General features: G+C 39.5%; 1 protein-coding gene across 19 annotated transcripts; it reads right to left on the bottom strand.

Moving 5' to 3' along the window:
* Positions 1–16,769: 16,769 nt before the first annotated feature.
* Positions 16,770–42,258, bottom strand: B3GALNT1 (beta-1,3-N-acetylgalactosaminyltransferase 1 (Globoside blood group)). Of its 19 annotated transcripts, none has more exons than XM_073897945.1 (6): positions 41,452–41,588; positions 39,717–39,808; positions 37,163–37,359; positions 24,374–24,442; positions 21,432–21,523; positions 16,770–18,837 (listed from the first exon to the last, which is right to left on the bottom strand). In XM_073897945.1, exon 6 carries the CDS (start codon positions 18,801–18,803, stop codon positions 17,808–17,810), a length of 996 nt encoding a protein of 331 aa, XP_073754046.1. In that variant the 5' UTR covers positions 18,804–18,837; positions 21,432–21,523; positions 24,374–24,442; positions 37,163–37,359; positions 39,717–39,808; positions 41,452–41,588; the 3' UTR covers positions 16,770–17,807. The 19 variants fall into 19 exon arrangements, with proteins under 19 accessions (XP_073754046.1, XP_073754052.1, XP_073754045.1 ...); XM_073897951.1 differs by having other exon boundaries at positions 39,717–39,805; positions 41,452–41,580; XM_073897944.1 differs by lacking the exon at positions 41,452–41,588 and adding an exon at positions 41,213–41,362.
* Positions 42,259–72,089: the final 29,831 nt, after the last annotated feature.

Raw genomic sequence — 72,089 nt, 5'->3', positions numbered from 1 at the left:
GTAAAAAACTGAAAGTAAAACTGCTTAAGCTAGGTGGCAGATTTCAGAGGGCAAGTGACAGTTGAATTAGATATGTGCTTCTAGACATGTTTGGTAATATGTAAATTTTTTTTGCTAATTCTTAATGTCGGTGCTTTGTTATTTTCTCTTTTTACCACTGTTAAACCGCAGACTGTTTAACTAAGGGTGGATTATGATCATTTTGATGTGTTTAGTAATAACCACACCATCATTTGTACAACCACTTTAATAAATCCAAGTTAAGGACTTTGAAGAGAGCATGAAGTAGCTATTCATTTTAACGAATCACAAAGGCATTTTCATAGTTCAAAACTCTGCCAACAAGCAAGCAGCAAAGGTGCAGTTTATATTTAGAGATGTGGTTCCATTTATTCTATAAGTCCTATAACCTGGCATTATTTAACCACAAAATCCCCTCTGACATTTGCCAAATCCAAATTAATCTCAAAATCTCCGAGGACCTGAGTCCTTGGCTCTGAGCAGAAGCAGACTGCTATGGAGGTTCTGGTGGCAGATTGTGATGGGGGACGATTGGGGGCTGGACAGTGTGCCTGGGTTGCTTGCTGTCTCTGTGGGAGAGGGACTGTGTGTGTATCTGCCACACTCTCTCTTCACCTTTTGTCATGAGGAAATTCAGAGATTAAAGATGATATCATGTTTCTATATAAATCTGACAATGCATAATTTAAAACATGTTCACACAGAAGCAAAGACAGAAGTAATAATCAAGGAATTGGGGAAGAAAACCTGTAGGGTACCCAGACTTTAAAAATGTAAAAAAGTAGTTTTTCCAAAAATCAGACTTCAGTCATAGCAACTGCGGACACCTGCACACAGATCAGTAGAAGGCAGTTTTCCCACATCTCACCTATTCAAACAAGAGGCTTCCTAGGTAGAGTATTGGCTAATGCTTTTTTTACGTGTTAGTCAAAGACAGAATTCTAAAGCTTGTATAGGACTGTTAGAATAGGCAGCATCACATCTAAGAAAAATAGTTTGGAACATTTTTTAATTTAAAAAAAGGCAAAATTAATTACCAGTATGGTCAAAGTCAGAATGTAAAGAAAAGCATTTTTGAGAAAATATAAAAGACAAAATTAAAAGAGAATCGTATCAGAGGAAATATTTTAAATTAAGAAAAGGAGGCATATTTTATTACATAATGAATCATGCTTTCTGATATTTGTGTTTTTTCTGAAACTAAGGAGATAACATTGAAATAAGAAAATGAACACTGAGTTATTTGTAAATGCAGTAACATTACAGTCCCTATTCCATTCTTTCCCAATGAAAATGGATATGTGTGGCCTTATTTATTGCTGTCCTAAACGACCTTCACTGTTCTAGGTTCTGTTTACTTTGCAAATCTTAGAAGTGGTTTTACCCTGCATCCTTCGAATTTTTGCGTCTTCCAAGCAGAAATACCCCCTTTTAAGAGTTTTTAAACAGTAAGACAAAGTGATAGGCCCTTCATTTTCCAGTGCCCAGATAAAACCGAAGCCAGATCAACACAGTCACAGCTCCAACAGGGAGTGAGGTTTAGTAGACATAATTTTTCAAAGGCCAACATGAATACCAGTGAGTATTCAGTTTAAAACAGACAGTTACAAACAACAGGGTGATTCAGTGTTCTTGCTTTTTGGAGGTTTTCTAATCCATATAATACAAAAGGTCATATTTGCTCATATAATTAAAAAAAAAAAGACACCAATCGTGGAGATGATGATTTAGACATCTTTAACCCAAGAGAATGATGTTGCTTGTGCAAATTTTAAATTTCTGCCTGTATTAGTACATGTAAGAATAAACAATGATTGCTTAGTGTACTAATGAAAAGATATAAATCCTGCTATTTGAGAAAAAACTAGAACCGTGGGACGTGAAGCAAGACTACTGTCCCCATTTAGGCTTCAAGACTACAACCCGTCTTCATGTGTTGATCATTTTGGTTGTCTTTTTACCTCAGGTATATACTCAGAAAATAGAGTAATAAACACAAAAAATGGAGAGAATCCAATAACTTTTGCTTCTATTTTAGAAAGCAGAGGCACCTGGCTGGCTCCATCAGTGGAGCATGCAACTCTTGATCTCGGGGTCATGAGTTCAAGCTTCACGTTGGGTGTAGAGATTACTTAAAAAAAAATTAGAAAGCAGTGTTTGCCCTTTTCAATTTATCTGAAATACTTGTTCATATTGAAACGTTAACACCTACAACATGGTCTCCGGTTTACCCTTTGATTACTCAAGCAAATGGATTTGATTTAGAGCACTTACACGACTTCAAATCAGGCTGTCCAGTTAAAATCTATTTTGCAATGCCTCAGCGTTCCTATGGTGAGCCAGGAAAAAGAAAACAAAAACAAAAGAGAAAAACACTTTAGTAAGGCCAGAGAATGGTTATACTGACAAGCCTGGAAAATAGTAATGAAAAAGCTAATTCCAAAACACTCCAATGTGAACCATGTTCACGTATATAATTTCTATATGCCAAATGTACAGGGTGTATTTTTAAATATAAGCATCATTGCATTTATAACAGATTGATCTACCTTATGAACAGATTTAATTAGAAATCTGTTTTTAGAGCAAAAATTCTGTATTTTTGCTGTAAGTACATCTACTTGTATGTTTTGTTCTTTCCTTTCCTTTTTTTTTCTTTTATCCTGAGCACCTACCATGTGCCAAGCAGAGGGAGTCTGAGTAGGTCTAGAGGTGACCACTCAGGCATCATCTCTGCCTTCTTTTACAGCCCAACGGAGGCTTCACAGATATTATAACACTCAGCATTGGCTGAATGGGATGAAAATCGGCATCTTTCATGATTTCCTCCAATGGCCTTGGATTTGTGAGGACAAGGCAGAATTACATACAGTAATTCCTTCCTACACACAAGAGTGCACGACAAAAGGTTAGGCATATCTTGCTTATATCCAAGCAAATTCCATCAGATATGTTAGATTACCTAAGTTTCCCAAGGATTGAGTGAGGAAGTGAGACAGGGAGCCCCTGGGGACCAGGGCAGGGGTAAGGCTGTCTCCGTAGGAGGCCTCCACCCAAGTGGGACAGCAGCTAGACAAGAGCTCAGTAGTAGTATGGTCAAAGCCAAGGTGTCTCTCCCTTTAGGATCCTTTCCTGGAGGAAAGAGAGAATTGCAAAAAAAAGAATAGGGAATAATGAGAACATCTCTCCGTGGCCAATTTTAATTTTTGTTCCCAAGAAGCTATATAGTGTAACAAGCTTATGCCCCAAAAAAGAACCCAGAACGAAGAGTGTTTTGTTTTAAGATTTTATTTATTTAATAGAGAGAGAGTGTGCAAGCAGGGGGAGAAGAGGGAGAGGGAGAAGCAGACTCCCCACAGTGCAGGGAGCCCGATGTGGGACTCGATCCCAGGACCCTGGGATTACGACCTGAGCCGAAGGCAGACACTTAACTGACTGAACCACCCAGGCGCCCCCTGAGAGTATTTATCAACAGTGTTCATGAATCTATAAATTAGTGAATTCATCACACAGAAAATTGACATGTCTCAGTAATATAATAATTTCTTGGTTTTAAATACGAACAGAAGACTAAATGCCAGATTTTTTTTTTTAAATCATGAAGTTGGTATCCATAGTAACTAAATATTCCAGAGTCTGGGCATGGAATTTAGGTTTTATATTTTGAACAAAATAGCAACATCTATTTTTTGTATGGCACAGCAAAACTAAATACCAGACTTTTATTTTTAACTACGGAGGCCACCACTTATTTCTAAGTTCTTTGCCTGGGCATCTTCCCTAGACATCTCTTTCTGTCTATGCCAACTGCTTCTTTACCAAGTAATATTAGCTACTGCCAAATTACATTAGAATCCTCTTGAATTCGAAGAACAGAAAGTGAATGATAAGAGATTGGGAATATCTCAGAGTGATCAGAAGTGGGGGATTCTGTTGCCATTTTGTTTCCTTTTTTTATTTTATTTTATTATGTTATGTTAGTCACCATACATCACATCATTAGTTTTTTATTTATTTTTTAAATTTTATTATGTTAATCACCATACACTACATCATTAGTTTTTGATGTAGTGTTCCATGATTCATTGTTTGCGTATAACACCCAGTGCTCCACGCAGAACGTGCCCTCTTTAATACCCATCACCAGGCTAACCCATCCCCCCACCCCTTCCCCTCTAGAACCCTCAGTGTGTTTCTCAGAGTCCATAGTCTCTCATGGTTTGTCTCCCCATCCTATATCCCCCCCTTCATTTATCCCTTCCTGCTATCTTCTTCTTCTTCTTTTTTTTTTTTAACGTAAATGTATTATTTGTTTCAGAGGTACAGGTCTGTGATTCAGCAGTCTCGCACAAGTCACAGCGCTCACCATAGCACATACCCTCCCCAGTGTCTATCACCCAGCCACCCTGTTTCTAAGCATGAGAACATATAAAATTCAAATTACATCAAAACAATTTATGATTCGGTAAGATTAAAACCAGAGGTGGAGCTCCATTATTAATGAAGGAAAGAAGGAAAGGAGAGTTGAAGAGAGAAAGAAAAATATCACATAATTGAGTAGTGTTTTTTATGAATGGTATATCCCCAAAATTCTGATCTGATTCCCTGCTGGATCTTGAAACAGTGACTTTGTATAAGGCTTTATTAAACCAATTTCACCATCGTGAATGTTTTTCCATCAGCATTTTCTTGCTATTTTAAAAATTATAAGAGATGATTTATAAAAAGATTCCAGGATCCATAATTTATTAGACAGTGTTTTCTTTTAGGAATCTTCAGATTGTATTTAATAATTAAATTGAAGTTCAAAATGACTGCTCAGATCAATCAGGCTTTCTGGTAAGTTAGTCCCTAAAAACTATCCATAATAAATACAACAAAACCTTGGCAAAACCTCATTATTCTTGGTACTCTTCAGAGGTTTTTATACCTACTATTCTATATTTGTCTCTAAGAGACATTTGAAACAATGTTAAAATGTCAGTTTGGTGTAGAACTCAGAGTATATGGCGGTGCACGGTCACTCAAGATGCATGGCGTGTCATTCAGGTCCCTTTGATGTGTGCTAGGGGTAGATTTAGCCTTGTAGAGACTAATGTGTTCATGCAATCACTGATTCTGTGTTGTTGTATACAAAATGAACAGCTAAAAATTCACTCTTGTTGACAAGATTAAAGCAAAAATAAACATTAAAGTTACTGGACTTTATACATGGGACTGCTGCTAGTCTTTTGGTTAAACTTATTTTCCATTCTAGTGTCTGCTTTGGAATTTTATCATTTCTCAGTGCTGTTCAGTTAGAATAGCTGTTGAGGTGAGATGCCATGTGGAAAGCAGAAGAACAATTCAAGACCAGTTCAAGGCCAAGACCAAAGCACAACAGACGCAAGAGACAGGAGATATGGAAACTTTGGGTGTTTTCATTTGGAACAGGAATAAGCCTGGCTCTGGCTCAAAACAAGGTAACTTTTAAAAGTGTATGCAACAAAAATTGTTTGTTGTTCACACAACACAACTTTTACGCAGCTCTATACCTCATCAACCAAGTTTATATAGTATATAACCAGTATTTGGTGATAAGGGTTAGAGAAGCTATGCATACATGCCAACTATAGCAACATGGTATGACACATGTCTGAGAAAAGTGTTCAGAAGAGGATAACCATCTACCAAATGTTTCACAGATGCAGCAAAGAACACTGTGGAATCTGGACACAGTAAAATAGATATATATCTACACACATCACACATGTAATACTACTTTTAGGTATTCTAAAGATGAAATGCTGAAGCATGAGCAGTACCTGGAACCTAGATGAAGAACAATAAAAGTGAATCAGCAGATTGCTGATTTTGGAATTGGGTGTAACAAAGCAGAAAGATATGGCCTTGGATTATTTTTCTCCTTTTTGTTAAAAATATTTGATAGAGTAGAAAATGCCTCCCACAAATTCTAGTCTTCTACCCCTTTCTCTAGAAAATTTTTTTTTCTTTTTATTTTATTTAGAGAGAGGGGAGAGAGAGTGAACACAGGGGCAGAGGAAGAGGGAGAAAGAGAATCCCAAGCAGGCTCCATGTCCAGTATGGGACCCAATGCAGGCTTGACCCCATACCCCCAAGACCAGGACCTAAGCCGAAATCAAGAGTCAGACCCTCAACTGACTGAGCCACCCAGATGCCCCAGAAAATTTTCAGTATAGAATGAGGGATGCGATTCAAGATTTCAGGATGGATGATCGTCATCTGGGTTAGAGTAAGAATTATGGACTTTTCCAATACCAGCCACCGACCCAAAGAAATAGGAATCAAGAGCCACAAACACCCCGCCTTCACTTACAGTGATGGTTTATATTCTCTCTCTCTTTCTTTCCCTCTGTTTCGTTTTAAAAATATAGTAGTGGCAATCTCTCTGGCTTTTTGAGGTAACAATAGCAGATCCTGATAGCTTAAGCAGAAAGGGAACTTTAAGGATTTCAGTATAAGTGGTGCCTTGTGGAATTCAAGGTCAGTCAGTATTTAGATGCAGTCTTGGGAACAATTCACACCTAAGACTCAAAAGCTATCAAGGAGTCTACAGAGTTTCCTCTTCCAGCTTGAACAGATTAACTGCTATTGAACTAGGCCATCTACCATAAACAACTCTGTAACTGGGCATGCTATATTAAGCAGCTGTTTTCAGGCTGTGGACAACAGACAGTGCAAGATAGCAATCCTTGAAAGAAGGATCACAAAGTGTCCCATGATCAACTCAGCTGCCTGTAAGGAGACAGTTTTCTTTCTTTCTTTTTTTAAAAGATTTTTATTTATTTATTTGAGAGAGAGAGCAAGCGAGTGCGTGAGAGAGAGCATGAGCGGGGAGGGGCAGAGGGAGAGGGAGAAGCCGGCTCCCATAGGGAGCCTGATTCGGGGCTCGATCCCAGGACCCCGGATCATGACCTGAGCTGAAAGCAGATGCTTAATGACTGAGCCACCCAGGCACCCCAAGGGGACAGCTTTCTGATTGTGGCACAGCAAGCTGGAGTCCAAGCTGGACTGAACCAAAGATACGGACATCAGAGTTTAGGGCAAGTGGCATAACTAGAGTCTGTGGAGAGAGATACAGAAGGGGAGCTTCAGGAGTTATGGGTGGGCCCCTCCTGAGTCCTTAGCTGAGGGCTTTACTGAGTGTGCGCAGGGTGAAACACCGAGGCTTAACAGAAGATGGCTGTTGCTGTTTTGAGAGTGGAAGAGAAATACTGGGTACGGAGCATGGCTGGGGAATACCAAGTTCTGGTCCAAGCAGAGTGGGGAGACCTCCTTAACACTGTCAACAACCCACGGGCACCTGGGTGGCTCTGTTAGGTGTCTGCCTTCAGCTCAGGTCATGATCTCAGGGTCCTGAGATAGAGTCCCTGTCAGGGCTCCCTGCTCAGTGGGGAGTCTGCCTCTCCCTCTGCCTCTGCTCCTCCCCTCACTCATGTGTGCTCTTTCTCTCTCTCTCAAATAAATAAATAAAAATCTTAAAAAGCAAAACAAAACAAAAAAACACTGTTAACAACCCAGACATCCAACCTGAGTCACTTAGGCCATGCCTTAAGAGTAAAAACCACTATGTAGATTAAGGCCTACTTCAGACCTAACCTAAATGAGTCTAAAACCAAGCGCTAACAAGATCCACAAGAGAGGCTGAGGTGGGAAGTTGAATTTTAACAAGTTGGAGGGGTTTGAGAACACTTCAGGCTTTTACAGACAGGCTGAAACAAACCATAACATGTACCCCCTTCCTCCCTCCATCCTTCCAAGCAAGGTCAAGATGATCAGCATTTTCTAGTATAATACAAAATCAATAAGTCACCAGACACCCAAAGAAACAGGAAAATGTGACCAAGAAACAGCAGTCAATAGCAACCACCTCTGAGTGGCCTAGATAATTGATCTTAGCATATTTTACAGCAGCTATAACAAGTATATTCAAGGAATTAAAGGCAACTATGACCTTAATGAAAAAACAGATAAAGAATCTCAACAGAGAAATGGAAAATTAAAAGTGAAAATTCTAGAACAGAAAAGTAAATAACTGGAATGAAAAATTCACAGATTAGGGTAACAGAACTTGGAGATGGCAAAAGAAGGAGTCAGTGAACTTGATCAATACAAATTAACCAATTTGAAGAAAAGGTGAAAAAAAAAAGTTGAAGGAAAAGTAATGGAACCTTAGGGATATGTAGGACACTATAAAACAGTGTAAGATACATGTTACTCAAATGCCAGAAAGAGATGGGGCGCCTGGGTGGCTCAGTCATTAAGCGTCTGTTCGTCTCAGGTCATGATCCCAGGGTCCTGGGATCGAGTCCCACACTGGGCTCCTTGCTCAGTGAGTTGCTCAGTGAGGAGCCTGCTTCTCCCTCTCCCTCTGCTGCTCCCCCTGCTTGTACTCTCTCTCTCTCTCTGACAAATAAATAAAAATCTTTAAATAAAAAGAAAAAAAATGCCAGAAAGAGACAAGAGTGAGAATGGAGCAGAAGAATAGTTGAAGAAATGATGGCCACAAATTTCTCAAATAAAGAAAAATATCAATATACTTCCAGGAAGATCAGCAAACCACAGGAAAGCTAAACACAAAGAAAGTAACACCCCAAAATGTCATAATGCCATGGTTGAGAAGTCCTGCTCTAAAACAATCAACTTAAAAAACAATTTTAAAAAAGAGAAATAGCTAAGAAGGCAATTGAGGAAATTACGTGGAATATTACTGCTTAGTTAACTCAAAAGAGGGGATGGTAGGAGCCACAAAGGTGCAAAATGGAAAGTAAATAATGGGATGGTATACTTAAACCCAATCACACCAATAATTACATTAAATATAAATGGACTAAGCACTCTCTGATGGGGGCAAGTCTTTTTTTTTTTTTAAATGTTGCTGAGACAACTGGGTATTTACATGGAAAAAATGAACTTCAACCCCTTTCTCACTCTGATTAAAATTTTAAATTGGAGATGGATTATAGACCTAAATTTAAATCTTAAAACTCATAAAGCTTCTAGAAGAAAATATGAGAAAATCTCTCTGACTTTGGTGTAGGTAAAGATTTCTTGGGTGGGACACAAAAAACATGAACCATAAAAGAAAAAAATGTGTAGGAATGTACAATGATATACTTTTGAGAACTATCTGGCATTTTATAATAAAGTTATACACACATCTCCTGGTTGTCTCAGCAATTCCATTCCTATGTGTTTACACAAGAGAAACAAAAACAAGTAACACACACAAAAAACCTGTACAAGAATCTTCATAGCAGTCTTATTCATAATAGCCCCAAACTGCAAACAACCGAAATGGATAAACAAATTGCTATTTATTCATATAACAGAAGAATTCTTGGCAATAAGAATAATAAACTGACACATTTGTGATCTGGAACCATAAAGCTCCTGAAGGTGCTAGGTGCCCCATCAAGATCTTTTGACTCCAGATGTCAACCCTTTACCCTCTTGGGCTCTATCTGGCCTGCCCAGTAGGGAGGCCAATCTGGGGTTGGCATCCACAGGAATCTTTGCTCTCTCTTGCAAGGTCTGAATGGAGGAGAAGCCTATAGAGTCTCAGGCCTACCAGCCTGGCCCTAGACCAGCCATAGAAAAAGGGCACTGGCCCTGGCTAAGGGTCTATTTGAACATGGGCATTTTCTCTGTTTCCATAACCTACTGCCCTTCCATGAGCCCTGGACTCAATTTCTGAAGCTCTCCCCAGAGATTATAATCTTGGCTTCACTGAGAATCCACCAAGGGTCCAATGTGAACTATGGGCTTGGGTGATAATGATGTGTCACTGTGGTGTCAGCCCCCGTGATAAAAGCACCACTCTGGTGAGGAGTGTTGGTAATAGAAGAGGCTGTGCATGTGTAGGACAAGGGAGAATGTGGGAAGTTGCTGGGCCTTCCTCTCAATTTTGCTGTGAATTTAAAACTGCTCTAAAAAATGAAATCCAATTTTAAGAGAAAAAAACCCAGCTAATAGCAAAATTTCCCAGATTTATATCTCCTTAGTTGGAAATAATGCTCACTCTTAGTTTGGGCTGCTTAGCCCTCATTCTAAATTTTTTGAGAGGGATTGCCATTGCCAAATAGTGTCAAGTAGACCAATGGACTGTCTCCAGGGTTCTGGGAATCTTAAGAGGGGGAAATCCTCATAGCTTGGGTCACATTGTACTAACATGGTGAGTTATACTAACCATGTAGGTGGAGTTAGCTGATGATCCATTTCTCAGAAATTTCTAGAAGTTTCTAGTATCACTTTGCAGGCAAAGTGATAATGTTCCCTCTACCTGCTTTCAAACGTAAGTTTGAAATCTTACTTTCTGACTGAGAAAAATAAAATTTCACTTCTACAAATTTCATGCTTTTTAAAATTTTACTTTAGGTACAAATCAAGAGAGTTTCAATAACAAAAGTGAGGTTAAGTTGCTCTCCTACCACTCATTGAGCGAAGTGATAGGGTTAATTATCACTTGAACTTAGAACATCAAATTAATCACTATTTATAGGTTTTTGACTATCCTGAAATCTTGAGACACTTCATTTGGAATAAAGTAATTACAGCAGCCTTGAGGCAGGAAGAACAGTTAGGAGCTGTGTCCTGAGCACCGGTCACTTCACTGGGACCTTACCAACAGCCAGAGATTTTCCAGCTTCTCATTTATAAAGAGGACATACTGAGTGTTGTTACCATCAGACCCTGAAACTACTTTGTGCCAAGCTCATAAAACAAACCTTCTCTGACAATAGTCAGGAGCAAACCTTAAAAGGCAAGCAAATGTGGCCCTGACCTCTCTTCTTACCCAAGTAAGAAGCCCTGGTTCCACAGGTGAGAGGCGTACAGACTCTTGGGGCTACAACCCTTGGCCTCCTGCTCTTCTGTCTCGGCTCCCAGCAGAGGGAACCACGGACACTGCTTCCTTAAACGGAAGACGAGAAGGCATTTCCTTTTTGCTCCACTCTCCACTGCGTCCCTGCGGGCCGCTCACAGGCAGGGCACCATTCTCCTGCAAGATCTAGCCCACACCCTCAAAGCTCCCGGGTCACAAACCAGAGGAGGGTTTGATTTATTTCCTCACATCTCCCCACTCACCTGGGGCACAACTCGTCCCGGACAGGGAGATGGTTCTTGCGACCCCGCAGCTAGGATGACCTCAGTTGTGAGTCACAGACTACTGGCCTCACCACAGCAGTGACTTCCTGTACAAAAGGTCTAGAAGTAAGCGGTCTCAGCGTTGCCCAGGCCCATCGCCTCAGTCCACGGCCCTGATCTTTAGCCTTGTCTCTTCTTGGGATCAACATGGAAGCTATGGGTCTCCGCATTGTAGACAGAACATCTGACCAAAGAAAAGAGCTTTTCTCCTTTGTCTTTTTTTTTTTTTTTAGGGAGGAGGCCTCCCAGACATCCCCGGGGGTCCCACTGGCTGGGACTGGTTTGCTCACCGTGGCCTCCACGGTGGGAGAAGGCAGGAGGGTGGGCAGACTGGGCAGGTGGCTCAGCAGCAAGCACAGCATTTGATCCTGTCCCCCACTAGCCTTTCCCCAGGACAGTTTCTGACCTTGATTTTCACCTTTACCTAAATTTGTTAACATATTTGTTAAAACATAAAAGTGATTTATCCTTGTTGTTGAAAATGAAGTAATAAAAGGTACTTTAAACAGGAAAAAGTGATTGGGAGGCAACTCTTGTTAACATTTTGGTACATTCTCATCCTGCTAATTTCTGTATGGTTTCTACACCTGTTGTGAGGGGAGAAGAGCAGCATTTAAAATCATCACTTTAGAGGCGCCGGGGTGGCTCAGTGCGTTGAGCATCCGACTCTTGGTTTCAGCTCAGGTCCTGATCTCAGGGGTTGTGGGATCAAGCCCCGGCATCGGACTCAGCATCGGGAGTCTGCTTGGATATTCTCTCCCTCTGCCCTTACCCGACTCGTGCTCTCTCTCAAATAAATAAATCTTTAAACAAATAAAATAAAATCATCACCTCAGCCGCTGCAAACTTTCGAGAGAATGCCATAATTTTTCTTGAGGGAAGTTGATTTCTTTTTATCTGGGAAAAGTCTCGAGCGGGCTTCCTTCAGGGGGAAACGTGAAGTGGCACTCACCTCCACACTACCTGCCACACAGTCTAAAAGGCAACAGTAAAACATAACGGGGACTAAATTGAAAAACATGTTTTAAATTATTCTTTGATGACCTAAAACAGATGTGAGGGCCCGCGACTGTGGAGAAAGGGCCAGATGTGTTGCGGGCAGGGTTAGCCAGGGGCCTGAGGAGGGTCTGTGAGGATTGCTGTAACAAAGTACCACAGACTGAGTGGCTTATAAACAACGAAGTATTTGGTACAGTTGTGGAGGCTGCAAGTCCAAAGTGAGGGCAGCAGTCGGGTTCTGTGGGGGGCCCCTTCCCAGTTACAGATGACAGATTTGTTCATCCTCAGATGGTGGCAAAAGGGAGACCAACTCTCTGACCTCTTCTTATAAGGGCACTAATCCCATTCATGAAGGCTCTACCCGCATGACCCAATTACCCCCCCAAAGGCCCAACCCCCTAATACCATCACAATGGGAATTCGATTTCAACATACGAATTTTGGAGGGACACAAGCCTTCGGTCCATAACAGAGGGCTACAGATGATGGGAAATTTTCTTGAGGAGAGATGTTTTAATTATCTGTGCATGACAAACCACTGCAAAACTTGAAAGCTTAAAGCAAAATTTAGGATTTCTCTTGGTTCTGTGGGTTGATGGGGACAGTTGGGAGGCTCTCGTTTGAGGTCTTATACAGTTGGGGCTGGAGTTGTCTGAAGGCTCAACTCCAAAATGAGTTCTTTACTCACATGTCTGGTGCTTCAGCTGGCTTGGCAGGAGCATGGGAGCTGGCCGGGCATCTCTTCTCTCTCCACCCAGCCTTGCACAGGGCTACCTTGGCTTTTCTTCGTGTGGTGGGCTCTTAGTGGGACTTCTTACAGAAACATCATTTCCAAAAGACCAAGGCCAAGCTGTAAGGCTTCTTTTGACCTAGCCTCAGGGGACATGCAGCATCTCTGTTACATTCAGTTGGCCTACAATTATTACTCTAACCATAGTGTAGGCACTCCATGAAAATTCTGAATTACTATTTCAGAAGTCCAAATGCAGCTTTTCATCAACAACACAAAAAACAATAGTTATATAGCATTTACCGTGTGCCAACAACCCTATGAGGTAGGTCATTTCCTCTTTTTTGTAGGTAAAGAAACTGAGGCACAAAAAAGGTAGTGATCTGCCAGCGACCACGGAGCTAGTAATCAGAGAAGTCTTAATTCAAACCCAGGCAACCTGGCTCAGGCTTCCTGAAGAAGAAGAGAACCCATTTTAGTGTTTCCGGCACTGGGGTCTGAAACTGCAAATTAATATATTCCCCAAGACAGGTGACTTGAGGGTTGCAACAGACATTTTGCTGTATTCTTTCCTCCTGGGTAACTGATGCCTCTTCACTGAAATTGTAAGAAACAAGCAGAAGCCTGTGGCACAAAGACCCAGGTCCTATTTGTAACGATCTCCCTGGTCTTGGCCCTTGCCCCCTTCTGGAAACCTGAAATCGACATCCCTGCCTTCTACATAGCCCAAGCATTTCCATAAGCAAACACCCCAACCCTATGCACTGAGGACACACATTTATTTTGAAATGCCTGTGCAGCCAGCTTCATATGACGTCTTCTCTTGCTGGGGCCTGGTTACAGGAACGTGTCATGCTTCTGGGGGCAGCACTGGTCCCTGGCTCGACTGGCCACTGCCCACTGGCATCTTACTCTGCAGCCTGCATGACTTCCCCAAGATGCCTGGTGGCCACACATTTCCTTAAATCCTTTGGAGACTATAGCCTGGCACCTCCAAGTTCCTCTCACCCCTGAGTCAGGCGTAATCCTTTTTAGAAATTTCTGCATTTCCACTGAGGAATGTGCTCCAACCAAATTTGATGTTAGCAAGGGAAGAACAGTGTAGCTGGACCTGGAACATTCTAGTCCTGGCTTGACAATGACCTTGGACAAGTTGCATGCCTTCGTATCAGAGAACAAGAGTTCCCAAGCCTTTTCTTGGCAAAGATCCCTTTGCCCTCAATGAACCATCATCCATGACTCTGCACTCAATTATAACTTGGTTTCTCCATTTTATTAATCAAACAAAATTAACCCCCACTTAAGCTTCTGTTAAGTATAAGCTGATCATGGCTACTGTCTCAGCTGATTAAATTCTAGCCAATGGAAACATTTTCCTTAGCTTGGGCGACCTTATCTTAGGTAAGCATATGGATTCTTCTCAGCTTTTGGAATTTTGAAAATTGTGTAGACTCCATTAACTACTACCCCTGGCTGTGTTGACCATACCCAGGACTCAAAGACTAAGTCCAAGTTTTGTGCCTCCATCACTTACCTTAAATACAGAGGGATGGTATCTATCCTTGTTGGGCCCTTCTTTGTCCTTACAAGACCCACGAGATGGCCCTTCCCTTGGGCACAAATTCTGTCAAGGGACTGCCCACCCAAATCTCCCCTTGGCTTTCAGGGCCTTGCTAACATCCATCTCCTACCAACACCATCAACATGTGCCATCTATTCTGATGGACTCCTTGAAGGTTTACTCCCCTATTAACCACACTGGGACAACCAAGGAGCTGATGGAGAGTGTGAGGGGATTCCCTATTAGAGTTAGTCTTCAGCTCACATAAAATCCAGAGAAGTTGGCTTAACATAAAGATTCTCAGTGGATTAAAGGATGGAACAACCCCAAGATGGCAGGATGGACCTGCCACATATTTACCAACCCCCCTCCACTGAAATCTGGCCCCCTTCCAACTCCTCTTGCTCTCCCTCCATCCCGCAACTGCCTACCACACTGCAACAGAGAAGGGCTTTGTCCCCAACCTCATGCTCAGAAATACTATTGTTACAAACAGCTCAGCTCTGGCTGCCATCTGCTGAGTTGCTGGGGAACACGATAATGCCCAGCACACTTAGGGTGGAGCTCGGGAAAGATTAACAGGGGTGAAAGGGTAGCCAGCTCGGGGAAGGGATCAAAACACCAGCTCCAAGTGAGCCAGAAAACTCCAGATCCACTCAGGCCAGACTCAGAACTGCAGGTCCCTGAGCCTCCTCTCCCTTTCACACACTAGGCGTGGCAGATTCAATTACTGCACTCCATCCTATACAACACACTCCTGCCTGCCACCACGTGACTTGCACTATTTCCTGTGAGAATACACTACCCCCACCCGCCACTGGCACTTGGCACAGGATTTACTTCGGTCAGTGGATATATGCATACATATATGCCAATGTGTCTTGCCAGCTCTTCTTTCCTTCCCTCTGTAAGAATGGCATGTTCCAGATAGGGCGTGCCCTACAGTGGGGATCCTGAGATGAATAGAAGCAGCAGGTCGTGGCCAATGCCAGCAACCAGTGGTGTGCGATGTGCGTGAAAAGAAAACATGGCTGATGTCACCCGAGATTTGAGAGTTATTCTTGCAGCATAATCTGGCAGAAGCTCATGTGCTAGGAGTCACAAATCCAAGCTATGGGCAAGCAAAGTGAATGAGTGAGGCACAGTGTGTAAGGCCATGGGGATGGTGGGGCTGTGGCAGGTGGGAGAGAATCTGCCTAAGGTTAGCCTCCAGCATTAAACTGTGTTATGAGTTAAAATAAAAAATGCTATTTGGTTAAACATCAGGAGGCCAAGATTTTAATAACACAGCTGACTGATATTTACTCCTGAAAATTTAGACTATTAAGAAACATGTAGTTAAAAACAAAAAGCATAATGACCCAGCTTTTGGTTTTTCATAATCATTTTAACATTTTAGAGATCTTTTAGGCACCAATTTCTAGTTGAAAAGAAACAATCTTCTGAAATTTAGCAATTATTCACATTTCAGTTGTGATTTTTGTTTTAAAGGGAAATTTTATTTTAAAAATTCCTTAAGAAATTCTTTGACTTAGCTTCCCCAACATCAATATAAACTTTTACAAAACCAATCTAATCATACCTCAAAAATAACCACCATCTGTCTTAAAGAAAGTGACTCCTATATGAATGGGGATTAGCAAGGGCATATAGATTGATTCCATAGACTATTTAATTGATTTTATTGTAACTGATTACCAGGTCTGAGACCAGGAAAATGGAAATAACGGTCTTATAGAGAATCACACATTAAAATAGTTCTAATTGGGGGCACCTGGGTGGCTCAGTCAGTTAAGCATCCAACTCTTGATTTCAGCTCAGGTCATGATCTCAGGGTCGTGGGATCCAGCCCTGAGTCAGGCTCTGAGCTCAGCGGGGAGTCCATGCTTAAGATTTTCTCTCTTCTCCCTCTGCCCTCCGCCCCTCTCAAATAAATATATGTTTAGAAAAATAAAATAGGTCTAATTGAAATTAAGTATTTCTTATAGAATTATAAATATTTGAGTGTTACTAGAGCTAACTACGTATTTTCAAGTTTATATTTTCTGCCAATGGCTTTGATCTTTTGCCAACCTGTCCTCCAGAAAAAAGGAATCACTTGTCCCATATCGGCCACAATGGGAAATTGCACAACCCCAAGAATATGGGGCAAGGAGTTTTCCTCTTTGACCTACCGGTAGGTCAAAGCACATGTAGAAATGTGCTTCTACATGACATGGAATTCAGTTATGATCTACGACCACACATTAAGGCTTTCCTTTTGATGTGAAACTAGTAACAATAGCAGCAGCGTGTTTTTTCCCTCTTTATTCTCAAATTGACAGTTAATGAGAACACACATGGAACAGATTCATAATAACAGTCATAATATCCTGGCCATCGGGTTCTCTCTTTTTTTTTGTCTTCAGAGTCCTTTCCAAAAAAAGCAAACATGCTGCCTGGCATTCTATATATTATTCCCAATTTTCAAGTGGAAAAATGAGACAGATGTAGTGATGTAAAAACACTGGGAATTGTATTTTTAAAAACAAGACAATAATTCAGATCTTCTTGTTTTAATTCTTCTCCGTATTACCACGTAAGATATTTATCAAAGTCCAGGAGATTACTGATATGCAGTAATGACCAATAACTTTACACTAATGGAGCTATCAAACAATAAACTCGTCAGTGAAGTAGCCGGAGAAAAGTTCAAATGTAAAGGGTGATTCACTATTCTCTTTATACAGTACTGAAACAACCATAACACTCAAACATCAGAAAGTCCTACGTAATATTAGACAGTAATTCGTAACTGTGAAATGCTGTAACATTTTGAAGTACCTTCTGAATGACCAAAACGGATGAAATTTTGCTCAGTATAACTTTAGTTTTTTTTACACAGAACTATGTATTTTTAAAAACTGGTAACCCATGTAAGATATACACAAAACCTTTACCTGACTATTCTGTTCAATGACTAGAACTCCACATTGCTTTGTTGTTATGGACTGATGAGCTTGTAATCCAATGAAATCCTTTTAACACATTCTAGTTTTTAGAATGGCATGTTCAAATAATTTTGTCCTATTAGCTTTATTAACAAAAATCTCCCATTTCCTTTATAAGATGTTTAATTCCTCTTACTATCACCTTTAAGGGGCCTGACTTGATTTTTGTCTAAATAACTCACAAGCGTAACCTTCCAGTCCCCAGTCCATGGGCACTTCATGAGTCTCAGTTCAGTGTAAGTCAACACAGTGACCTTCCCATGAGTTTTCCATTGGCGATTTTAAAGTAATTTTAATATTATCCACAGAATATCCTGTCTTTCTCTAGGCTTTTGTCAAATTAATAATGGCATGTGGTATTCCTCAGCATAACCTGCCAAAATGTGATAATTTCCTTGGAAGAAAAGCCATGTGCTGCAATCACACGTCTGAGTTGACAGACATCCAAATGGATCCTATATAAAAAGAAAAGGTTTGTGTCTTCTGGAATATGGATGTCCACTTTTAATAAATTCAAACAGATCCCAACATAAACATCTTCAAACTTGATGGGTTTTACGTGACTCATCATTTCATAGATTCTTGGCACCAAATCTCTGGACATTATATAACCCAACCCACTGCAGTAGGGAGGAAACACCTTGAAGGGATACTCTTGGTATGAAATATGGGCTTTCTGGTAAAATCCTCTATAGGAATAGTTATCGATTAGAGGATAACCTGTGAAAAACTTTTCTGAGTGGTTTACATTTAAAAGGTACTTCACTAAGTTGCCAGTATTGATGAAAACATCAGTGTCTGTCTTCATGATGTACTTGGCATTGGGGCAAAACTCAGTTACCCACCTGAATGCCATAATTGTTTTCAAGGTCAGATTATTATACGTGTCTAAAAAATCCTGTCGTATTATGTCACCGTAAAGAAGGTGTTCATCCTCTAAGGACAATGCTAACATTTTGTCTTCCTTTTCGACCTGTTGGCCTAGTAAGAAAAATGTAAGAACCTCATATCCCCACCAAGACTTTTTTTCACCCCAAGTAACTCTAACGGCCTGTCTGGCTTTCACGTCTGAAGGGTGTGAGGTCACCAGGATGACAAGAAATGGGTTTTGATGAGAGCAGTTTGAATGCTCTCGAAGTGTGAAGCGGAAGTCTTGTCTGTAAATTGGCTCATACTCATAGAAGTACATCCAGTTTACACGTTCTATCACATTGTAGTGGGGCAGGCTGAGGTACCACATCACAAGGAAACTCAGCAGGGACAGCAGCAGGAGGCTCCATTTGAGGGATCTCAGTGACATTCTGCTCAGAAGGGTGGTCAAGAGAGCCAGGGCCATCCACAGCAGCTCCGAAGCACGCGAGCCTCAGGTTCTGGAAGATTTATCAAAGACCTGGTTAGTACTGCACCACCCAAGACACATCATTAAATGATATCTGATTATCTCCTTGTTTTAAAGTGAAAGAGTCAGGACAATAAAAGCCCCCAAGCAAAACCAAGAATCCTGACCTGAGCCTCCTTAATTTCATTTAACTATAAGCAAATGGATACCAACAGTCAAGAGTGCATTTTAGCTTTTTACACCAAGATCAAGGTTAAAAACATATCCTTCATTACTTTGGGGAAAATAATACTTTTTGTTTGATTTAAATAACTGTTGAAATTTGATTCTGTCCTGGATATCCAGAGGGACAGAGAGAGATGAGTAACGGGGGTTAAAAAATAAACCTGCAGTGAAAACCAAAACAAAAAGCTGCATTTTTCCTTCACCGGTATGGAAAAGACGTAAAGAAATTAATGCAAGGAGATATTACCAGCGACATGTCCCAATAAACCAAGGGTCGTTCTCAGCTATGTGATCTGATGTGGATTCTAACAAACTCGGAACAAGGAAAACCCAGTAGCTACAGTTATTCACGGCAGATGTGAGGAAAGCAGAGGCTGCTCACCTGAGGGGCAAGTCCTCTGGACAGAAACAAGATAACCAGTGCTCAGGGCTGTGAAAGAGCTTTTACTTGCCCAAACACATCCCAGCTCCCCTTCACCTCACTGGCTGAACTCAGGGCTCAGTCTGGACAGCAAGCGCTTAAATGAAAGGCCTGTCCCTGGTATGGAGTGTTCATGTGTTTCCCATTCTGATCTGGTCAGAAACCGCGCGCCAGATCAGAATCCTGGGAGGGAACCTCCAAGAACAAGTGCTTTTACACAGAGCCCCTGCTGAGACGGGACCAGAGGTAGGGGACACAGAGCCCTTGGCCCGCAGTGAGTGTGGCCTCAGCTCTGTGCTGGGTCCCGAGGACGAGGCTGGTGTACAGTTCAGGATCCCGCAGGGCTTTCCCGGTACCATGATCTAAGGACAAACACAAACACAGAGTTTCCTAGATCCTCCCACCCACAGACCACACCAAGCACTAAGAAGACCAGAGGAAGGAGACGGGAGAAGGCGGCAAGCCCAAGGTAACGGGGAAACATGGCAGGCTGTTTGTATCAAATGCTAAGAGACTTCAGAAGGAGGACAGGTCAAAAACCTGGGGGGCAGGATGAGGAGGCCCTGATGGTGCCCTTTCACCCACAGTCATCTGGGGGGAGGACTCTGGGAAGCCAGAATTTGTTATGGGGGGGGCGTACATTAATGTCACTATACGGGAAGGCTGGCCTCCCAAAGCTTCTACTTTGGGTCACTCTTAGGTCTCCGGACACACAGCTCTTCTGCCTCTTCATACTAGGAAGCTGACAGGGTCTCAGGACCCCTGGTCCTCTCTGTCTGGCCATATCTTACCTGCTCTGACTAGTCTGGTCACAGTAATCTTTCCTTTCTCTAGTGCTTTCTATACTTTAAGTCACACAATACAATGGATGTATTTCATGTATGTGTCTTGCCTCTCCATATTATTCTATGACCTTGGTGGCAAAGTTGTTCTCACAACTGTCAAAGTGCAAGACAGAGAGAGACCTACAGCAGGAGTGCAACGAACACAGACTTGTCTGTTATGCTATTTCTAGTTGTATAAGGATAAAGGGTAGGTCTGTCCATCCCACTCCATCCTTCTGCCTCCCCCTTACTAGCCTTACATAGCCAGCTCCTGGAAAAACCTGAAACAGAAGAGACCTAGAGAAAGGATTAGAGAAGTAATTAAGCTCTTCCTACATTTTCTCCTCATCTGGCTACAGGACACTGCACAACCTCAGGGCGTTCAATTTATACCTCGGCCAACAACAGCCTGTACATTACACCAGTTTTACATCTCATTCTAACAAATAAGCACATTATAATAAATTTCAGACAAAAAGAAAGAAAGTATCTTGTGTGAGGAGCAACCTTTATAACTGCATAGAGGCAACGAAGGCCCCGTTACTCTTCGATAATGGGAAGAACTCAAAACAGCAAATCTGATTACAGAAGTGATCTTACGTGCATTCTAGAAGCCATGGTTTCTAAAAGTGAAAATGTGCCTGTGGTCGTGAGGTCTACTGCTTGTGGGCCCACAAAGAAAATAAAGCAGCAGCAAGGAGAAGAAGAACTCTCTAGTCCAAAAACGGGGAAAGGTCTTTTCGAGGACTGGCCGGACAGACTTTAGATTACCCACAACGCAGGCGGCTCTAAAGGCAGAGACCGCAGTCCCCACCCCAGCTCTGACCTTCAACAAACAGGGCGAGCAGGTATGTTCTTTATCTTTTGGAGCCTCAGTTTCCACGTCTCTGCCCTGAAGATGTCAGGACAGCGTAAACGGGGGATAATGTGTACAAAACACGTAGCTGGCCAGTAAGTGTTCAGTAAATAGGGTCTGTCATCACCAGCTGTGTTCCTCCCTGGGCAGCTATTCTTTCCTGTTTGTGTTCTCTAAATTGATTTTTATTGTGAAAGGAGTTATCCTAAAAAAAAATAATCATCATCATCATCTTTATGAAATCTTACTACTTAAAGGAAAATAGGTTTCAAAGCCATAAATATATTTCTATTTCTTACCTGCTTCTTGATTTATTTCTTCTGAGTGAAAGACCTTCAATTTCACCAACTGGACATTCAGTAGTATGCAGCAAAAATAATGCTTGAAATTTCTATAAGACAGAGAAGAAACTTAACAGCATTTACCTAGGGGCCAGGGGATCAGAGGTCATAAAAAGTTAAAAAAGTTACCACTAGCTCATAGAATTCAGAGAGTCCATGGCTTCATCATGGAAAAAGAGCACCTGGCGTTCAAGGCTTAAAACATACATCTAAGTTCTCACGTCGTTCTCACGTCACCTGGTGTCTTCGGTCACCCTACCACAGTTTCACTTCCCTGAGTAAGAACTCAGTGGTCACTCAAATAAGCGAAACACAAAACTTCTAAGAGACACTGTGCTGGTATCCTCTCTTCCATCCCGGGTTCCACACCTGCATTCACAGCAGGTAACCCCGGCATGCGACTGCTGACTACCACTTCCCAACCCCCCCTTCCCCTCTGAGCACATACCCCGGGCACACTGATAGACTCTGAGAAGAGAAATAGTGAGGCAAATCTCACCTCCTGCCATGGTTCACTATGTTCCTGTCTTGGTCTTTACTAGGCAAGCTTGAAAACCAGAGCAGGACATGAAAAACAGGGAGGCACTGACATATATCCCTCCTTATTCAAAAAAAGTTTCCAATGGATTAAAGACTCAAGTGGGAAAAAAATGAACCTTTCAAAGCACTAAAAGAAAATATGGATGAATATTTTAATAGTTTTGAAGTGGGGAAGACCTTTCAATTACTCAACTGTAAGGAACTAATATAATTTAGTTCAAAAATTTCTTGAACAAGATTGAAAAGCAAAAAAATAAAAACAAACAGAAAACTGGAGAAACAAAACAATAAAAAGCACAAACAAGGTTGAAAGATAAAAAACAAACTGGGAAAAAAAACACCTGACATTTTATGACAAAGATTTGTAAACCCAATTAAAAAAAGACTTCATACAAATTAAGAACAAGATGAATACTACAAGAGAATTAATGTCCAAAAGAGAAATTCTCAAGAGAACTACAAATGATCAATTAAATGAGAAAAGATACTCAAACTCACAAATAAGCAAAAATATTGACAAAAATCGCAAACCAGCAAATTCAAGGAAAAAAACATGACAGTACTCAGTATGTGTGAGGGGAAAAGGCATTCTCATGCACTCTGGAGGTAAATTTGAAAACAAGTATCAAAATTTTAAACATGCACACCCTTTGACCAAGCAATATCACTGCTAGCAATTTATCCTAAAGAAATAAGCAGGCAACTGTAATTTAAAATATGAAAAAATTTGATTTAAATGCCTCCCAATAGAGAACTGGTTAAACAAAACTATGACACATCCATATAAGAGCATATACTTATTCATTATATGCAATGAAACTATATTACCTATATTCCCTTGATATATTACTAAATGAAAAGTACAGTTGCAAAACTGCTTATGTGCTATGAGTCCTTTTGAAAAATGAAAAGATAATTATCTACAAACCCATAGAGTCACATATGCTGAGCAAGATTTCTAGAAAGACGTGTCCCAGTATGTCAATGGTTTCTATTCTGTGGGATTTCTGGAAGATTTCTTCTTTCATTTTTCTTTTTGTATCATTTGGATTTTCCATGCTATTCATGTATTGTCTTTGTAAATATATAAAAACAAAGCCAAAAAATTTAATTTTATGCTTGCATATCTCAAAGTTCCACTGAGTGGTAGCAACCCTAAGCTAGCAGTCAGGATTCTGAGTTTCATCTTATCCTTGTTCTTCTCCCAAAGTGTGACTACGTACAATTCATGATATTTCTATTAGGTATTATATTCTCTTATTTGAGTGAATATTACCTCAACATAGTAAGGAATGATTTTAAAAATCCACTCAAAATACAGTAATTCTAATATAAATCTAACAGGATTTACATTAGCTAATAATAATAGTACTTTATATATATATATGTATATATACACACAGATAAATATAAAAATTTATGAAGTGTTCACAACAAATATTATTAGTTTTCCCCCAATAATGCTATATAGTGGGCCAGTTGGTTTTACTGTACCTATCTTATGGATGAATTTTAGAGATTTCAAGTGAATTGAAGATGAAATAAAGACACTTTCAAACAGACTAGGACTTATAAAGTCTACAAACTCTAGCTCAAAGTACCAAAGGAATATATATTTTAGTATGTAGAAAAATGAACTCAGGAGGAAGGAATGGCATGAAAGAAACAAATGGGAGCAGGGAGATAATTAAAAGATAGTAAAAACTAATATAGATAGTAAAACAAAAAGAGAGAGGGAAAAGAAGAAGAAGAAAAAATTATTCTTTTTAATGAGGTCAGAAAAAGTGAAACTAAAATACCATATAAAAACGACGTGGTTGCTGTAAAAAAAGATTTTCACAAAATTAAAATATGTTAATATTCTTACCTAATTCAGAAGGAACAAGGAGAGAGTGATAAACTTTAAGACTGTGCAAAAAATTCATTTAAGAATATACATTAACCTTTAGAAGGACCACTGAATTAGTAGGTACAGATTATGTATCTTCCATACTGAGAAATAAAAGAAACAAAGCAAGCTATCAAATCAATAGGGGGTAGGACAAGAGAAAAAAAGCAGAGAAAATGCATGGCAAATAGAAAACACAAAAGATGTCAGAAGTAAATATAAATGGAAGCCCCTGGGTGGCTTAGTCGGTTGGGCATCTGACTCTTGGGTTTTGGCTCAGGTCATCATCTCAAGGTCATGAGATGAAGCCCTGCATCAGGCTCTGCCCTGGGTGTGGATCCTGCTTGAGATTCTCTCTCCCTCTCCCTCTGCCCCTACCCCCAACCCTGCTCTAAAAAAATAAAATAAAAAGTTTTAAAAAATAAAAAAAGAAGTAAATATAAATGTATTGTCAGAGTAAATATAAACTCACCTACTAAAAGACAAGAGATTCTCAAATTGGCTTAAAATTCTGCCATTATACTGCTTATAAGACACATGCCTAAAACAAAACAACACAAAAGTTTTAAAATTAGTAAATAAGAAAACATATCAGGAAAATGCCAATCAGAAGACTGTTGCAATTAAATACTAATGTCACATATTTTAAATGAACAGCACTCAAAAAGGACAAGAAGATTTTGCTACTAATAAAAGCAGCCATCAAATAAGAAAATTTAACAATCATGACGCTATATAAACATAACATAGCCTCAAAAAATATAAAGCAAACTGTGAAAAGTATGAGTACAAGTGGAAAAATCTATAATCCTAATGGAAGGTTTTTAACAAATCCCCCTAAATAACTAATACGTCAGCAGGCCAAAAATAAGGATATGCGTGTTTCAAATAATATTAACAAATTTGGTTTAATAGAATAGTAATAGTCATTTCAAAAGCACATGAAACATTTATTAAAAAATTGATGTTAGGTTATATAAGCCATTTCAATTTTTAAAACTCAATTTAACAGGAGTGCCTGGCTAGCTCAGTTGATAGAGCATGCAACTGGATCTCAGGATTGGGAGTTCAAGACCCACACTGGGTGTAGAGACTACTTAAAGAAAAAAAACAAAAACAAACCTCAATTTAACAGAGGCCAAATTATTTGACCACAATATAATTATAACAAAAACATAACTTGAAAAACACATAAAAAAAACTTGTTTGGAAACTGAACATCCTTACACACACAATTTCTGTTTAATCCATAAATTTAAAGAGAACACCATACTGGAAAGTGTACAATATGTGCAACTGAATAAGATCAATTTGCTACATTTCAGTGAGGTACTATTACATCAAGCCCTTAATTGAAAACCGTTGGTTTGGGGCAGGGAAGACAAGCTTTTATTTTTTTCTGCTTTAAAGAATGATCTATAGTTCAGGGGAGACAAACAGCTCTAATTGAAGAGGGAAAACTCCTCTTTATAGAAAAATGCCAATTTTAAATGTAGGTAGAATGACAGAATAAGAAAACTGTAATTTTGCAACTTCTCATGAAATTATGGATCCAGGTAATGATTATTAATCAGTGTTTTAATCATCAAGGGGAAGATTAATAAGGAGTTGGACATCTGTGTGGTATCAAAGTAACACCATCTGACTCTGGATTTTGGCTCAGGTCATGATTTCAGGTCCTACTCACAAGGAACTGAAGCAATATAAACTTTACATTGGAGGAATCAGAGTGCTAATTATCAATGTGAGCATTATAAATGGGAGAACAAACACAAACTGTTTCCCTCCTAAGGAAATGATACAGTGTGAAATGACAATATTATCTCTGATGAATCCTAGCCAAAAATGTTAACTGGAATTTAATCAAAATTTACACAAAATACAGAGAATAGAAGAACAAGCTAAGGAACACCACAAGCAACATTCAAAGAAAGCCAAGAGCTAGGACTGTCAGCTAGCATGGTGTCTTTAATGAGAAAAGGGAGAGCTGTAGATTAAAAAAGATTTAAGGACACACAAATTGCAATGGATGGTCCTGGAGTGGATCCTGGAGAGATCTGAATACAGCCTAAGTATTAGGTGATGCCAGGACGATTATTAATCTGTTTAGGTGTGATAATGTTAACAGGCTACAACAGGCTATTAACTGGGTAAATAAATGTGGTATAGCTACACAACAGAATACTATTCAGCTACAAAAAGAAACAAAGTACTGATACAGGCTGTAACATACCAGTTTTCAAGAATTCAGAACATGGGGGTGCCCAGGTGGCTCAGTCGGTTGAGTGTCTTGACTCTTGATTTCGGCTCGGGTCACGATCTCGGGATTGTGGGATTAAGCCCTGTGTTGGGCTCCATGCTCAGCATGGGGTCTGATTGGGATTCTCTCTCCCTCTGCCTCTGCCCCTCCCCCTGCTTATGTTCTCTCTCTTTTTCAAAATAAATAAATAGAATCTTAAAAAAAAAAAAGAACTCAGAACATGGATGAACCTAAAAAAACATTAAGCTAAGTAAAAGAAGCATGAAACAAAAAACCATATATATGCGACTCTATTAATGGGAAATATCCAGAAAAGGCAAATCTATAGACAGTAGGTTAGTGGTTCCCTGGGGGTAGAATAAGCAACTGGCTGCAAATGGAGATAAAGAATCATTTTGGGGTAATGGAACTATTTTAAAATTTGACTGGGTGATGGATGCAGATCTCTGTAAATTTAGTAAAAATCACTGAATTACAATTAAAATGAAATAATTTTATGGTAAGTCATACCTTAATAAGGCTCTTAAAAATAAAATTTAAAAAATTTTCCTATTTCTAGGAGTATGTATTTAGGAGTAGAAAGTCAAGATACCTGTATTTACTTTTAAAATATTCCAGTAATAAAAACTAAAAAGAGTTAAGAAAACAAATTCCCTCTCTCATTCATTTATGGTGGAACAGGAAATGGTAACAGCTCTCTGGAGGGCAATTTGGACATACTTATACAAATTACAAATACTTTACTCTTTTCTCAGTAATTTTGATCCTGGAAATTATTTTAGGCACAGCCGTATATGTCTAAAATGGTAAGACATCTTATTGTTATTAGCTACAACATTATAATAGCAAACGATTAGAAATAACCCAAGGGATCAATAAGGGATTACTTACATAAACAATGATACATCCACACAATGGAATACTATACAGATGTTTAAAAAAAGAACAAAGATGTTTTCTACGTACTGATCATGAAAGATTTTTAGAATACATCAAGTGGAGAAGGAAGATCTAGAACAATGTTTAAAATGTGCTAACTTTTGTGTTAAAAGGAAGAGAAAAGGGGCACCTGGGTGGCTCAGTCTGTTAAGCATCTGACTCTGGATTTTGGCTCAGGTCATGATTTCAGGGTCGTGAGATCAAGCCCCACATCGGGATTCTTGCTCCGTGGGGAGTCTGCCTGAGATTCTCTCCCCCTCCCTCTCCCTCTGGGGCCCCTGCTCTCTCTCTCTCAAATAAATAAATAAATGTTAAAAAAAAAGGAAGAGAAAAAATATGTGTATTTGTGTGTGTATGAGAAAAACAATGGAAAGACACATACAATGGGTAGGGAGGAATGGGGTAGATCAGAAAAGGGGTGAGAGCATCCCTTTTTTTTTTAAAGATTTTATTTATTTATTTGACAGAGAGAGAAACAGCGAGAGAGGGAACACAAGCAGGGGGAGTTGGAGGAGAAGCAGGCTCCCCAGTGAGCAAGGAGGCCAATGCAGGGCTTCATCACAGGACCCTGGGATCATGACCTGAGCCAAAAACAGACACTTAACTGACCAAGCCACCCAGGCGCCCCGAGAGCATCCCTTTCTTATATTACTTGATATTTCTTTGTTATATTACTTAAATAACATTACTTGGTTATATTACTTTGTAAGTTATATAGTTCTTACATTGATTCTCAAATCACTTGAATACATTAAAATTCAAAACAATGAAAATAAAAATTTTTCCCTCCCCATTTTAAAGTGGTACATATAAAAACACACTGGATGTAACTAATGCAGTCCTTACAGAAAACTCATAACCTTTTAAAACAATACACATTTTTAAAAGTAGAATTATCTTATATACATTTTTTGTATCCACTTGATTTTTTTAAAAGGGTATATAATTTACATACAATAAAATTCACCCTTTTTATTTTACTGTTCTGAACATGTAACCACCAGCACAATCAAGATATGAATCAATTCCATCACAACAAAAATTCTACGGTCCCTTAATCAATCCTTCCCTGAACCTCCAGGCAACCACTGATCTGTTTTTCACCCCTATAGCTTTGCCAAACCAGAATATGTCACATAAATAGAATGATACAGTATGCATACTTTCAAGTATAATGAATATTTTTTTTAAAAAAAGATTGAAAATAAATGAGCTGACTACTTAGCTCAAGAAGTTAAAAGAATAATTCCAATGTTATTACAGAAACAAGAAAACAGAAGGCATAACAAAGATAATGCGGAAAACAATGAAAAACAAAACAAAAGAAAAAAAGGAAGATTATTTAAAAAACACACATTAGGAATAGAAGGGAAGTATCTAACCTGTTAGAGAAACCATAGCAAACTTACGATGAAACTTTAGAAATATTTCAATTAAAGTCAGTAAAAAGACAAGGATGCCCATTATTGCCTCTACCATCCAGTGTTGCTTTAGAGAGTGTTACTGCCACTAAAATAAGAAGAGGAAATAAGATGTAAAAACTGTTAAGGAAGAGAAGAAAACCTGCCATGATTTTCTACAGAGAAAACTCAAAGGGAAAAAGATAACAGGTAAGAACAGGTTTACCAAGATGTTGGATATGAGCTCACATATATATCCAAAACATTAAAAAAACCAAAAATCTAAGGAAAAACACAGCACCAACAAAAACTACAGTGTCAAATGAAGCTAACAAAAAATGTGCAGGACCCTGATGTGGAAAGGTAAAAATCTTTTCTGAAGAATTAAAAAAAAAAAGTGAATAAACAAGAGACAACATATTCAGGGATAAGAAAACTCAAAAGTAAAGATTCCACTTTCCCAAATTAATCAATAAATCCATAGGATTATGAAAGGAATTTAATGATCTAGGAATAACCAACACAATTTTGAACACAAAGAATGAAGCTGGGGGTGGGTTGGGTGCTATCAAATCGTACTGAAGAGCTACTGTGATTAAAACAGAGTAGCAGAAAGATTAAACAGCTGAATAGTGCCAAGACTGGAAGCAGATCCAAGTAAACACTGGGACCTGAAAAATGGCAGAAGCTGCATCACAAACCAATGGCGAAAAGATCCAATAAATGGTTTCGGAATAAATGTGCAAAAGTAAAACCATGTTCATATTTATTTTCAAAATAAAATTCAGGTGGATATGAGAATTTTAAAAAGCAAAAACTAAAACTATTATAGAAAAACAGAGCAGAATATATCTGAACCTATGTGTCGGCAAAGCCTTTGTAAACAAGTTACAAAAAGCATATCCCATAAAAAAGAGGAGAAATACATTGGGTAACATTAAAATAATAAAGCTTACAGGACAAGGCAAGTTAAAAGGTGAGCCACAGACTCAGAGAAGATATTTACAACAAGTGAAACAAAGGACTGGTATCCAGAATCTTCACTATATTTGTTATATAGTATATATTTGTAATAACCTGTTATTCTTTGTTTATATAAAGTTTATATAAAGCTTACAAATCAAAAAGAAAATGGGTGACGTGAATAAAAAATTCACAGAAGAGGAAATCAGAAAGGCCAATAAATATGAAAAGAGGGTCAAACTCACTAGTGATCAGGGAAATGCAAATTAAAGTCAGATACCAAATTTTTAACCCATCAGGAAATATCAAAAAGTTTATTATTAATCAGGTATTGGAGTAAATGCTATTTATCACACCCTGTGGGTTGAAGTACACCATTACCACCCCTTTGGTAGGTAAGCAATATGGCTATATCTAGTAAACTGAAAACTGGACTTTCGTTTCCTGGGACTACATCCTAGAAAAACTCTCATATATGTACACACATGGAGATATGTGCAAGCATGCTCACTATGGGGCTATGAAAACGGATAATCTGAGGCAACTTAAATGTCTATCCAAAATGTCTATCCATAAGATAATAAATCAATAAAACCTGGTACTTTCTTCCAAAGGAATCCTACAAGACAGTTAAAAGAAATGAACTAGATTTATACCCAGAGCATCAATTTGGATAGTATTAAAAAATAAAATGTTGAGTAAAATATACAAGTTGAAAAATTAAATACATATGTAATACCATTTATATAAGTAGTTTTAAACAGCACCCAAGAAACAGTGAGCTTTCAGAAGCAGCTATGCAAACAAAACTTCTTTTTCTCTCCAAAGATTTTATTTATTTATTTGAGAGAGACAGAGAGAGAGAGCATGCACGAGCGCTCCAGCGAGCAGAGGGAAGGGGAGGCAAAGGGGGGAGGGAGAAGCAGACTGCCCGCTGAGCGGGGAGCCTGATGCAGGTCTCCCAAGATCATGACCTGAATCAGTCAGCCGCTCAACCAACTGAGCCACCCAGGAGCCCCCCCACAAAATTATCTTTTAAAGAAACTGCAGGAATTCCTCCCACACTCAGCGGTGTGGGTGTCACTGTGGAAGAATGAAAGGGGCATGCGGTGAAAAGGGGAAAGAGAAGACTAGCTACAAATACTATAAAGTATTAGCATCTGTTAATTCAGGGTGATGGAAATATAGGCATTCTCTTCTATTTTTAGTTTTCTTTGTATTTAAAATTTATCAAAACAGGAAAAAAAGCGTGATAACAACGCTTGGATATCAGAGTTAAATGGCTCACCTAAATCTTGGCTGTAATATTTAATGGTTGTGTGACTTTGGGGAAGTGACTTAATTTCTCAAAAGCGTCTTTTTTCAGCTATAAACCAAGTACCACAATACCAATTCAGTTACCATGGGGTTTCTGTGGGAACATGGACTATTCAGTCAGTACACTCGGTAGTTTCTGAAGTTAAAGTGACACTCAGGTGTGTGGATAAATGTGGACCCACTATGATGTCACAGGAATCAAACTGGCCTGGCCTGAGACTTGGGATTGGCTCATACCCTGGCAGTGGGGGCACAGGGCAGCAGTTCTCCTAGCACAAGCCTCCTTAGGAAGGCCATGAACCCTGACACTTCTAAATCACATGTCCCAGGAAAGGGGCAGATAGAATCTAAAGCGTCGACGAATAGAAAAATATAAAAAGGCCCAACGGGAAAATACACCACTATTTTATTACTGACTTCTTAAATAATAATGTCATTTATCACTGTGAAGAAGTTATATTTATAATTTTAAAATGATTTCTATTTTATAAAAGATGAACTTATGATTATATTAACTAAATGTACAGGCACCGACTAGATTCTAAATAATTTACTTTAAACAGATAATCTCTATCCCACAAGTCTAGCATGCTAGATGCTGGTGCACAGCAGGCCACCAGTAATTACTGGTCGATTTGGTGGTTGATCCACAACAGCTGAAGAAAACATCTCAGGGGCGCCTGGGTGGCTCAGTTGGTTGAGTGACTGCCTTCGGCTCAGGTCATGATCCTGGAGTCCCGGGATCGAGTCCCACATCGGGCTCCCTGCTCAGCGGGGAGTCTGCTTCTCCCTCTGACCCTCTCCCCTCTCATGTGCTCTCTCTCATTCTCTCTCTCAAATAAATAAATAAATAAAATCTTTAAAAAAAAAAAAAGAAACATCTCAAATAATAGAAAAGCCCAGAAAACCTCCAGAGACAAAACAGGTTGGCTGCTTCCAAAGCTTTAACTATCAAACGAAACCTCCATCCTCAGAGAAGAAATCTGCATTTCAGTTATTAACACCAGAACTTTCTGGGAGCCAAAGAGGGCTGCATCTGTCTTATCCACAAGTGTTACAGAGCCCTCAAAAGGGCTCCAGGGACCAAAAAAAAAGGAAATCATTCAAATAAACTTACATTAGTATTTCTTAATGGAGGGCTCCTCAGTTTTAATATGCTAATGTGCATTCTCTGAGAAGGGGATATATTCTGCAATGTTTCTCAAATCTGAAGAAACTTTTTTAATTTTCAGTGCCTCTGGCAAGGACTGAAATGGAAAATCCTGTCCTCGATCATCTTTGTAGTCACTGAATTAATAAACTAATTTTGGTGAATTAATAAATAAAAATTTAAGCAGTAGTTTTGGAATTAAAAAAAATTGTACAAACTGGTTCAATTTTTTTTGGCAAAGTTTTTAGTGTTATTCCACTAAAGCTGAAGAAACATGTACCCTGCGATGTAGCAGCTCCTCGTCCTAGGTAGAATACTCAACAATATGTAAATAGGAACACCAAAAATGTTCAAGAAAGTTCATAACAGCACACTATCCACGATAACCCCAACCTGGAAACAACCATGGTACAAGGGAGAAACAAATTTATTTAACAGCGCCTTATACAAAATGGAAATGAACAAACTACAACCTCATGTGAATTCTAGAGAGTCTCTCAAACACAATGTGGAGCTAAAGAAGCCAGACACATAAAGACTAGACACTATGATTCCATTTACACAAAGCTGAAAAGCAGGAAAAAGTAATCTATGGTGTCAAAGATGACCAAGGACACCAGTAACCCCTGGGGACAATTAGGGAATATAATAGGTAGGGGCCTGAGGGGACTCTCCCGGGTGCTGGCCATGTTCTATTTCTTGACCTGGATGGTGCCTACAGGTGTGTTCACTGCGATAATTCATTTCCTAATCTGCACATTTTTTTTTTTTTGGCATGTTATGCTTTAAAAAAGAAAGCTAAAACAGCTTGGCAATCCAATCAGTCATTCTGTTTATTTGGTTACTGTGCACAATGTTGGCAGGTGCATACATGACATGCTGGCCCTAGGTGCCCCGCTGTGGTGAGAGCACTGGGAACGGCTACCAGGCACTAACTCATGTAATCTTCCAGACACCCCACGAATAAAGGCACTTCTGAAATCTTTACTGTTTGCGTTGAATAGGTGAGGAAACTAAGGCTCAGGGAGAGTCAATAACTTGCCCAAAGTCACAGGCCTGTAAGTGGCAGAGATAGAGACAAAATCAAACAGGACTCCAAATCTCATGTTCTTGGCACCATCCTCCCCATCCCAGGGAATCTGCTACCTGCCTACTGACCAGAGTTGCTCGAGTGCTTTTAATTTCTCATGACCATCGAACCTTGAAACAGTAAAGCAGCATCACAGCCTTACCATCTTTACACAGAAAGACTCAAAATTCTCCCTCTCAAAACCTGAAATATGGATTATTAACATCAGGAAAAAACAATAATAATGGGGCGCCTCGGTGGCTTCAGCTCAGGTAGTGATCCCAAGATCCTGGGATCAAGCCCTGCGTTGGGACTCCCTGCTCAGCAGGAAGCCTGCTTCTCCCTCTCCCTCTGCCCCTCCCCCCGCCCCGCTCATTGCTCTATCTCCAATAAATGAAATCTTTTTAAAAAATGGTAACTAATAATTTATGCAGATACAGACCTTCTTACTTTGCATCAAAAATATGCTGGGAACTAAGGGGCGCCTAGGTGGCTCAGTCAGTTAAGCATCTGACTCTTGATTTCAGCTCAGGTCATGATCTCAGGGTCCTGAGATGGAACCCAGAGTTGGAGTCTGTGCTCAGCAGAGAGTCTGCTTGAGAATCTCTCCCTCTACCTGTCCCCTCACTTGCGCACTGCCCCCATTTCTAAAATAAATAAATAAATCTTTAGAAACATATGCTAGACACTAGGAAACTGGGGGACTGGGAAGGTGGTTGGAGGGATCAGTCCAAATGCAAGGACTCCAGAGAAACAGAAGAATTATTACAATGGTACAATTATTTAAGCCCAAATAACCTGAAATTCTTTCCTGGGGTACAAAAATGTTGCTTATTTTCTGCGAGGGGAAAGAAAATTCAATTATTTAAAAAAATATATAAAACTCTTCTAAGTGCAAGTCTAATATATGTTCATTAGAGAATTGTGAATGCAAAAACAAAGCACAAAGACAATGAAAGCTTAAGGGTAACAATCTTAACATTTCTTGAAGAAAATCTATCTATCCCATCTGTCTCTCAGGAATATATAAGCCCCCCATCTCATCGCTGCCATGCCTCCTCCCATCCCTATTTCGGCCATAATGGCTTCGTTTTTGAGCCCTGACTGTGTCAAACTTTCCCTCCCTCGGGGAGTCTGCACTTGTTGTCCCTCTAACTCAAAAGCTGGTTCCTAAAAAGGCTGGCTCCTTCTCCTGCTTCAGATCCCAGCAAAATGTCACTTAGGCGAGTCCTTCCTTGACCTCTTATCCCAAGTTGTTCCCAGGCCCACACCTTCTATCACACCCCTCATTATTCTCCTCTCAGCAGTTAACCCACCTGGATTTTCTATTGTCTATTGTCTGATCCCTTCCCAAGAATCTGAGGTTTGTGAGGGAAAAGGCCTTGCACACAGTAGGTGCTGGGTGGATATCTGAATGCTGCGCAAATGGTCTGGTAACGTGCTTTTACCCATTTGATATATTAAGAAAAGATCCCCAAGAGTAAATTGAATCCAAAAGCAAACTCCTGAATCTGTTCGTTTACGCTTACTTTTCCTCAGCTCTCTCGTGATACAAAGCCTTCTTCTAATAGGCTATCCTAATTCTGATCCTGTTCATTTTAAAAGGTCCAGACGTGAAAAAGCAAAAAAAGACCCACCAAAAACCACATTTCAATAAAATTCTAAGCCCAAGCATACTAGATTTAGGATCACCGAAGGAGAAAATGTGTGCTATCATTAAAGGTAATTATAAAAGTACCACCAGTTGTGCAAATTATGACTCTTCTTCCACATAAAAAAACAGTAGGTGCAAAGGGTAGAAATCCTAATAGCCCCAACAAGCCCTGTGCACACTGAGTTTAGTACAAATCATAATTACACACATCAGTCATGTCCTATTTCTTATAGAGGGAGACATACACATATCAATACGCATCATGAAGAAAATTTCCCTCGTAGCTCCCTCTGCAATTGAACATATTAATTCATAAACAAAGCAATATAAAACTCTACCATTCTGACCTCCTCTGTTTATGTTAGAAACAAACAAAACCAGTGATGCCTGGTCACTACCTCTCTCTTTCCTTTTCTTTCTGGACCCAGTGGTTCTTAAACTTGGCTGTCTATTATAAGCTCTTGGAGAACTTGAAAACCTCTGGAAGCCCGGCTGTACCCGGGACTAACTGAATGAGAGTTGCAGAGCGCAGTGAGGTCCCCATGGCAGTATCTTTAAAAGTTTTCTAGGTGATTCCAATGTGCTGCTTTAGACCTCACTATTCCAAGTGCAGTGCCTGGGCACCACCTGGGAGCTTGCTAGAAATGCAGAGCCTCAGGCCCAACCCCATCTGATCGCAGTGAATCAGAAACTCCGTTTCATGAAACAACACATGTTGAACATTTAGGATGGGGCTGGCATGCAGTAAGAACTAAGTAGATGGCACTGCTATTATTATTTATTAAAGTCCACTACACGGTCCTCTAACGTATTCTTATTTGCTTACATTTGTCCCATTTACAGACCCTGCAGCAGCTCCCAATGTCTCTTATAGGACACCATATGGTCTACAGCACATGTAGACATGCAAATAAATCCTAGTTTATCCACATTCTCCCTCCAAATCAGTAAGTTTTCTTTTTTTCTTTTAGTGGGCTCCCTACCCAACATAGGGCTTGAACTCACGACCCTGAGATCAAGAGTCACATGCTCTACTGACTGAGCCAGCCAGGCACCCCAATAAGCTTCCTTTTAGAATCCAAAGATGATGTTTCCTCTAGCATCTTAAAGTTGCTAACGTTTTGCCACCCTGAACATATAAGCCCACAGGAACTACTAGTAGAGGTTCACATGCCAAATGCGACATTTCTCAGTTCCTCTTCCACACAAGCTCCCCTCTCCTGTGATCTTCCTCCTGCCCCCTGATCTTCCCGTAACTGGGAATGATTGGAACTCTCAAAAGTCCTACAACAGGCATTTCTGGCATCTGGTGGAGAATTTCAAAATACATTAACCTTTTCAAACTGAGGTGTGAAATATTCGAGTGGCATCAAATTATTTTAAGGCTTGTGCCTATCTGATAAAGCTTACACTCTTCCCTCTTACTCTGAAGCACAGCTGGACATATACTAGAGAATCAAATTGTATTTACTGCATGGATGAACTGGAACCGCGTTACTTGCCGAATTAATAACACTTAAGAATGAGATACACTTTACTCTGTTGGGGCAAACAAAGTTAATGTTAAAAAAAAAAACCTTGCTTTCTACTTAATCCAATTTCTTCATATTCCCCTCTCTGCATACTTTCAGCAAAAGCCCCTGCTTGGTCCTAGCACTGTAGGAAGTGCTCTCCACACTCCACTATTTGTCGGCTAAAATAATCTGTGAGGTATGCACTACTACCACAGCATTTATTCTCCAGTTGAGGAGACCGAGACGTGCAGACCTGAGCACGAGTCAGGGTCTCACAGGCAGCAAGCAGGGCTGGGGATCCCGGACCCCTCATCCCGAGTGGGGCCCACAACCGCCGCCTCACTAGGCGCCTTCCCTAATCTGTGTTAATCTCGTCGGCATCTTCAAGCTTTCTTCCACATAGTGCAGCACCTCTGACCTTCCTCAGGGTGAAGAGCTGTCAAAGCTACCCCAGAAACTTAAAAAACAGAGGAATCCTATGTGCAAACACTGTTCAATTTCCAAGCAGATCATGCTCTAATTCTCATCCAGACAAGATCCAACTAGTGTTCCCTTCACATACACTTCTCAGAAAAAGAGGAACTGCTGATAAGAAGAACATTAACGAGTTTATATTCCAAATAACCCTGAATAAATTACTGAGCTTCAGTAAAAATTAGCAAACACTCCGACACAAAGGCAATGACCATCAGGGGCCAGCAGAAATTCAGAGCACTTGTCTGACTAACTCATCTCCATATTCAAAAGGTTCCTTCACCTGAAGATCAAGGGAAGCCTTAGATAATTCACAAGAATTAAGTTTCTCTGAAGAGGGCAGGGCACTGAATGGTCTTTCTGAAAAAAGTAGACAAGTGAGCCCAGTGCTGGTGCCTCACTGGTTTCAAAACTGGCTGATCCCTCATAACCCATGTGTTTTCCACAGCTTTTGGGCTCGTGCTGGACTGTGAGAATACCATACTGACCAAAACACCCAAACAGAGCAAAAGTGGGTGTACCTCTGCACTCAGGGGTGAGCAGTCTGAAAGAGCCACATGACAGAACAGCCCGGGGGAAGAGGCAACGAGATGACTGGGTCTGGAGAGAAGCTAGGAAAACTGGAGCAGAGCAAAGATCACACAAGTCAGGCAGAACAGTAGGAAGGCTGGCTTGAAAGCTGGGCTTCCTGTCTCTGTTTTGTTATAAACAGTTTTACCTATTGGAGGAAAAGAACAGGGGAAGCCGCTCTAGTTAATATTTCTTCTCATTGTTGCCCTCAGTTAGGAATGTTACATATCTTTGTCATTCTTGTCTGTTAGGCTAAGTCACCAATTACCTTTTCCTTAGTTATCATTTCTTCATTCGACATGCCAGACCTGAGTTAGAGGCTGGGGCTGCCATGGGGAAAAAGAACCCTGCCTTGCCCTCAAGTTGTTGACACCATGCAGAGCATGGAGGAAGGCTGAGGATTCCAAGGTTCAGACTGAACATTATGGGTAAAATCCACCTGGAGAAGATGGGAGGGAGACCTCCCAGCTCAAGTGTCTCTAAATGTGTGGTCAGGGTCCATGGCAGGGAACTGACTTTGCACTCTCAGAAAGTGCAGATGCTTGATAAAAATGCAAATTACAGAACCTGTTATCAGTTTAGAGAAAGGAACTATTTAACATTAAGACAGAAGAGCTGATAAGAGTTTTTTCTCTTAGAAAGGAGGTATCTCCATCCTTGAAAACAAAGTCTGTTACAAAATAGGAGCCAACTATAGTGCTTTATGCTAACTTAAAAATGCCTGTACAAAACGCACACCTTGGGAGTTTAGCAGAATTCTATGTTCTAGTCCAGGAGTGGCAAAAAAATTTTTTTAATAAAAGGGCAGATAGCAAACATTTTCTTTGTGGGCCATACAGTCTCTATCCCAGCCACTTGATTCTGTCTTTGTAGGAAAAATGGAGCTATAGATTATATTAAGCAAACAGATGTGGCTATGTTCCAAAAACCTTTATTTACCAAACAGGCTGCTGGTCTGGAGGTGTTCTAGCCCCATGAAATGGTGTACCTTAGAATATCAAGAAAATCTCAATTTCCTGGGGTGCCTGTCTGGCTCAGTCAGTAGAGCATGTGACTCTTGATCTCAGGGTCATGAGTTCAAGCCCTACACTGGGCATGGAGCCTACTAAAAAAAAAAGAAAATCTCAATCTCCTAAAAATCTTTCTTCTCTGTGTTTCCTTATTACTGAAGAGGGGATCCTAGTGGTGGTAACATGTTCCCATATAACATGGTTCCCGGAGGGTAGACAGGGCTGAATAGTATTAAGCTAGGCTATGGATGCTCTATGGGGACAACAAAAGGCCTGGCATCCTCACTAATTCAGGGTCAGAAACACATAAAATGAAAAATTAATAATCTACTCTGGCTTTCCGGCTTTACTCCCTCACTTCTCAGAGCTTCAAGGGTTACAAGTTATCTCCCTAGCCAAATCTTCCATCAGGCAGCGTCTCAGGGCCTCACCATTGGGATGTTCTGTGGCTTCATCTTCCCCTCATTTAGACAAACCACCTACAAATCACTATGCTTCCTGCACATACCCTCACCATCCCCTCTCATCTAATTCACAACATACCCAAAACTCTGGTGCCAAAAGCAAATCAATATTCATAATAGGCAACTTTTTACTGAAATAAAACCATTGTTCACAGTCCCAAAAGAGATATTTGCAAAAGAAATGCTATCAAATGAACTGCAACTTTTGAATGCATCTGCTGTACAAGGCCATTTAAGAGCATCCTATTTGACTCCCCACATTTGACCTCATTCATGCAGTTGTACAGTGTGGTTACCACACAGTGAGCAAGGATGAGCAATGACAACTGTTAGAACTGCAAAAGAAAAGTGTATTTGGCCTCAACATTATATGGCTGTGAATGGGATAAAGGCACTTTTTCAAATGGGATTCTACCCGCATCACCCAATGAAGGAAAGAACAGAGCTGCAGACTGGGCACAGAAATCATTTCAAGGGATATGAACAGAGGAAAAAGTATCCACTGGAGTATTTTCTTAGGAATAAAGAGAGTGAGGGGTGCCTGGGTGGCTCAGTCATTAAAACGTCTGCCTTCGGCTCAGGTCATGATCCCAGGGTCCTGGGATCGAGCCCCACATCAGGCTCCCTGCTCACCTGGAAGCCTGCTTCTTCCTCTCCCACTCCCCCTGCTTGTGTTCCCTCTCTCGCTGTGTCTGTCTCTATCAAATAAATAAATAAAGGAATAAAGGAATAAAGAGAGTGGAGTCTGAGGTTGAATATGGCCACCAAATTAAGTTTACATAGTTAACTTTTCCTGAGTTATCACGGTATTTTAATAATAATCCAATTTTTAGAAATACATGTATCATCCAAAATGGTTTAGTAAAGCTTAACTCTTACAACCCTCAAATCCTTCAGGGAAAAAAGATATACCAGAATATACAATAGAATTTGTAGCTGTGTAAATGATCCTTAAAATCTTATAAAGGAGACTATTACAGTCAATTTTAACCAGTCAGCATAATTTCTAAATTAAAATAAGATGAACTTACCCATAGAATTTCAAATGAGATTAAAGCACTAGCAGAAGTTTTTCTGCTGTTTTCCATATTCCATGCTTAATTAAAAGATTTGCTGTGAACTACTGAGCAAAAGAACAGAAAAAGAATACATCTAAGTCATAACTCAACACCATCGAGCAATATGACATCTAAAATCAATGCTCTATACCGAGCAAATTATTATACATCAACATTCTCTTCATTTTTGGAAAAGCTTTGGTCCTCTCTTCTTCCTCCTTGCTTTTAAATCACCTTATGCATCCGATCTGGAATTATAATTTGGCCACTGTTTTGATAACAGGCTTTATTTTCATGGCTGGAATTACCCAATGACCATTCATTTGAATGAACCTTCTAGTCTAGAAGAAAAAAATGTTTTAGACTCTTATCTCTTAATAAATAGCTCCCTTCTTTAGACTGATAAAAGTTCAGATGCGCTTTTATCAGACATCAACACATTCTGAGAGCACAAACTCAGCTCTCTACATCCCTCTAAGACACCTGGGGAAAGCTAAAACACAAACTTATTCTCAGTTGAAGACTGCAAACCCAAATCTTCCTTACGTCTGAAAACAGAAAATAAGATATGGTTTGGTAACCTGTTCCTTGGTACTAGCTTTTCCTGACAAAGCAGCACGTCCTAAACATTGGTACTATGTGCAAAATACAGAGAGAGAAAAAAAAACAACCCATCTCTGCCTTGCAAATCTCCCTCCTAGTCCAACAGTGAGAGGAGTGGAAGAGAAGGAAGGAAATACGGAATGCAACGCATCATTCCTTACTGCTTGGAAAAGTGAGGCTCCATTGCACGTTTCAGATTTCTTTTAAAATGCCTGTATGCTGGGCGCCTGGGTGGCTCAGATGGTTAAGCGTCTGCCTTCGGCTCAGGTCATGATCCCAGGATCCTGGGATCGAGTCCCGCATCGGGCTCCCTGCTCCTTGGGAGCCTGCTTCTCCCTCTGCCTCTCTCTCTCTCTCTCTCTGTCTCTCATGAATAAATAAATAAAATCTTTAAAAAAAAAATAAAATAAAAAAATAAAATGCCTGTATGCCGTTAAGATCGCCTCTTACAGCCCTAGCTCCTTGGGGTTTCCTTTTCTCTCTGCCCAATTCGCCCCTTCTCCTCCTTGGGTCCATATTCATTACAATCCCTCCCGATGAAGAACAACCCTCCCACAATCCGACTCCCAGGCCCTTCCCCAACGCCTTGGGTGTGCGTTCGCCCCGGGCCTGCTGGGAAATCCACCAAAACCGAGACACCGTCCCCTCCCCCCCCCCCCCCCCCGCAGCCGCGGCCAACGCGCCCCGGGCTGCTCCCCGAGTTTGTCGCCGGAACGGCCCAGGGCAACGGGGATTCCGGGGCTGCGCCCTAAGACAGAGCAGGCAGGACAGCGTGCTCCTTGCAGCCGCGGCCTGGGCCCTCCACGCGTCCCTGCGCCCCTCAACGTCGCCCAGGGCCCCACCGGGTCCCCTTTTTCCCCGCTCACCGGGATCCGGTAGCTAATCGTCACCGAGGCCGTGGTCCCTGGGCGCGGCTACTCCCGCGCCACCCCGGCGGGGCTCTGGGAGAGGGCCGGAGTGGGCGGCACCGCCCTGCCCGCCTCCCGGCCTCGCCGCCCCGGCGGTGCCGTCCAGGGAGAAGCTAGTCCCAAGGCTAAGCCCGCCACCCAGCCCTGGGGTCTCCAAGGCTTTCGGATCGCCCCCAGTGACCCCGCCTGGCACTCACCTCCCGCGCGCGGCACGAAGCCTGCTCCGACACCACCTGGCAGGTTGCCGACGCTGCCGCCCCGCGCGCACACGCAGCCTCCCGCAGCCTCACGCACGGCCGGGCGCGCGCAGACCACGCGCCGAGGCCCGGGAGCCCCCTTGCTCGCTCGCACGCACGCGCGGGCCCTGAGCCCCGGCAGCGCGGCCCCACTCGGCCCGCAGTCGTACGCGTTCTCCTGGGCGCGCCCTGTCTATCCTCGCCATCACCTTGCGTTCCGAGTAGGGTATGCATTTTACATTTGGGGCTTGCAGAGGCTGGGGAACTTAGTGACCGACCTCCGGCCAGGATTTTGCTCTGTTTACTAGCGGCGTAAATTCACGGCCTCGAGGCAGTCCTGGAGGGATTTACTTGTTAGAGTCCGCAAAGAGCTGTTGAGGAGAGAAGAAACCTCGGGAAGTTCATTATCTCAGAAGAAATGTGCATTCTTCTAGAATCGATGGAGAATGAAGGGAGTTGGGGGTGGATACGTCAGGTTACAATGGTCTGGTGTATGAACAGGAGTCCCAGGAAGTCTCTCGCTTTCGGGGAATTCATCTCGAAACTCTTCTTTGGTCTGGAGAATTCAGTCTGTCCTACCCAGAGCCTTCACTAAGTGGAAGAAGTGGTGAGGCTTTTAGGCGTGGGAGCTGGGTGTTGCTGTATGGGTTCTTCTGGTCGTGCTGGTCTTTGGGTGGAGGTGGTTGAATTAATCCAGAAATAATGTTTCCTCTCCTCTCCCGACACCACTGGCATAGTGCCATCTGAAAAGAGTTCCCCATCCAGGCCGCTTGGCTGTGGGACTGTGAACAGCTTGGCTCCAGCATCACCACGTGGAAAGTTGAAAGAATAGTTCAGGGAGCATCCAAGTACTTACTCCAAGGTTGAATAAGTGTTAATCTTTTGCCATAACTGCTTTTTCTCTCGCCTAAATATTTCAGCCTGCATTTCCTAAAAATAAAGACAGACATCCTTCTGTGCAACCGCATAAGAAACTTAATCACATCTAAGAAACTTAATAATGTGATAATATAACCTGATATCTAGCCCATATACAAATTTCTCCCGTTGTCAAAAGATGTCTCATACATTGGTTTTGTAGAAAGATAGTCCAATGAAGATTCATGCATTGCACTTGTTATGTTCCTCTCTTTTAATGCAGAACAACCCCCCCCCCACACAAACACATTTTTTTTGTTTGTTTTCATGGCATTAACTTTTTGGAGAGTCTAGGACAGTTACCTGACAGAGGATTCTGCTCTCTCCATTTGTTTGACTTTTTATTCCTCCTGATATCATTTAACCTTTTCTCTAGCTCCCACATTTACTGTAAATTAGAAGGAAGAGAAAGACGTTTGATTAGATGTCAAGAATCCTTCAGACTTTAGGAGGTGCTCTTCATATTGTTTCCCATCCGGAAGAACATAGTAGTAAATATTAAACACATAATATTAATTTCTAAATATATAATATTAGGTTGCCCCAGTATCAACTGAAATCTGAATTATCCTACAGATTTCTCTATATAGTCCATTATAAAGTCTACTTTCCCTTTTGCGGTTAATAGGTAATCCAGGGAGTGGAGGCTTTGGAACTCTTTGTAGGAGAAAATCTTAGATTCCTGCAAGGAGAACACAGGTTAAAAATCCATTCACCTGGGTGGGTAGAGTAATCATCTGGTTCATTCTGGTACCTACTACCTCAGATCACCTTGTGATAGATGCTTCATTGAATTAAATTCTAGCTTTATTCAAAGAACAGTAAAACTCTGGTCTCTTTAGAGTTTGGGCCACTGTAGAGTTCCTGTGGTTAATTCTGTAAAAGCAATGGTGCTTCCTATAGGTCTTGTGATGTATGCGTTAAGAAGATTTTATAGAGGCACCTGGGTGGCTCAGTCAGTTAAGCGTCTGCCTTTGGCTCAGATCGTGATCTCAGGGTCCTGGGATTGAGCCCTTCATCCGGCTCCTTGCTTAGTGGGGAGCCTGCTTCTCCCTCTCCCTGCTGCTCCCCCTGCTTGTGCTCTCTCTCCGTCAAATAAATAAATAAAATCTTAAAAAGAAGATTTTATAAAATCCAGGAGTGTCCTATATGTACCTGGGCATACCTGATGTATACTACCCGCTCCGTTCTAATAACAGAAAAAAATCAAGAGTATGTAATGCTGTGTGTTATCTCTGCCTGTGGTCCTCTGGTCTCTGACTCATATAAATATCTATGGATGTGAGCTCATCTGTTTTAAGCTCATAAGCTGTGCTGGGCAAGAGCTATGTCAAGTTTACTCTATATAACAATGACCACCTCAACTTCCCCAAGAGAACTCTCAAAGGGCATCATCTATTGCACAGACAAATGGAGAGTTACAAACAGACAGCCTATATCCCCACTTCTCAAAAAAGGACAATTTTAATAAGTTGGTCTAAGTCACTGGGTTGTATCAGTGATTTTCATTTGCATCAGCTAATTAGTGTCTGCTCTTGCCCCTAACCGTTGACCTGAATTTCATCAGAGTCAGCATACTAAAAGTCCCAAAGCCTGAAGCCGCAAGGCAAAAGCGAGCCTTGTAAGTGATATAGCCTCATTTTTGTCACATTCTATTGGTTAAAATCAAGTGAGGGACTATTCAAGGTTCAAGTGGAGGAGATCAGACAAGGGCATGATCACCAGGAGATGAGGCCCACTGTGGGAGAGGAGGGAAATATTTGGAAAGGAACTACTGCACTGCTCTAGGCCAAATGCAAATCCAGATGTGTAGTATTGATCGTATTAGTCCTTTGCTCAAAATTTGGTGGGTCTGTGTCATCTATTGAACTTTGAGCCTAGCCATAACTGTCCATCCCCAGATGTAACCCACACATTTGCTTCAGCTGTAAATATGGCCTACTGTTTCTTCTGGCTTACGGATTCCTTGGTTCATCTGCTGCTGCTTCCTTGTCAGACTGCTGCTTTCCTTTGTCCGCAAAAGGGAAAGAATAGAGGAGTGAAATATGCACTTAAAAATCATTTGTGATAATTTGAAGGTTCTCTGAAAAATAATATAGGTGAATATAGGAGTTAAAATGGATATACAACAAAACTATATTTAGATAGTAGTAGTAGAAGTTCAGGCTAAATGAATATTCAGGTCTAAGTCACTGTTGTGATTCTTGTCCTGGTTCCAGCCCTGGCAGGTGGCTGTGCCCTTTGCAAAGGGTAAAGTGATTACTGCTAGCTAATGCCTTTATCACAGCCATTCTTCACCCCACCTTGGCTGACAGTTTCCCTCACTAAGGAAAGGAAGTCCATTGGGATAACAAAACTAGGCAGGCTCCATTGCAAATAGGTTAATCTAGGGAGTGGAAAGACCTCTGTATTTGGAAGGATGCTTTAGGACATTGATACTATATCTTATAAATTCTGTATTTTTATTTTAGAAAAGTTATAGTTCAATACTTGTTTTTTTTTAAGGATTTTTTGTTTTTAAGTAATCTCTATACCCAATGTGGGGCTCGAACTCACAACCCTGAGATCAAGAGTCACATGCTGTGCTGACTGAGCCAGCCAGGTGTCCCCCAATACTTGCTCTAAAGATATTTTGAATGTACCATGAATAACTAGTATGTATGTGTGCTTATAGCTGCCAAAATCTCCCTAGAATGAAAAACAGAGCCATGGACAGCCAGATTGGGATAAGAAATCCACCTAAATTAAATGAGTGAGAAGAAAAGGTCCAAAACCTTTTAAAGATTATTTCCTTTGAGGCAGTCTCTTTGTTCATTGTGTAGCATTTAGCAGCTTATGATTCAGTTACCCATTGCAGTAGAACAAACTCTCCCATGTATTAAAAATATATGTTTGATATTTCTCACAATTCTGAGGGTTGGTTGGTTCCTTTGTGGTTTTGTTTTGGCTTACACAGTTATGTTCAGTTATGCTGTAGCAGGGATCAGCAACATTTTCTATAAAGGGCCTGATAGTGTGTATTTTAGGCTTTGTCTCTGTTGCATATTATTCTTATTTATTTCATTTTTTTGCAAACCTCTGAAAAGCAACAGCTATTCTTAGCTCAAGGGCCCAACATAAAAACAGTCTGAGAGCCAGATTTGGCCCTTAAGCTGTAGTTTTCCAAACCCTGAATTGAAGAGTCAGTTGAGCTGAAGGTCCAAGGTAGTCTTACATGTCTGGCAGTTGGTGACGCTATCCACTGAGGGCCACGATTCTTCTCCTAGAGAATCTTCTGGGAGGATTCTCTCATTGACAGGAGAATGTGGCCCCTCAACCTTCACAGGCTACATTGTCTGTGTGTGGGCAGCATCTATGCATGTGGAAGCTGTCAGACTTATTAAAGCATAACCTGGGGAGTCAACAAGGTCACATATGCCACATTCTGTGGATCAGAGGAAACCCAGAGGCCAATTTGAATTCAAGGGCTGGGCAAATAGTAATAGTTTCTCACTTTCTATGGGAGTTGTTGCAGATACTGTGGTCACAGCTAGCTGAACTAAATGGCGGATTTCTGCTGTGTGCCCCACCAAGGGAGATCAAGGGCTGATGATGACCTTGACATTAGACTGGCTCTCAGAGCCTTATTCAGATCATTTCAAATTGAGTCATAAAACTTCGAATTTATGGTCTCCAATGGCAGCTTATTGTCTTACTCTCTCCTTTATCCATACTGCATTTCTCTAGCTCCTGCATTTCCTGTAAGCTAGCAGGAAGGTTGAGAGGTTTGATTAGATGGAAAGAATCCCTTACACTTTATGATGCCTTTATACTTACCATCCTGTTCCTGATTCTGTGGGCACTGACTCACTTTCCTCAGTACTTGTTTAGAAGTGCCCCTGCCTTGAGATTATCTACTCCCTGAGAGAAGTGATCATGCCCTCCCACCCCACCTGGCTATGATATATCTTCAACAAATATGTATTGAATTTAACTGAATAGTTTTATGAAGTTTAAAGTCAGATCATTTGCTTACTTCACAAAAGCAGAACAAATTTAAGAATCCCAGCACTACCTATAAATTCTAGAAGAATGGCATGCATCAAAGAATTATATTTCATACCCCGATAGTGTCTAACCAATCAGATGGTTAAACTCCCTAGACGTTTTCCAAATATATAATCAAGAGTTAGGAAGCAGTCGACTTAATGATAAGTTTGAACGAGCAATCACCTTTAAAGACTTACTACATTTTAACTTTAAATTTGTCTGCAGATGAAAATCGAAACATAACAAACAGTTTGTAATGTATGCTGAGTATCTTCCAAGGCAGAAGTGATTCTGAAGAGGGTTTCTAATCTATAGTAAATGCTGCTACTAATTGCTCAGTTGAATTTTTTAATATGTGTTTTCTCCCAGATCTCATTGTAACTCTGTCTTCTTCTACTTGATGGAAAGCTTTGACAATTTATTATGTTTAGAAGCAGCTAGGGTGTATTTCTAATTGATGATTTGTTATCTTATATTTCTTACTTGACTGTCCACATTTTTCATTCTCTTCAGCATTTTCCTCCAGCATCTCCTATCTTACTGAGCTAGATGGATGGTGCTGCTTTGGTGCAAAGGCAGGCAGTATTTCAGTCTCTCCTCTGTGTCCTTCCATCAGACTGTGGGTACGTGCAGGGCTGATGCTAGATGACATGTCTATGGCTTGAACATTAACAAAGTGTATGTATTCACATACACTCTATCAGCTGATTGTTAATGCATCAGTCCTGGGGGATGGATGCTATCACTGTCTTCATTTGGCAGGTGAGGAAACCAGTGAACAGATGTCCCAGAATACCTCAGATTTAACATGTCCAAGTCAACCTCATAAAATCTTTTTATTCTCTGGATACCTGATTTGGCTAAAAGCAGCCCCATTTATCAGTCACCCAAGTTTGACCTTCAGTTCTTCCTTTTTCTCCCTTAACTTCACAGGTCCAGTCAGTCACCAAAATCCTGTGGCTTCTCTCTCTCTCTCTCTGTGAGACCCCTGCCCTTCTGATCCATCACGTGCTCCCTAGAAAGCTTTATCTCACACCTGGGTTTATGTCCTAGCTTTCTGTCCACTCCCCTGACATCCAGGTTGCCTGTCTGGTCTTTCACATTGAGCAGTCTTCCTCAAACCCAAATCTTTTCATGCACTCTTGTTTTAAATTGGTCAGTAGTTCCCTGCAGGGCATAATCCAAAGGGCTATAAAGCCCTTCACAATCTGCCTCAGCCTATCAGTTCCTTATGTTCTGGTTCCTACTGTGGGTACATTTTCATGTACTTGTCTTTGCACCCACTGTACCCTCAGAATGTAGTTTCACTCTCTGATTCCCTCCACCCTAGAAACTCACCTACCTAACTCACCCAAGGCCTATGTCTTCTGTAGTTGTGCTTCTCAAACTTGAATGTGCATGAGAATCACTGGGGAGGTAGGGGGTGTCTTGTTGAAAGCAGATTCTGATTTAGTAGGTCCCTGGATGGAGTATGAGATTCTGCACTTTAACAGACTGATTGGTGATAGGATACTACTGGTCGGTGGGCCACACTTCAAGCAGAAGAGTCTAGAGCTGCAATGTCCAATAGAACTTTCTGTAAAGATAAACATGCTCTTTGCTTTCTAATACCGTAGACACTAACCACTTGAACCTATTGAGCACATGAAATGTAGCTCATGAGACTGAAGAATTGAATTTTTAATTTTACTTAATTTTAAGTAGCCACATGTAGCTAAGTGGCCACCGTGTTGAACAGCAGATCTATATGAATCCCTTTTCATCTTTCAAAATTCATTTCAAACATGGCTCAAGCTCAGGACCAGGCACATAATTTGTGGAGGCCAGTGCAAAATGAAAATGCAGGGACCCTTGTTAAAAATTATTAAGAATTTCAGGATAGCAACCGCAGAGCGTTAAACAAAGCACACTTCTAAGTGTATGAGTCCCATGCCCATGAAGACTGTCCTGCATAGACCAGGAGAAAAACTAACAAAAGATATGGACAGGTAATTCACTAAAGAGGAAATCTGCATGGTCAATAAATGTTCGAAAAGACGCACATTTTCATAGGAATCAAGGAAATGCAAATTAAAGCCACATTGAGATATACTTCCATATCTGCCAGAAATTTTAAAGTCCAGTAATACCAGTTTGTCAGTATATAGTCACTGCTGGTGAAGGTATTGTGTATCACTTCTCTAGCAAGTTGTACCACCTCTCTAGCAAGATTGAAGATGTACATGTTCTATAAATCAGCAGCTCCACTCTTAGGTGTCTTCCCTGGAGAAACCCTTGCACATGCGTACAAGAGGATATCTGCAAGAATGTTTATGACAGCTGTCTTTTAATGAGGGGAATTTGAAACAAACTAAAAATACACACATGGGAGGCTGATAAAGCAGTATTTTCTTAGGAAGAATTTTATGTTAACATTTAAAATGAATGGATTAGAGCTATATTTCTTATCTTGGATAAATTTCAAAAATATGATATTGATCAAAGAAAACAAGTTCCAGAAGGGTGCTATTTGTGAGTATGTTTTACAGATGTGAAAGCCATAGCTACATATTGTTTGTAAATATACACATATGGTAAACATATATAACCAAAGCACAAAAGTGATAAATGCCAAAATCAGCTTAGTGATTACTTCTGGGGATGGGATAAAGGGACAGAGACTAGGGTGCCCAGGGCACTTCACTGGATCCACAATGATTTATTTCTTTAAAAATAATGTTTTGGCTGAGACAGACACACACACAGAGGAAATAATGCAAGTACTAGAAAAAAGTAATGGATGAATTGCTTTTTAAGAGAAGGAAAACTCTGCACAATGTGACTCAAAGTTAAGCAATAAAAGATTCACAAGGACATCTCTAAATAATTTTAAAAACATTTTTTCATGAGAAAAAAAACCTTAAGAAAAGTAAAAGAAAAAAATGACAACTTGGAGAAAATATTTGTATTGTGTATGATTAAAGGGCTACTATTTTTTCTCAGTATTTCATTATGAACATTGTCAAACATATAGCAAATTTGAAAAAAATTATGTAGGAAACACCCATATATCCACTTATATTATTTTTGATGGATTCAAAGTAAACCACAAACATCTGTAAACTGCTTTTTAAGTACTTCTGCATGTTTATCACTAATCAAAATTCAATATTTGTTTATGTCTCCAGACATAAAATTTAAATGCAATAATGCACAAAACTTAAGTGTACATTCACTGATTTTTGACATGCATACACTTGTGTAACTCAAACCCCTATCCAGAGAGCTAATATTAGTAATATACCAAGCTTCTAAAAATTGAGAATCAAGTACCAGCAATACAATAAGAAAATGAGTAAAAGATATGAACAGACAGTTCCACCAAAAAATACAAATAGCCTATAAGTGTATGAAAAGATGCTCAACCTTTCTATAATAAGGGAAATACTTAACAATGAACAATCAGAAAAGGAAATTAAGAAAACAACTCCATTTACAACAGCATCAAAAATAATAAAATACTTAGGAATTAACCAAGGAAGTGAAAGACTCATACACTGGAAACTATAAAACATTGCTCAAAGAAATGAAAGAAGACATAAATGGAAAGATATTCTGAGGGTGCCTAGGTGGCTCAGTCAGTTAAGCGTCCCATCTTGGTTTTTGCTCAGGTCATGATCTCAGGGTCCTGAGATCAAGCCCCACATCGGGCTCCACACTCAGCACTGGGTCTGCTTGTCCCTCTCCCTCTGCTCTTCCACTCCCTCCCCCACTCCCCGACTCTCATAAAGAAATAAAATCTTAAAAAAAAAAAAAAGAAAGGTATTCTGTATTCGTGGACTGAAAGACTTAATATTGGTAAGATATCAGTATTACCCGAAGTGATCTACAGATTCAATGCAATCCCTATGAGAATTCAAATAGCACTTTTTGCAGAAATAGAAAAATCCATTTTAAAATTCATCAGAATCTCAGGGGTCCCCAAATAACCAAAGTAATCTTGAAAAAGAAGAGAACAAAGTTGTAGGTCTCACATTTCCTGATTTAAAAATTTATTACAAAACTATAGTAATCAAAACAGTATGGTTTTGGCAATGAGACCAAAGGAATAGAATAGAGAGCCCAGAAATAATCTGTCATCTGTATGTTCAAATGACTTCAGTAAGGGTGCCAATATCAATCATGGTGAAAATTCAGTCTTTCAACTGGATATCATGTCCAAAAGAATGAAGTTGGACCCTGACCTAACATCATATATAAAAGTTAACTAAAAATGGATCAAATATTTACACATAGAAGCTAAAACCGTAAAACTCAGAAGAAAATGTAGAGGAAAACCACATTTGTTTGTGCAAAGGCAAAATGTATAACCACCATGGGGGTGATATTTGGCAATATTACCTTTGACCCAACAATCTCACTTCTAGGAATGTCTCCCAAAGATATACTTTCAAAAAATATGAAATTACAGGCACAAACCTGTAAAACTGTAAACCACCCAAATGTTCAGTGACAGGGAACTGGTTTAATAAACTACAGTGCATCTAAGCAGTGGAGAACTATGCAGCTGTAGAAAGGAATGAGAAATATCTTGATGTATTGGTATGGGACAACTGCCAGGCTATATCGTTAAGTGAAATAAAGTAAAATGCAAGTTATGGTACACTACCTTTTGTATGAGAAATGGTGAGAAAATATTGGTATGGTGGGAAAACATTTCTTTATATTTTTCACAAAGTAACAATGAAACAATACATCAAAAACTAATGAAAATGGTTTCCTATGTTGGGAGAGAGAGTGCAGGATAAAAGGGCAAAGATAGAAGAAAAAGTTCTGTGGGTGCATCTTGTTATATAGTTTTGGCTTCTGAACCATATAAACGGTTTATATAATTAGAAAACAGGAAAAATAAATCCCTAAAATTGAAAACAAATGGAACCAAATGAACATAACCATGTATCAATTTGGTACCATAGCTATGTAGATAAAACAATTACTTCATTTTAAAATACAGTATACCCCTGGTAGGATGTATTCTAAAGAAAAAAGAACTGCGAAGAAATTTTATACTGCATTTGGTTGTCTTATTTGTAGTAAAAATAGTGATGACATAGGAAAAGACAGATATAATTGTGTTAATACCATTAGAATTTGAGATTTTCACTGTAAAAGAGATACAAGTATAAAATTTTAAAAGTTAAGTAAAAACAGTAATGACTGCAATGAATTGAAACATCAAATATGTATAAATCTGTTCATGATGATGCTTTAAAGAACACATTGGTTACCATTGGAGGTTGCCAGATTACTGAGTAATGTAATTTAAACATTGGTGAATAGGGGGGGTTAATCAAGTATCCTGCCTTTCCTGTATAAATAAATAATTAGTGAGGAATAGTTCTTCATAGATGAGGAAGGTTTTTGTTTTTGTTTTTTAAGATTTTACTTTTAAGTAATCTCTACACCCAATGTGGGGCCCAAACTCACACCCCGAGGTCAAGAGTCACACATTGTACTGACTGAACCTGCCAGGTGCCCTGAGGAAAAGTTTTTGTAGATGAGTGCCAGCTAATGAATAAAGAAGCAATGATAGGATAGACCACCACCATTTTGCATCCTCTAATGATGTAAAGGCTATCTGGGAAACATCACCTAAGGTTACTAAAAATATTAGGTAAAATGTTGATAGGGAACCTTACAATAGAGAAAGCTGGCTACACCACCAGAGCCCAGTGATCAATTTTAGCAACAATATAGCTAGGACAATAATGTGTACTTTGTGGTGTGGTGTAATTGAAAGTACACAACCATCCGTTGAGTATTCTTGCATAAAAAAATCTAATTAGGCTTCTAACTTATTTTACAGGAAATATGGGGGATAGATAATTAGAGCAACGATAGGAGAAACAGCAATAGCTTAAAATAATTTTATCAGTGAAAGGAGAGGAAAATGAAACTAAATGAACTAAACTTTCAATTCCAAACCTTTAAGCAAACAGTAAAAGAAATCAAAGAAAGCAGGAAGAAGAAAATAATAAAGATTAAAAAGCAGAAATTAATTATTGGAAAAGAAAAAATAACAGAACTAATAAATAAATCTTCGGGAAAAGGAAATAAAACAGTTCTTAGGCAAAAAATAAATAGACACACTACCAGCTAACCTAATCAAGAGAGGAAACAAAGGGAGAGAATGCACAAAATGAGAAATGACAAGGAAGATCTAAACTTTGCAATGGTAGACATTTTTTAAGGTTTGCAACTACTTTGTACAATTTCGTGCAAATGCACTTGAAAATCTAGTTGAAATAAATAATTTCCTAGGAAACTTAAAATTTCTAAAATTGTCCCTAGTAGAGATAAAAATTTAAATAAATCAATATTCATGGCAGGAATAGAGAACAGCCTATGCAGCAGAGATTTCTGTAAACAGACTTGGAGTGTTTTCAAGGAATATTGTTAAATGAAAAAAAAAGTTGTGGAAGAGTATATATAATACAAATATTTTTATAGGAATGGGGGAATAAGACAACATATATATTTGCATAGTATTATTATTTTTTTAAAGAAAGTGTACACCAGTTGTGGAAGAGGGAAAGGGAGAATCCCAAGCAGTGGAGCCCAGCACTGGGCTCAGTCTCCTGACCCTGAGATCATGACTTGAGTGGAAATCAACATCAGACACTTAACCAGCTGAGCAACCCAGGTGCCCCTATATGTGCATATATATATATATATATATGGATAAACCAGAAACAAATGAAAATGTTGAAATAGTACGACTGCTCTGAGCTCACTTCTTTATGTAGTTTTGACTTTTGAACCATGTAAATGTTTTGCATATTAAATCAATAAAAATTTAAAAAACAAACCTTAATATTGAACACAGATACAAATTAACCATACTGATGAAACTATCACATTGATCCTATAACCATTCAGAAAAAAGAATTCAGTTTACTTTTGAGCACAGTACTCCCTTAACAGAAGGTATTTTAAGTACAAAAAGAATTGTGAATAATGACATTTTCTTCATAGGTTTGTTTTTTATAATGCTATCAGTAAAGAGATTCTGAAGTTATTTTGTGTATGTTGAGAAAATTGTTGGAAACCAGGAGATCTTTCCTCACTATGGGAGAAGGGAGATTGTGATTGGAATAAGAGGAGGATAGGAAGAATTATGTTCTTTTGAAATTAGATTTAATTTGAATTAGAGGTATCAGTATTAACTCATGCTTCTTTAAAAATGTTTATTTCCTAGCTCTGTCTCCTGAAGAAGCCTAGAAGCAATAACGTTCCAGTAACACTGGGCATACGTCGTACACAGATGCTGATTTCTAAATACTATTTATTCTCCACTGAAAGGAACCCAGTTTCTTTGGGGAAATGGCTGATTTTAAGTCTGGGATACAGGAAATACACAGTAAGTTGGAAACATCTTGTGCAAAAAACTGAGGAAGTACTCAAAATTAATGGGGACATGTCAAAAAGATACAGGAATTAGCTTAAAATTTTTCCTGCTGCCCAAATTTGTGATACATTGAACATCAAAAAGAACAACGATGATAATGGTTTATATCATCTTGACTCAGAAAAGAACCCATTAGTCCATAGTGACACTCAAACTAAAGGTGGTGGTGGGGGTAAGCTTTCTTCTTTCAAAGGCTGCCAGCTAAAAAATGGGGAAAAAATTATAGAATTAGAAAAATCACCATTTGCAGCCACCATTATAATCATCATCAGGATCATCAAAGGATGCTAAAATTATTGGACGGAAGATTTTTGAGGATTATTGGGCAATGGGATATTCACACATTACCATGTATCACCCTGCAGATTGGAATATATAGTATACACACTCACACACCCACAATGTATTGAGATTGTACCCTAATCTTTATAAACTTTCAGTAGCCCAGAATTGGGGGAAGCTCTTTTATGAGATCTTCAACAGTAATCTTCACTGGAAAGGAGGAGACTTCCCTTTGCTTTGTGTGTGTTGTTTTGGGACATTCCTCACTTCTAGAGACATAAAAGTATTGTTCCTGAGGGAAACTGAGGCTACCAGAATGGAGATGTTTAGATTGAGAAGCTAAACCAAACATTTTATTTTGTAATGTGAAACTGGTGTGTCTTGCCAAAGAGTGGTATTTTAGCAAAGCCAAGACAATGCAGACTTGTGTCTTCCATAGGAGAAAGGATTATTTTCCATATTTGGATTTAGATTTTACTCTGTTTGGTTTTTTATTGCTGGAGATGTGTATATATGTGTTCTTTGTGGAGTCATGCACAGAGAATTAGGAGCAGAACCTCTAAAGCTGCAGGAGAGATAGGCATACCTGATCTACCTCTGGGACTTTGAAGAAGTGGTTTGGACTTACTCCAGTTTAGCACAGAGTGGATTGTGGATATGCCCACTAAGATTCTATAACCCAGAATGTCCTGATGTTGGCTGCCATATGTCATAATTATCTTGAGGGGTATGAGGGGGTGGAACTTAGAATAACCATAGCCCTGTTTGGGTGGTGATTCTTTTGAAGGGGAATAATTCTACTGGTGATCATCCACTTGACTAGTAATTGTAAATTATTGTGGTGCAAAATTTAAAGATGGAGGAGGTACAGGAACTAATAAAGAACTTTCTTCTCTTTTGAGTCCTTGCTGGGAGTATGATATGGACCTTGAGACATCAAGATAGACAGGGGCCAAACAGGGAGGCAGTCAAGGCAGGGTCCCACTGGGGGTGGCATCTTTGACAGAAGCCATTTTTAATGACAGTAAGAGGGGACTGCCTGTGCTAAGCTTCCCTGCCAACATTTCTCAGCTCTGGTGGGGGGATGAGGGAAGGGCTTGTCCCAGCCAGGGCTCAGTGGTAAAGGGCAAAATGTTGCCTCTCCCCTGTAGGGCAAAGGGGTGATAATGAGGATGTCCCAAGTTAGCAAAAACACACAAATATTTTCCAAAGGGCGTAACTTCTGTATAAATCAATTAATTGATGGGAGTGTGTACCCATTATTCATTGGTTCTGTCTTTTCCTTATAATGAATTCACAATCTCCTATCATTAGGAGAAATCCCAATGGTTTTGAAAAATTAATATTTTTTCATAAGTTTGCCAACAGCAGATCTTGGACTTCTCAGCCTCCATAATTCATGAGCCAACTCCTTATGATAAATCTCTGTCTCTATCATTATGTGTATATAGATAGGTAGGTAGGTAGATTTAGAAGATATACATTTATTGGTTCTATTTCTCTGGACATCCCAGACTAATACACTAGATAACGAATACACTCCTTCTTTCATGAAATACTTGGTTAGAGAGAGTTTATTTTTTATTTATTTATTTATTTATTTTTAAAAGCTGAGGGAAGGGAAAGAAATTCACAGGAAGAAATTTTCCTCAAATTCTACTTTGTTACTTTATTTTTTTTGACAATTTTTTTTAGATTTTATTTATTTATTTGACAGAGAGAGACACAGCAAGAACACAAGCATGGGGAGTGGGAGAGGGAGAGGCAGGCTTCCCGCTGAGCAGGGAGCCCGATGCGGGGCTCGATCCCAGGACCCTGGGATCATGACCTGAGCCGAAGGCAGACGCTTAACTGACTGAGCCACCCAGGCGCCCCGGTTAGAGAGAGTTTAACTGTCATATATTTATATCAGTCTCATTCTTTTAACTGCTGTATGATATCCCTTGTTCTATGGTATATTTAGCCATTTCCTTTTTGATAGGTACATAAGTTCTTTCGGGATTCTATTCTCAGAATAATTGCAAGCAATATTTTGGCAAAGTACGTTCCTTCCATTATGGATTGAGAATAGCTGAGCCAGTTCTGGCCATAGGGTAAAACACACATGAGAGGAAAATGGAAGTATCTTCCACAGTGAGGATTTGTTCATCCTGTATCACAGACCTTAGGACAATAGCTCCCATTCTTAAGGCTTTGTGACCTCATTTTGCCAAGTCAGGACATTTTTTAAAAAGCAAAACAAAATAAAACAAAGAATTTTCTGTTGCCATCATCATTTTCAAAAGCAGGCTATTATAGGGGCACTTGGGTGGCTCAGCAGGTTGAGCATCTGGCTCTTGATTTTGGCTCAGGTCATGATCTGAGGGTTATGAGATTGAGCCCTGAGTCGGGTTCCATGCTCAAAGCACAGAGTCTGCTTGAGACTCTCTCTCCCTCTGCCCCTCCTTCCCCTTCTAAAATAAGTAAATAAATCTTAAAAAAATGAATAAACAAACAAATAAAAACCCTGGCTATTTTAACATAAAACCTCAGTTTAAAGGATGGTTGAATTGAATAAAATTCAATTTTATTCAGAATTCACTGCACTGTCTTTATTCTCTCTTTGTAGTCAGCAGGTGAATACATTCTCACTCACTTGTTTTGGTCTCCATATACATTAATACTATTCTGACTTTTAGATTAACAAAGAATTTGGAAGATAAGTAAAGTGAGAGAGTTCCTGCCTTCTGACCTTCTGACAAAGGGAGAGATCACAACCTAAGAAAAGATAGTTAAGGATGTTTCCTCAGACTCTGACCTAGGAAATGATTCTAGAATGAGTTGGAGAGAATTCAAACCTGGGTTCTTGAGGTCTCAACCAAAAGGAGGCCTGGCATGGAAGGATGAGTGTGAGGTTGCCTGAAGAGATTGAAACCCATTGGGAAAATGCTGTGACCCAGTATGCTCTGCAATGATACCACAATTATAGATACCAGAACAAGTTATTTAAAGAATAACATCTGAATCTATTATGTCATCTTTATGCTGCTTTCTTTAACACATTTCCCTTCTATAGCATGAAAAAATTGTGAGAATATAAAGTTCATGTGAAGTGAAAAAATTGGTGATTGTCTTTTGAAATAAAATAGCACTTTTAGTGGTCATAGCAGCTGTTCTATCTTCAAAGACAAGAAGAAGAGGGAGGATTGCTGGCCCAGCAAAAAAGTAAATGTGAAAAATAAGAGGATGGAAAAGCACTTTCTGTGGTTAGAAAGGCCCTGGAGATGGGATGCCTGGCTCAGTTAGTAGACCATGCAGTTCTTGATCTCAGGGTTGTGAGTTTGAACCCCACGTTGGGCATAGGGCTTACTTAAAAATAAAATCTTAAAAAACAAACAACAACAACAACAAAATGAAAGGCCCTGGAGCATCAGTTCAGCCAGCACTGTGGTTCTCCCCCTATAATCGCATTGGAGGCAGCGAGGTATAGAGTGAGACCCCAGCTAAAGATCTGTGACTTAGGGTCAATTCTGCCACTCTCAGAGAAAAACTTTGGACCAACCAATGGTCTCACTGATTCTTTGTTTACTCTATAAAATTGGGGTAAGAAGATCGCCTTGTGTGACAAGAGGATAAATTTAAAGCCCTGTGAAAATTAGAAAGTGTTATACAAACAAATTATAATAGTTACAAAAACCAGAAAGGTGAGGGGGGAGTTGGGATGGGCCAAAGCTAGGTCATATGGGGACTTTGTGCAAATTAGAAAAAGATCCCCCTTTGTTGGACACAGCATGGTGCCAGGCTCACAGCTGGGTTAGTGGAACTTGGGCTGAATTGTAGCCCTACCATGTTCCTTGAGTTGCATGTGAACTATCTGCAAAACTGCATGTGGTTGACCCAGTGGTCAGGGCCCTTTGTTCTGGGCCTCAATTTCAAGGGAGTCTCCAATTCTGACTTCCACTCAGTAGAAATACATGCAAGGGATCAGGATGAAGCTCTATCGCAATGATGATTCTAAATGGTATTCATCTAGCAAAATACAAAGAGTAAGCGGTCTCAGTCTCAAGCTGCTTGGGCCTTCCTGAGACTTTTGTAGAGCCTAGTTATTTAATAATCTTAAAAAAATCCAGTGACATTCAGCTTTAGTTAAGGTCATTGGTTAAGTAGCTATGTCAGCAATATTTAGATGTAGGACAAATAAAATAATAATTGCACATAGACACATAACCGGTATATGGTCTTCACCCTTGGACAGCATTTCATTTTGCCGTGTTTGAAACCAGCCTCGAAAGTGGACTCAGTACTTTGTTTCATCTGCCTTCTACCCTCCCCATTAATGGCTCATTTTATCTGTTATGCTGGCTTTCTTTTCTTCTGTTAAACACATCAAATTCCCCAAAGGAGGCAAAAATGATACATGCACCCCTATGTTTATAGGAGCATTATCAACAATAGCCAAATTATGGAAAGAGCCCAAATGTCCATCAACTGATGAATGGATAAAAAATATGTGTACACACACACACACACACACACACACACACACACACACACACAAAGGAGTATTACTTGGCCATCAAAAAGAATGGAATCTTGCCATTTGCAACGATGTGGATGGAGCCAGAGTGTATTATGCCAAGCAAAGTAAGTCAGTCAGAGAAAGACAAATACCATATGATTTCGCTCATATGTGGAATTTAAGAAATAAAACAGATGAACCTAGGGAAAGGGGGAAAAAAGAGAGAGAGAGAGAGAAGCAAACCATAAAAGACTCTTAACTCTAGAGGACAAACTGAAGACTGATGGAGGAAGATGGGTGGGGGATGGGCTAAATGGGTGACGGGTATATCAGAGAGTACTTTTGATGAGCATTGGGTGTTTTATGTAAGTGACAAATCATTAAATTTTACACCTGAAACCAATTTTACCATATATGTTAACTAATTAGAATTTAAATATAAACTTGAAATAAACACACACACACACACACACACACACACCAAGTTCATCCTACCTCTGGACATTTGCACTTGCTGTTCCCTCTGCCTAGAATGTTTTTCTCCCAGATTTTTGCATGGCTCAGTTCTTTCAACTCAAATGACCTCTCTCATCAGAGAGGCATCTGAAATAATTATATTGCTTCTAAGCTGCACTTTTTTTTTAATTTAACATTTTAACATCTCTGAACCTGAGATGCATTTAACAATTGCTAGTGTCTTATGGCTGTGATTAGCCAGGCAGCAGGCATGGCTTAATTGTCATTGCTCATGTGTACAGATGCAAATTGGGATGTTATTCTTGGTGGACCTACTGGACATTGGCCTCTTCTTCACAATTTAGTCAACCAGTCAGTTACACTAGATACTTACATATCTAAGAGAGAAACTCAAATGATATTCTAACGATCAGGAATATTTTTTTTCTAAAGATTTTCTAAAGATTCACAGCAAAATTGAAAGGAAAGTACAGAGACTTACCATAGACTCCCTCCCCCCACAGGTGCACAGACTTCCTACCAATATCCCTTACCATCACAGTACATTTGCAGGAAGGTTCTTTGTGTTTGAAAAGGTTGAAGCAATGCTGACTTTCCTCACCAAAAATGAGAAAACACAATTCATTCTCTGGAGGGCTTCTCCTGTGACAGAAGCCCACCTCATGCATATATTCTAAACTTCAAATTTGTTTAAAAAATTATGTACCATAGATATTTATGAGTAATATGCATCTTTCCTAAGAAGATTTTATCAAGAGTATGATGGAAGAATTGAGTTATTTATCTTAAAAATATTTGCTCTCCAAAGGCTGAGAGGATTTATTGTTCTGTTCATCTTAAAAATGAAAAACTAGTAAAATAATAAATAAAAAAACTCAGTGACAGCTGACAGTAAATATTTTCTAGGATCTGCAACTTGTATTCTTCTGAAAATGAATCTTTTGGGGATTCAAACTTTCTCACTATTCACTAACCAAAGCTATTTCAAATAGCTGATCTTTCTCAAGTGGAGCTTGTAGCTTAGTTTGTAAAGTATTTGCTTCCAAAATATGTATTTTACTTGGTCTGTTTTGCTTATATTAAGTTCAGTAGCTAACCTCTCCATGTCCATTTAAACAAAATATTTCAGAAGCTCTATACTACTCACATTTTCAGTTTACTGGAGAATCTAAATTTGCTTCTGAAAAAAGTAACAGAACAGTGCTCAGCAAACATATCCTTTTTAAAACTCAGAATTCAGTTTGGGTTTTTGTTTTATGTTGTTTTTATTGCTTCTAACCTCCCAGGCAGCAATTGTATGTCTCACAATCTTGATTTTGTTTCAGAAAATAATGTTGAAGATGAGGTAGAAAAGATCTCCTAGTTCTTATTCATTCTTCTAGTTTTTGAACCAGTTTTTCTTACTCCTGATTCTTCATAAATAGATGTCACATGTAAAATACCCATGTCTAATGTTGATGAAAGTAGAAGTATGGATTTCAAACCTGCTTTGTCTGTTTGGCTCCCTATTTTCCAAGACCTGACTCTTCTTTCCACTTGCACTGCCCCTCTTCTTTCTCATCCTCAGGCTCTATCCATGCCAGCATTCGATCACGGTGGGAACACCCCTGTTCTCACAACTTGCCTCCACTCTCTTGGCCCTCGTCATGCACTCAGAGCACCTGAATCAAAGCTGGGCCAATCACAGTCCCTCTGAGGGCATTTGTAATGTAGACTAGAAATTCTAGGCTTATTTTGCTTCATTTTCGGAACAGAGGAAATGGAAACTCAGATATCAATGGATACTTTCCACCTTATGAACCAGGAAGTAGGCCAAACCAGTGTGTAGTAAGAGAGGAGGAAAGAAGAAGATACAGAGATTGAAGCAGCCTTGAAGGGGGGGGAGGGGGTAGCGCACCTTCCTGGCCTGGCTGTGTTCTACCCTTGAGCCATTTGAATAAGCTCTGCTTTTTATGATAAATTATCGTTTTAAAATTTCAGCTGGTTAGAAATGGTTCCTGTTACTTATAAGAGAAATGTTAACCAGTACGGTGCTTTCTACATGAAACTTTGGGGAATTTCTCTTATTTTCTTAATTATTTTTATTAGACAGCTGTTGTAATAGCCACAAAAGGACTTTCCTCAGAAAATTTTTCTTCCTTTTTTTATATCTCAGATTTACATGTTTAATCTTTCTTCTTTCCTTGATAGAATCAATATTACATATCTCTCTGTGGGGGGAATGCAAAGGGTTGCAGGAAAATCTGAAAAGGCTGGAATGATATGGTCCATATACGTTCTCTAAGTAAAGCTCCCTTCAGGGACAAAACTCCTCAAAGAGGAGAAACATCTGGGGATAGAATCCAAATTTAGCAGGACACAGCAAAGGCCAAAGAAAAAGAACATCCAGCTTAATAGTGGGATGGAGGTAGGAAGGAACAAATTTCAAAATGTAGGCTTGCCATTTTCTTGCCAATTTTTCATTAGAAAAAACATTGAGGGGCACCTGGGTGGCTCAGTCAATAGGTGTCTGCTTTTGACTCAGGTCATGATCCCAGTCCTGGGATCGAGCCCCACATCGAGCTCCCTGCTCAGCCTGCTTCTCCCTCTCCCTCTACTCCTCCCCTCTGCTCACATGCTTGCTCTCTCTTTCTCATAAATAAGTAAATAAAATTTCTTAAAAAAGAAAAACATTGAAACAAGAGAACTCTAGAATTATGTTCTAATATAAACTTATTAAGGTTTCATCTATCTTATCAAAATTTCACTCTAAAGAGTTATCCAAAACAACATCATTTTTTAAAGCTTAAGAAAACTAACATAAAAATTGAGAAACAGAAAAGATGGAGATTAAGTTCCATCAAAGTTCAGGAAAGAGGGCACCTGGGTGGCTCAGATGGTTAAGCGTCTGCCTTCGGCTCAGGTCATGATCCCGGGGTTCTGGGATCGAGTCCTGCATCGGGCTACTTGCTCAGTGCAGAGCCTGCTTCTCCCTCTCCCTCTGCCTTGTGCTCTTCTATCTCTCTGTCAAATAAATAAATAAAATCTTAAAAAAAAAGTTCAGGAAACAGAGAATATACCTATAGATGATGAAAACTTGCCCAAAAGACATTCTCATAAAGCAGATTAAAAATGATAATCTAATATCTCAAATCAACACAAAGAAAATAATATAACAAATGAAAGAACAAATAAATTTTATTTGAGGTGATAGAACTCAGAAAAGAATTAAAATTATTAAGAAATAAACAAAATGAAAAGGCAACTTATTGAATGGGAGAGGATATTTGCAGATGACATATCCAATAAGGGGTTAATATCCAAACTATATAAAGAACTGATACAACATCATTAACATGAAAAATCTGGTTTAAAAAATGGGCAGAGGGCCTGAATAGTCATTTTTCCAAAGAAGACATACAGAGGGTGAACAGACACATGAAAAAATGCTGATCACTAATCATCAGGGAAATGCAATTCAAACCACAATGAGATATTACCTCACACCAGTCAGAATGGCTAATATAAAAAAGACAAGGACTAACAGTGTTGGCAAGGATGTGGAGAAAAAGGAACACTTGTGCACTGTTAGTGGGAATATAAATTGGTGCAGCCACTGTGGAAAACAGTGTGGAATTTCCTCAAAAAGTTAAAAAGAAATACCACATAGCCAAGTAATTTCACTGCTGGGTATTTACCGAAAGAAAACAAAACACTAATTCAAAAGGATGTAGGCACTCATTTGTTTATTGACACATTATTTATAATAGCCAGATCCAAAAGATTTGGAAACAACGTAAGTGTCCATTCAATGGATAAAGATGTGGTATGTGTATACAATGAAATATTACTCAGCCATAAAAAAGAATGAAATCTTTCAATTGCAACAATGTGGATGGACTTCGAGTATATTACTCTAAGTGAAATAAGTCACACAGAGAAAGACAAATACCACATGATTTCACTTATATGTGAAATCTGAAAAACAAATGAACAAGTAAAGAAAAACAGAAACAGACTTGGGCGCCTGGGTGGCTCAGTTGGTTGGGCAACTGTCTTCGGCTCAGGTCATGATCCTGGAGTCCCCGGATTGAGTCCGGCATCGGGCTCCCTGCTCAGCGGGGAGTCTGCTTCTCCCTCTGACCCTCTTCCCTCTCGTGCTCTGTCTCTCAAATAAATAAATAAAATCCTAAAAAAAAAAAAAAAGAAACAGACTCAAATACAGAGAACAAACTGGTGAGTGCTGTAGGGGAGAGAAGGAGAACAAAATGGGTGAAGGGTATTAAGAGGGACAAACTTCCACCACACCACTGTGTGGTGACAAATGGTTAACTACTCTTAATGTGGTGAGCATTGCATAATATGTAGACTTTTGTAATCACTGTGTTGTACACCTGAAACTAATAGAACATTGTATGTCAGTTAAGCATCTGCCTTCAGCTCCAGTCACGATCCTGAGGTCCTGGGATCAAGCCCCACGTCAGGCTCCCTGCTCAGCGGGGAGCCTGCTTCTCCCTCTGCCTGCCACTCTCCCTGCTTGTGCTCTCTCTCTCTCTCTCTCTCTCTCTCGACAAATAAGTAAATAAAATCTTTAAAAACAAATAAAATTACTCAATGGAATAAAAAAATAGAATTCTGCCATTAAGTGACTTAGGTCTAACAGATTATGTTCTGGGTGACTCTTAGTCCAAAATTTCAAATTCCTTGGAATATTTGATTGGCTCAGCTTAGGCTGGGTATCAGTCCCAGAACTGATGATCAATTCTGGGGGACAATTTTATGTATTATAGATATGACTGATGAATGGTCCACCTTGTGTATCAAGGGAAGTTTCCAAAGAAACATAAAGTATTGCTGGCTGAACAGTACTTTGAAAACTGTCTTCTCCACTATGCCCACCAACCCATTTCATACATCTGAAGTTTTCCTATCTCTGCGTGTTGCAATTCTCCCACACACAATTGCAGCCATCCCTTTCCAATAGAAGATGATACAAACTTGTGTCCCTTCATTCATCTAGAGGAAATGCCATAGGAAACATACACCTGTAAGCCAAGGATTTCCTAGAGCATGCTTATTCCTCTAGTTCTGTGAAAATATCCTTATATATTCTACAACCCATGAATTAGCTGGAAAAATTTATCTTTTGTTAAACGCTTATTTAGATTGCTAAAAAGAATCATTTTCATTAACTTTAACAAGAGTATTGCTTACTCTAGGGGCGCCTGGGTGGCTCAGTCAATTAAGTCTCTGACTTCAGCTCAGGTCATGATCTCAGGGTCCTGGGATCATGCTCTTACCCCTTCTGGGCTCTGTGCTTAGTAGGGAGTCTGCTTGTCCCTCTTCCTCTGCCCCTCCCCCCCGCTCATTCTTGTGCGCCCGGGGTTCTCTCTCTCTCTCTCTCTCTCAAGTAAATAAAAAAAATATTTTTTAAAAAAAAGTATTGCTTACTCTAAATCTTTATTTAATTTTACTTGAAATCTACTGCTGTCTGTCACTCATTAACTAATTCTCTGCTCATTTATTTATTCCTAAAAGGTACTAATTAGATATATATTAACAGGAATATGTTTTTAATTTTTGAATTAATGAATTCACTGAAATGCTTTCTTTAGATCTGCTTTACTAGTAACCCAACATTTTTCTTTTATTTTGTTAATTTGCACAAAATAGATTAAACTGTACTCTTAGAAACCACAATTATGATGAGTGTTATCCAAATGGAGTCAGGATGTAATGTCCCAAATTAAATATTTTATTCAACTAAGATTGGTTCCTTTTTTGCAAATGATGATTTGCTGTTCTAATTCTGTCAAAGGCACAATTACCAACTATCATTTTCAGACATTAAATGCAATTGCATGTGGGATGCCTGGCTGGCTCAGTTGGTGGAACATGCAACTCGTGATCTCAAGGTCAGGAGCTCGAGCCCCAAGTTGGGGGGTGGAGATTGCTTGGGGAAAAAAAAAAAGGGAAATGAAATTTCTCTCTCTCTCTCTCTCTCTCTCTCTATATATATATATATAGGAATAGCACTTCTCAGAAATAAAATCTGTAGATTTAAAAATTAGAATATAATTGATGTTGTATCCTGTCTCATTCTACTATTTTTCATCCATAAATCCATAGCTGTATAGTTTATAAGCTCTGTCTAATTCAGTAAGAGATGAATATCTAATAAATCTTTTTATATTGATTCTTTTTCTTTTTCTTTTTTTTGAGATTTTATTTCTTTATTTGACACAGAGAGAGAGAGAGCAGGAACACAAGCAGGGGAGTGGGAGAGGGAGAAACAGGCTTCCCATGGAGCAGGGAGTCCGATGCGGGGCTCGATCCCAGGACCCTGGAATCATGACCTGAGCCGAAGGCAGACACTTAACGACTGAGCTACCCAGTGCCCCATATTGATTATTTTTCATCAAAAATTTTTTTGTATGTATGTTTTGATCATTTGTGTTTACATAATAATTGTAAGGTTGATTTAACGTAGGAGACATTTTTTTAACCTTAGAGTCTTGTGTTCCAGAGATTCTAAAAACATTAATTTCAGTGTATATGCGTATTTTTGTGACAGAGTAGGAAAGAACGGTCAATATAAGACACTTAAGTGTAAAAATATAATACATGAGGATAAAATTTTCGGAGGGGAGTAGACTACAAATATAAATTCAAGGAGAAAACACATGACATAGAACTTTTGACTGTTAAAAAAGAACTTGTTCGGGTGCCTGGATGGCTCAGTTTGTTAAGCAACTGCCTTTGGCTCAGGTCATGATCCCAGGATCCTGGGATCAAGTCCCACATCAGACTCCCCTTGCTCTGCGGGGAGCCTGTTCTCCCTCTGCCTCTGCCTGCCACTCCCCCTGCTTGTGCTTTCTCTCTCTCTCTCTCTGTCAAATAAATAAATAAAATCTTTAAAAAAAGAACTTGTTCAAAACTGCTGTTACCAGAGGGGAAGTGGGGAGGGGGGATGGATGAAATAGGTGAAGGGAATTAAGAGTATGGTTATCATCATGAGCACTGAAAAGTGTATGGAATTGTTGAATCACTATATTGTACACTTGAAGCTAATATAACACTGTATGTTAACTACACGGGAATTAAAAAGGGAAATTGTTCATATATTTTTTAATGGATGCTAGTAGCTTTCAAATTGCTATACTGTAAAGTTTCTATTGAATTTATTTAAAAGAATAATGCATCTTATTTTTTTTAAATGTGAATATATATAATATGTCACGAATTATAACCACTTAAACTTATGCTGAAAAATTTTAGGTTACTTAAAATCATGCAACAATGTTTTTTAAATATTCTTTTGAAGAATTACGGCAAAGAAGTTTGAACACTGCTGCTATAAACAGCAACAGGGAAAAGAGGAAAGAGATTAAAGATTCTGTTTAAATTATGCTAATTCTTAAAAAGAATAAGGGGAAGGGGCAATTATTTAATCTTCTGGCACTACTTTCGGATGCCAGGCAGAAGCCTGAAGTCTGAAGAAGAAGTGAAAGCTATTACCTTCCCTTTAGAGGCAAGAGCCAGAAGTTGAGTCCCTCACTTCCTTCTTTCCACTAACCCTTAGTTCGTAGCCATAGACAGTTGGAAGGGAGGCTGGACAAAGTAGTTATTCTGATGGCCATTTGCCCACCCAAGAAAATACAGTACAGGCCTTGTTCTCATTTTCATAAGTGGTCATGCAGCTTTAGCTTGGTGTTAATGATTTCCCTCTTTTATCCATTCTACTGTTTGTTCTTTATAGCCAGAGTACATGATAGGAATAGCAGGAGCATTATACTACTGCTTGACATTTTTTTGCCATTAAATAAATTTTTGTTTAGAGGCGATATTGACTAAGAAAGCATGTTGGTATGGGATGTTCAATAAGTGAACAGATGTTAGTACTGGCAGAGGAATGATGGATAGGGGAAGCCTATTCAAATGCACATTTAAGCATTTTTTCTTGTTATAGTCTACATGAAGAAAGGAGTCAAATAAAATCAGCCTGACAACAGGTAACTAGCTCTCAGGACCCTAGAGGAATGGTACCATCCTGGTGCCAGGGTTTGCTACCCTGCTAGAAAATTAGGTAGTCAACAGTAGCAGGGTTGGCCTCTGTGAGGGAAGATCCCTTATTGAGTCCACGCATATGCCATCCCTGTAAAAACTATTGGTACTAGATAATTCTCTAATAGACAAGTAGTTTTTGCCTGTTAGATAATTGAATATGCACCCAGCAGGTTGAGGAAAATGGATAACTGACAACCACAGAAACAGTACTCGTATGTATATGGTCATTAAGAGCCTTTTTGTACCCCATGGCTTTGTGTGATGAGTTAAATGGGATATGTATTAGTGAGTGAGCTGTTTGCTTTGTAGTAAGATCCAAATTAACCGTGGCTTAAGTAAGATAGAAGTTTAAGTCTCCCATAATAGTTTAAACATCAACAGTCTGGGGTTGCAATGGTATTGAGGATCCAGATTCATTCTAATTGCTCTGTCATCTCTAGAATATTGCTTGCAGGCTTATGGTGTTTCACAGTCATCATTACATTCACATGTCAGGCAGAAGTCTGAAGTCTGAAGAAGGAAGAGTGAAAGCTAACTATCTGCCTTTAGGGGCAAGATCCAGAAGTCCCTTCCCACTAAAACCCAGCTCATAGCTGTAGATAACTAGAAGGCAGACTGGAAAATTCAGTTCCTCAGTTATTTCAAGGGCCTACTCATTACGTACAGTCATGAAAACTCTATTGGACAGCATAGACATAAAAAATTTGCATCCCTGTAGAAAGTAACATTGAACAGTGTTGCCTTGAGTCAAACTACAGTTTATAGGAAGTATGAAAGCTAGAAGAACAAATTAAATGATACCATGAGGAAACAACCAGCCAAATTTTAAATTCTTGATCCAGTTTTATCAATTAAATGATATTTTAAAAGGGTTTTAAGAGACATAGCATTCAAAGGTGATTAGTAATTTTGAATCTTGATTGGAACAACTAATTATAAAAAAGCAATTTTGAGATAAGAAAATATGAGTATATATTGTATATTAGATGCTATTAAGGAAATATTGCTTATTTTTAAAGATGTAACAATGGCATAGTGCCAAAGGCATACTAAAATATCTGGGATTTGCTTTAAAAATATTTAAACAAAAAGCAAAATAATGGAGAGGGATAGGTGAAATGAGATTGGAAACATTTTAATAATTGCTAGTTATATAACAAGTACATGAGAATTCACAGTAAATGATATTCATTATAAAAATTAGAAAAAGAAATAAAGGTGGCAGCTACTAATATGTCCAAGCTGACTATTGCTATACAGGAACAAAGCCTTGAGTTGCCAAATCTCTACATTTTTCAAAGAAGTGAAAACTCCACACTTTTAAAAAATAAAATCTCTTGATTTCATAAAACAACATCAATGTGGCCAAACAAAATATATCAGTGGGCTGGAATTTGTCCTTAGCCATCTGTTTCTCTCTAGGAAAAACTTGTTTTGTTAATGAGCTGTTTCCCCCCAAATTTAGAGTGTGTTCAAGCTTTTGAATAACTTCTGGAAACCAGTGGTTCATGGTTCCGTGTCTGGGGACTCAGAGGTGAGTGACACATTGCTACTGTCCAAATGGAGCTCTGAGTCTTGTCAGGGGAAGGGCATGTAGCCAAAGGCTTAGATCACAACATAAGTGTATGCAGAGAGGAGCAGGCAGAGATGCAGTATTAGTCCTGCCATGGTGTTTTGAGCTGAATTTTGTACTCCCCCCGACACACAAAGTCATATTTTGAAGTCCTAACCCTCAGTACCTCAGAATGTGACTTTAATTGGAGACAGGGACTTTGAAGAGTTAAGTTGAAATCGAGTCATTAGGGTGGGCCCTAATCCAATATAACTGATGTCCTTTTCAGAATAGATTAGGAAGAGAGCCAGGGAAATGGCAGAGTAGGAGGATCCTGAATTCACATCCTCCCACATACACACCAAGGCAACAACTACATGTAATGCAACTCTAAAAATGACCTGAAGACTGGCAGAACAGACTATCCCAGCTAAAGACATAAAGAGAAGGCTACATCAAGAAGGGTAGGAGAGGCAGAGAGGCTGTTGCCAACCAAACCCATGGTGTGGCAACCCACAAGTGGGAGGAATATCACAGGCACAGAGGAGGGAGGGGATCAAGTCCCACACTGGGCACTGGTTTTTATTATTTCCTTCCTTCTACCAACTTTGGGCTTTGTTTGTCATTCTTTTTCCCGATCCTTTAGGTGTAAGGTTAGATTGCTTATTTGAAATTTTTCTTATTTCTTGAGGTAGGTCTGTATTACTATAAACTTCCCTTCTTAAAACTCCCTCTCTCTCCCCCTCTACCCTCCCCTCGCTTGTGATCTCTCTCTCTAAAATAAATATGGGGTGCCTGGGTGGCTCAGATGGTTAAGCGTCTGCCTTTGGCTCAGGTCATGATCCCAGTTTCTGGGATCAAGCCCCATGTCGGGCTCTCTGCTCGGCCCGGAGCCTCCTTCTCCCTCTCCCTCTGCCTCTCCCCCTGCTCGTGTTCTCTCTCTCTCTCTCTCTCTGTATCTCTGTGTCTCAAAGGAATAAATAAAATCTTGGAAAAAAAATAAAGTATCAGTGTGTCATGCTATCATTAAAATAAATAAATAAATAAACAAGCAAATAAATAAAATCTTTTAAAAAATAAAATAAATGAAAGTTACAACTGACACCACATACAAAGGATTAGGAGACTACTACAAAAAATTATATGCCAACAAATTGGACAATCTAGAAGAAATTGATAAACTCTTAGAAACATTCAATCTTCTGAGACTGAATCAGGAAGTAATAGAACTGACTGATTACTAGTAATGAAATTGAATCAGTAATTAAAAAAAAACCTCCCAACAAAATAATCTGAGACCAAATGGCTCCACAAGTGAATTCTACCAAAATTTTTTTAATTTTAATTATTTATTTAAATTCAATTAATTAACATATAATGTATTATTGGTTTCAGAGGTGGAGGTGAGTGATTCATTAGTCTTATATAATACCCAGCGCTCATTACATCGCATACCTTCCCTGATTTCCATCACCTAGTTACTCCATCCCCCACCCCCCTCCCCTCCAGCAAATCTCAGTTTGTTTCCTATGATTAAAACCATCTCTTATGGTCTATCTCGCTCTCTGATTTTGTCTTTTATTTTTTTCCTCTCTTCCCCTATGATCCTCTGTTTTCTTTCTTAAATTCCACATGAGTGAGATCATATGATAATTGTCTTTCTCTGATTGACTTATTTCACTTAGCATAATACCCTCTAGTTCCATCCACATCATTGCAAATGGCAAGATTTCAGTTTTTTTTGATGGCTGAGTAGTATTCCATTACACACACACACACACACACACACACACACACCCCACATCTTTTTTATCCATTCACCTGTTGATGGACATCTGGGCTTTTTCCATAGTTTGGCTATTGTGGACGTTGCTACTATAAACATTGGGGTGCACGTGCCCCTTCAGATCACTACATTTGTATCTTTGTAGTAAATCCCTAGTAGTTCAATTGCTAGGTCATAGGGTAACTCTACTTTCAATTTTGTGAGGAACCTCCATACTGTTTTCCAGAGTGGCTGTACCAGCTTGCATTCCCACCAACAGTGTAGGAGGGTTTCTCTTTCTCTGCATCCTCGCCAACATCTGTCATTTCCTGAGTGGTTAATTTTAGCCATTCTGACCAGTGTGAGGTGGTATCTCATTGTGATTTGTATTTCCCTGATGACAAGTCATGTTGAGCATTTTTTCATGTGTCTATTTTTTGCCATTTGTATGTCTTCTTTAGAGAAATGTCTGTTCATGTCTTCTGCCCATTTCTTGACTGGATTTTTTGTTCTTTGGGTGTTGAGTTTGATAAGTTCTTTATAGATTTTGGATACTAGCCCTTTATCTGATAAAACATTTAAAAATATCTTCTCCCATTCTGTCAGTTGTTTTTTGAGTTTGTTGACTGTTTCCTTTGCTGTGCAAAAGTTTTTACCTTGATGAAGTCCCATAGTTCATTTCTGCCTTTGTTTCTCTGGCCTTTGGAGATGTGTTTAGCAAGAAGTTGCTGTGGCTGAGGTCACAGAGGTTGCTGCTTGTGATCTCCTCTAGGCTTTTGTTGGATTCCTGTCTCACATTTAGGTCTTTCATCCATTTGAGTCTATCTTTGTGGATGGTGTAAGGAAATGGTCCAGTTTTATTTTTCTGCATGGGGCTATCCAATTTTCCCAGCACCATTTGTTGAAGAGACTGTCCTTTTTCCATTGGATATTCTTTCCTGCTTTGTCAAAGTTTAGTTGACCATAGAGTCAAGATTCTCTATTCTGTTCCATTGATCTGTGTCTGTTTTTGTGCCAGTACCATACTGTCTTGATGATTATAGCTTTGTAATAGAACTTGAAGTCCAGGATTGTGATGCTACCAGCTTTGGTTTTCTTTTTTCTACTAAACATTTTAAAGAAGAGTTAATTTCTATCCTTCTCAAACTATTCTAAAAAAAATAGAAGAGGAAGGAATGTTAATTCATTCTATGAGCCCACTATTACCCTGATACCAAAACCAGACAAAGTCACTACAAAAAAAAAAATTATAGATCAATATCCCTGATAGACAGAGATGCAAAAATCCTCAACAAAATATTGGCAAACTGAATTCAACAATACATTAAGAGGATCATTCACCACGATCAAGTAGGATATAATCCAGGGATGCAGGGATGGTTCAATATCCACAAATCAATCAACATGATATACTGCATGAATAAAATGAAGGATAAAAATCATACAATCATCTTAATATATGCAGAAAAAGCATTTAATAAAATTCAATATCATTTATGATAAAAAGCTCTCCACAAAGTAGGTAAATGTGTCTCAACATAATAAAGGTCATATATGACAAACTCAGAGCTAACATCATGCCTCA

The sequence above is a fragment of the Callorhinus ursinus genome, unplaced genomic scaffold, assembly GCF_003265705.2.
Source record: "Callorhinus ursinus isolate GAN/ISIS: 27379988/994484 unplaced genomic scaffold, GSC_fseal_2.0 scaffold1, whole genome shotgun sequence".
NCBI classification, from domain to species: Eukaryota; Metazoa; Chordata; class Mammalia; order Carnivora; family Otariidae; genus Callorhinus; species Callorhinus ursinus.
The sequence above is the reverse complement of the archived record's forward strand: the minus strand, read 5'-3'. Positions and strand labels throughout refer to the sequence as shown.

Bases quoted from the DNA above. Each gene is read 5' to 3' on its own strand.
- B3GALNT1 (XM_073897945.1), bottom strand. From the start codon at position 18,803: ATGGCCCTGGCTCTCTTGACCACCCTTCTGAGCAGAATGTCACTGAGA.